The sequence below is a fragment of the Notolepis coatsorum genome, assembly GCF_963971535.1.
Source record: "Notolepis coatsorum genome assembly, chromosome: 6".
NCBI lineage: Eukaryota > Metazoa > Chordata > Actinopteri > Aulopiformes > Paralepididae > Notolepis > Notolepis coatsorum.
In genome coordinates, this window is record NC_140170.1 from 4684231 (window position 1) to 4756319 (window position 72089).

At 39.7% G+C, this 72089-nt stretch overlaps 1 protein-coding gene across 1 annotated transcript; it reads right to left on the reverse strand.

The window, feature by feature from the left end:
• Positions 1 to 11029: 11029 nt before the first annotated feature.
• LOC311230750 (uncharacterized protein) lies at positions 11030 to 50317 on the reverse strand (the record flags this gene model as incomplete). Its single annotated transcript, XM_084317108.1, has 12 exons — positions 50288 to 50317; positions 49901 to 50049; positions 44982 to 45079; positions 42326 to 42499; positions 41792 to 41965; positions 40385 to 40558; positions 39433 to 39606; positions 36229 to 36402; positions 34772 to 34945; positions 33435 to 33608; positions 32600 to 32787; positions 11030 to 11250 (listed from the first exon to the last, which is right to left on the reverse strand). Exons 3-12 carry the CDS (start codon positions 45068 to 45070, stop codon positions 11030 to 11032), a joined length of 1716 nt encoding a protein of 571 aa, XP_084173234.1. The 5' UTR covers positions 45071 to 45079; positions 49901 to 50049; positions 50288 to 50317.
• Positions 50318 to 72089: the final 21772 nt, after the last annotated feature.

A 72089-nucleotide genomic window follows, 5' to 3' on the forward strand; every position in this document is an offset into this window, starting at 1 on the left:
CTCAATGGATTTTGTCACCTGAAAGGGCTATTCACAGGCAACAAATGGGGCTTTAATTCGATCTATATATTGTATTACAAAATATGCACAGCCGAGCCACTAGGGGTCGCCAAAGTGCCGGTTGCAAAAAGTCCGAAAAACGTCCCATATGTGGGACGTTACATGCTAAGAGGTTGGGTTTATATTATATGTCTAACAGGTAATCATTCCTGAATGGTACTTGAAACAGTATTCATTACTGAGTTTGTGCACCATAGTTGAAGGTTTATAGTGATGTTAATAGCTGTGTTATAACACAATAGTTATCAATCATTTCTTTACTGACTGCATGATTTCTTTTACACTGTCAGATATCCAATACCGACTGGTCGATGGTGGGTATGACTCCTGCACGGGAAGAGTGGAAGTCTACTATGATGGAGGCTGCTAAGGTGGTGTGTAGACAGCAGGGTTGTGGTGATGCCCTGTCTGCCCCAGGCGGGGCCAGGTTTGGCCAGGGCAGTGGCCCGATCTGGATGGATGATGTTGCCTGTACAGGCGAAGAGTTGTTTTACCCTTTACTATAGTAAAGGGTTAACCTTCTGTTGTGTGGCTGTGAAATGGTTAATATCTGTGTTATAACACAATATTTATCAATAATTTCTTTACTGACTGCATTATTTCTTTTACACTGTCAGATATCCATTACCGACTGGTCGATGGTGGGTATGACTCCTGCATTGGAAGAGTGGTCTACTATATGATGGCCAGTGGGGGACAGTGTGTGATGATAACTGGGGCATGGAGGACGCTGAGGTGGTGTGTAGACAGCAGGGATGTGGTGAAGCCCTGTCTGCCCCAGTCAAGGCCCACTTTGGCGAGGGCAGTGGCCCGATCTGGATGGATGAGGTTGCCTGTACAGGCGAAGAGTTGTTTTTAAAACAGTGTGATCATCCAGGGTTTGGCACTCATCACTGTGATCATACTGAAGATGCTGGTGTAGTCTGCTCAAGTAAGAATTTGTACTTTTCTTAAAAACTTTCCTCTATACACTAGTATTTATTCATCTATCTGCATTAATTGGGTTTATATTATATGTCTAACAGGTCATATTTCCTGAATGGTACTTGAAACAGTATTCATTACTGAGTTTGTGCACCATAGTTGAAGGTTTATGAACCTGGTCCACCTGTGGAATATTTTCTGAAAATCCGCCTAAAATATATACCTAGGTAAATGGAATATTGCTCCACTTCTACAAGGTCCATTTGCATATTATTGGTATCTAGGGACATCTATGGACCCCAGGGAATGTATTCACAGTGTCAGAAATATTGTGTCTATTACTAGGCTTGCTTAAATTGTGATGAAACAAAGGAGAATATGAATTATGATTTGTCTTGGCATCTTTGACAGTGAATAACACCATGCTAATAATGACCAAACATTAAGAACTGCCACTGATCTCGTTCAGTACCTTCTTGAGATCATGTGTACAAAAACTCGAAGGAAATTAATAATGGGAAGAAGATTAAACAGAAGGTTATGTAGATACAGTACTGAATTCTCCCATCCGGACCAATGCAATTTGAAATATTATTATAGAATATAGAATAGGAGGCTTATAAATTACCGTATTATAGCCAATTCGCACATTTATATATATTTACATATATTATCTTTTAAATGCCCGAGTTCAATTTGGATTTAGTATCACCAGGCGTGCATAAGAACAGATAATGAAATCTACTGTACTTTTTTATTTTCCCCACAGTGCAACCGTTTTGAAACAAATTTCAGATCTAATTGTTCCTACATGTTAACAATAGGGAAGAGAAACTTGAAAGCCTTTCAATATTTGTCAAAAACGTTACCTTTTGTGGCTTATTATCCCGAATATTAACAGTTATTGAAATAATTCATACAGAACTCTGAACCTTGAACCCCATAAAATCTTCCATGAAGTGTAGTTTTAAAAACTTTCAACTTTCAACTTTGAACACCGAGCATGTAAGACATGCTTCTCGCCGCTCCACCGTTTTGTGACAAACTTTAATTATAAATAGTCCTTTAACAACTTTTTTTCTTTTGGGACTTTGGACACTGGACAACGTATGTTCATTTACCAGTCAGGCAGACTTTTCGACACTTTAAATCGTCCATGGGTCCTGTTAAACCCAAATTAAGGACGACGCGTGCAGGACAACAAACAATCTTTGATCAGCCACCCGGGCCACCCCCACCGCACGCGCCAGCTGCTAACATGACCAGCGGCAGCACCTTTGATCTAGGGGCCCTACAATCAATGCTGAACTCGCTGAAGGAAGATATTTGTGGCAGAATTGACTCATCGGCAACTAACCTGAGAGCTGAAATCCTTGAAGTGCGCACGGAGCTGGTGAATATTACCGAACCATTGCTGCTGAAAATAAATGAACACGGGCAAACTATCTGCGAGTTGGAACGTGTGACGAGCGACCACAGTGACCAGCTCTCCTCGCTTGACTCCACTGTTAAGGAGCTCACGTCACAGGTGAAATTACTAACAGACAAATGTGAGGACCTAGAGGGGAGATCGAGGAGGAACAACCTTCGACTCGTGGGGATACCTGAGGGCTCGGAGGGTCCGCGGCCAACGGAATTCATCGGCCGCCTACTCAAGAACCTACTGGGCCTGGAGGAGGAGCCCCTACTCGACAGAGCCCATCGCACTTTGCGGGCTAAACCCAAAGAGGGAGAGACGCCTCGTCCGCTCATCATCAGGGTCCACTTCTTTCATCTCCGAAACTAAATCCTACGTCGGGCCAGCGCGACCTCCCGTGATACCCCTCTACTCTTCAAAGGCAAAAGGCTCTCTATTTTCCCTGATTACACCGTCGCTGTTTCCAAGAAGAGGGCTGCGTTTGGAGGAGTGAAACGTGAACTCCATGCCTGTCCTGGTAAAAAGTTTGGGCTGATGTTCCCTGCGGTTCTGAAAATCACTCTGCCGAGTGGTTCAACGCACACGTTTGAAGACCCGGCTGCCGCCTCGACTTTCATAAACACTAAACTCAGAAAAGCGGTTCCCCAGACTGTAACCATCAGCTGAACGGCAAGTTCATAATTCATGTCCATATGACTGAGCATATACAGACTATTTCATTTTGGGACTACGATATTTCACAATATTAACATTTGTCACTTAACCACGGAAGGGGTGGTGTTTATCTCCCTTTCTCGTTTCTCTTAGGGGGTGTTAGTTAGTAATAGTGGGTTATGCGCGCATCCAATTTGAGGAGACGCATCAGCATGGGAGGGAGGGGGAGGGGGGAGGGAAGGGTTTGTTTACATTTACAGTTCTTTTTGTGCGATGTTTATACTGTTGTTGTTTTTTCTATGACTTGGCCACTGCACATAAAAAATACTATTAGGACATACTTTTCGATGTTACTCATTGTACACTCAACACCAGTCTATGACTCAACCTAAAACCTCACAGCAGATTGGAGGAGTGGTCAAATTTACTAGTTGGAATTGTAAGGGCTTAAATCAGCCAATCAAACGTAGTAAAGTACTGGGGCATCTTCAGAATTTGGGGGTTCATATAGCTTTCCTTCAGGAAACTCATTTCAAGCTATCTGATTATACTAGACTACGTAAACGATGGGTTGGACAAGTGTACCACTCATCATTTCAGAGCAGAGCTAGAGGTGTGGCAATTTTAATCCACAAATCAATAAATTTTATTTGCTCAGATGTTCTCTCTGACCCAAATGGTAGATTTGTGCTGGTAACTGGAAAGCTCTGTGGCACCCCAGTGATTATGCTTAATATCTACGGCCCTAACTGGGACAATAGCTAATTTTTTAGATCTGTGTTCTCTTCGATACCTGACCTCTCCACACATTATCTAATATTAGGAGGGGACTTCAATTGTTGGCTTAATCCATCATTGGATCGCTCATCTACCAGAAATGCAGTACTTTCAAGCTCTGCTAAAACCATTCAATCTTTTATGGAAGAGTTTTCACTTTCAGAATTCAGACCTTTGGCATTTTCACAACCCATCTAGCAGAGCATACTCATTCTTCTCTCATGTTCATCACACCTTCACTCGTATTGATTATTTCTTGATCGACAATCGGCTCATCTCATCAGTATTATCTTGCTCATATGATACTATTGTCATATCGGACCACTCTCCAGTTCTAATGGAACTGCAAATTAGGGGATGTGATAACACCCGACCACCCTGGCGACTGAATACTAGTTTGTTATCGAAAGAAGATTTTGTTACTTTTATTTCCAAGCAGATAGATTTTTTTTGGATATCAATAAGACGCCTGGGATCTCAGCTTCCTTACTATGGGAGACACTGAAGGCATACTTAAGGGGGGAAATTATTTCTTACTGCACTTATGAGACTAGAGCCAGAAGGAAGAAATTAGATAACTTAACCAAACAGATCACTCAGATTGACAACGTTTACTCTATCGCTCCATCACCTGATTTATATAAGGAACGCCTATTGTTACAAGCAGAATTCGATACTCTGTCTACCACCCATACCGAAAAATTACTATTCAAATCCAGATACAATTACTATGAACACGGAGATAAGGCGAATAAACTATTAGCTCATCAATTAAATACCACAAATCCAAACTCCAACAGGCAGAACTACAGATCCCAAAGAAATGAATGAACAATTTAAAAACTTCTACTCATCTCTCTATGCTGCAGAATAACCCACTGACCCGTCTGCCTTTAGCAACTTTTTTGACTCTCTTGATATTCCTAAAGTTGACTCTGACTCAGCGGTGAAACAGGAGTAGCCTATCACAATAGAGGAGATTGAAGAGGCTGCTCACAACATGCAGGCAGGTAAATGCCCAGGCCCTGATGGTTACCCAATCGAATTCTATAGGAAGTTTTTTGGCAAATTGGCACCACTTCCCATTTCTGCTTTGCACTATATAGTACTGTACATTAGTACACTGCATAGTATTGTATATTATATGGTAACTCAGTTACGTCTATTCTGCATCGAACATTGTACATATGTCTATACTGAACACTGTGACCTCATTTTCTACTTCTAAATTACATGCTATACTATGTTATTTGATACTATCTTGTCTAGCACAGTCTCTGGAGCGTAACAGTAAGAAGCATTTTGTATGAAAGTATTCTGTACTTCTGTATGACAACTATTAAAGAAACTTGAGAAACTTGAAACTTCTTATTGATATGTACAATGAATCCTTCTGCTGTTTTAAATTGCCCCATACACTTACTCAGGCCACAATTTCCTTAATCTTGGAGAAGAACAGAGACCCTCTCCTATGTGGGAGCTACCGTCCTATAAGTTTGCTATCCGTGGATTTAAAGCTTCTTTCCAAACTACTATCTATGCGTTTAGAATCGGTACTACCCTCTATTATTTCCCCAGATCAGACTGGATTCATAAAAAAACGGTACTCTTCTTTTAACACTAGACGGCTTCTTAATATCATGTATAATCCCTCTTCTTCCTCAATATCAGAAGCTGTGATCTCACTAGATGCCGAGAAGGCTTTTGACCGGGTGGAGTGGAGCTACCTATTCTACACCATGGAGAGATTTGGCTTGGGTAAAACATTTATCACCTGGGTGAAACTGCTTTATACCTCCCCTATAGCCTCAGTCAGAACCAACAACACACATTCTGAATATTTCCCTCTCTTTCGCTCTACCCGGCAAGGCTGCAATTTGAGTCCCTTATTATTTAATATCGCAATAGAACCATTGGCCATTGCTCTCAGATCAAATCCTAACATAACTGGTATTCATAGGTTTGGCATCGAACAGAAGACTTCACTTTATGCGGATGACTTGCTTTTATATGTATCGAATCTCTCTGTCTCTATTCCAGCTGCCCTTGATGTTTTCAGTTCATTCTGTGAAATATCAGGATATAAACTAAACTTAGATAAAAGTGAGCTATTCCCTCTGAATGCTGAAGGTCGAAATTACCCCTTACATACTTTGCCCTTTCAAATTTCCCCACTTGGCTTCACATATCTTGGCATTCGTTTCACAGACAAATTTAAGGATTTATTTAAATTTAACTTCTCCCCTTTGTTAAGCAAACTGCATAAAGACTTTGAACGATGGTCGCTATTACCCCTGTCCTTAACGGCACGAGTCAACTCAGTTAAAATGAACTCCCTGACAAAATTCTCATACCTTTTTCAATGTTTACCCATCTTTCTCACACAAGCATTCTTCCAGAAAATTGACAGTTTGGTGTCGCAGTTCATCTGGAATAGGAGAGTCCCTAGGCTCGGTAAAGCCCTCCTACAAAGACCAAAGCCTCTGGGAGGGATGGCTCTGCCCAATTTTAAATTCTATTATTGGGCAGCCAACTTTAGAGCACTACAACATTGGTCAAGGTTCGAAGACACACCTTCATCCCCTGTATGGTTGCTTTTGGAATCCTCTTCTTCCAGCCCTGCCTCACTGGCTGCTCTGGCTCACGCACCTCTACCTTTTCCCACCTCTCCCTACTCTAAAACTATCATTGTCAAATCAACACTCAGGATATGGAATCAGTTCAGACGACATTTTGGTTTACAATCCTTTTCTTTACTAGCTCCAATTACAGCTAACCCTGTTTTCCCCCCCTCTGTGATGGATAGAGCTTTTCTCTCCTGGTCCCCTCTTGGTATTAGAACGTTCAGTGATTTATATATAGAAAATATTTTTGCATCATTTGAACAACTGTCTGACAAGTTTTCTCTTTCGAGGTCACATTTCTTCAGATACTTGCAAGTCCGCAGTTTTGTACGTAATGTCAACCCACAGTTCCCCAAACTCCCAGAAGCCACTCCTATTGACACTTTACTAAAGCCTACACTGGTCACAAAGGGTATTATATCTGTCCTGTATGCAGGGCCGCCTCAGGGGGTGTGCGAGCAGTGCGGTCGCACAGGGCCTCGCGGGAAGGAGGGCCTCGCACAAAAAAAATAAAAAATAATTTAAAACAAATATTTTTTATTTATTATTTTTTTTATTATTTTTTTTTATTATTTTTTTATTTTTTGCGAGGTCCCCCTTCCCGCGAGGCCCTTTTTCATCACAGACCTAAAATCTAGTTTTGCTTATATGCTTATATATTTCACATTAGACACGTTTGTAGAATGTGTCTGACTTGTTCCTGGATCTGCGGCTCTGCAGCAGACATACTCACTATTGGAGCTCTGGGGCTCTGCAGCAGACATACTATTGGTTTCAACGAAGGGAGGGGTTACATCATGTGTACGCCAGCGTGCGTCAGCTGCGTTTGACTATTTTGCGCGTGCAGCTTTGGAGGTTATGCTTAGTTATGCCAGCCAAGACAAAGAGGACGGTCATTCGGCAGATGGACTGAAGATGAAAGTTGTTGCATGTTAGACAGTTCAGTCAGGCTAGCCATGTTGGCTTAGCTAAAGGCAGGGACAGCTAGTTAGCTTTAGCTACGTTATAATATCGAGTGCTAACTTGTGGTTCAGTCGGGATAGCCATGATGATGTCGGCTAGTAGCTAGCTTAGCTAAAGGCTAACTAGCGTTAGCTAACCTAGAGAGAGCGCGTGCAGCATTGTTATGCCAAGATGAAGAGGACGGTCATTCGGCAGATGAACTTCGTCAACTCCACGCGGTTGTCTCCATCCTCTTGGACGTTTGGTGAGTTTTTAATGCACTCTATTCTATTCCCGCCGTGGATATATCTCTCTCTCTCTCTCTCTCTCGGGAGCCAAATGGGCCGGCTAGCTGTTGTAGCCTAATGTTATATTGAGCCAAAGCGGGCCGGCTAGCTAACGTAGCTAACGTTATATTGAGCCAAACGGGCCGGCTAGCTGTTGTAGTAGCTAACGGTGTGTGGCCTGGTGTCAGTACCTGGCTACTCTATTTGCAGTTAGCCTATTTAGCTGATGTCGGCCATTGGCTCCTTGCTACTTTGTTTTCTCTGGTATAGACCCTCTTCTCTTTGGATTTAAGTGTTGATCTTTGTCCTTTTGGATCTATGTATATTCATGTTGCCTTTGTGAAGTTATCTTTTCCTTCTGTTTTGTTCTTCCATTAAAAGTTGAATATCCTTTAGGGGCTCATCTTTGCTTATCTCTCTCATACATGCTCTCTCTCTAACACACACACACAGACATGCTCTCTCTCTCTAACACACAAACACACATGCTCTCTCTCTCTCTTTCTAACACACACAGACATGCTCTATATCTCTCTCTAACACACAGAATGACATGCTCTCTCTCTTTATATTTCTCTCTCTTTCTAACACACATATACATGCTCTCTCTCTAACACACACACACAAACAGACATGTTCTCTCTCTATCTCTCTCTTTCTAACACACACAGACATGCTCTATCTATCTCTCTCTCTTCAATTCAAATGGGCTTTATTTCACATTCTTGTATTTCTCCCAGTAGGTATGGGAGTTTTGAGTTATTGTCGATGTTTTCAAAGTCGCTTTGGGTGTTTGCAATTTGTGGGAAGTATGTCTTGGTATAGTGGTCAGGTTGTTAAGAAGTGGAGCTCGGTTTCCACCTCATCTTGTGTGCAGTGGGTCTGTCTTCGCTTGGGAGCCAGGTCTGCCTATGGCGGCCTTTCTCGATGGCTAGGCTGTGCTCGCTGAGTCTGTATTGGGTCAGTCACAGTGCTCAGGTATTCTGCCACTGTGTACTCTCTGTTTAGGGCCAAATAGCATTTCAATTTGCTCTGGTTTTGGGTTGTTTCTTTCCAATGTGTCTCTCTCTCTCTCTCTCTCTCTCTCTGGCCTTGCTCTGGTGGAGGGTCAGGGGCATTGCCGGGTCTGTGCAGTGATAACACTGTATATTGACTGTAGAATGGGAGCTCTCTCTCGCTCTCTCTCTTGCTATATGTTGACTGTATCATGCCCAGCCTCGGGCAGCACTATTATTTAAGAATATGTTGACTGTATGGAAAAAAAAAATATATATATATATTTTTTTTTTTTTTTTTTTTTTACCTTTTAGGGGGGGGGGGGGGGGCTCGCACTTAAATCTCGCATAGGGCCTTGCATTTCTCCCAGGTGGCCCTGTCTGTATGGCTTGATTTCCTCACTGCGTCCTACCTCATTAGAAAAGATCAGGAGGAGATGGGAGGAGGACCTGGGTGAGGACATCACAGAAGACCTGTGGGAGGATATTCTACACCGGGTCCACTCCTCTTCAATTTGTGCCATGAGGCACGGACTGATCCAATGTAAAATTGTTCACCGTTCACACTTTACTAAAGTCAGGCTAGCCAAGATCTATGGCAACATTGATCCCACCTGTGACAGATGCCACCGTGCCCCTGCTACACATAGTCACATGTTTTGGTCCTGCCCTTCCCTGCATAACTTTTGGTCTGAAATATTTGAAACTATCTCAAATAGTATTGAGATCCCAATCAGCCCGACTGCCATAACTGCTTGCTTTGGTGTCTCTATCTCCCCTACTACTCTGTCTCTGCCACGATATAAAGCTGACCTGGTAGCATTTGTTACTCTCCTGGCTAGACGTCTCATTTTACTGCATTGGAAGTCACCCACTCCTCCATCTCACTCTATGTGGCTCAGGGATATTTTGCACTTCCTTAAGATGGAGAAAATAAGGTGTGTCATAAGGGGTTCTACAGCTAGATTTTATAAAACATGGGGTCGTTTCTTTACCTATGTTGGGGAACAAGGTTCAATCGACCCCCCATAAATAATGCTCACTCCTAGCCTAGCACAGTCCAGTCGATTGACCTATCTACATGTGCAAATGTAACCGATGTCTACCTTCTTATTTAAAAAAATAAAATAAAATGTGTTCCATTCCTCTATTCCTGCTGTACAGTGCTTGTCCTGAGTGTACATATCTGTTTAATTGACTGTATGTCCGAAACAACATCTATATTTATTTTGTGGTGTATTCTCTTTAGTCTATATATTCAACAGACCTATACTTTGACTACTTATACGTAGCCATGTGCAATATGTATATTATTTACATTCAACAGACCTATATTCTGTTTATTTATACATAGCTTTGTGCAATAGGTATATTGTTTATCCAACAGACCTATATTTTGACTAACTATATGTAGCTTTGTGCAATATGTATATTGTCTACATTCAACAGACCTATATTTTGACTACTTATATGTAGACATGTGCAATACGTCTGGCATATATGTGTACAATTTGACCTTGTGCTCATCTCATATTGCAACGAAAAAACTTCAATAAACAAAGTTTTGAGAAAAAAATTAAAACTTTCAACGCAGAACGATATCTGTGGAACTCTACTACAAAATGGCAGCAAAAAGGCTACAATTCCCATCGTTAAAGATTTCCAAAATGGTCGCCCTCTCGGAATAGACTTCACCAAATCGAAAAGTTAAATCTATCTAATGACACTTTTAACCTATTGCTAAACTAACGTATTGATGATAATATACATTCTACATGCGGTTGTGACATGTTAGTGATGTTAATACTTGAATACGTTTGAAATTAAAATCGCAACTTTTATACAACACTCTGAAAAATATTCGGGTGGAAAAGGTTTTAATAGCTGTGTTTAGGGATGTCCGATATTATTGGCCTACCGATATTATCAGCCGATATTGGCCTTAAAATGTGATATCGAGAATTATCGGTATCGTTTTAAAAATAAAATAATTTTTTTTTTCTTTACATTTATTTAACCTTTATTTACCCAGGCAAGCAAGTAAGAACAAATTCTGATTTTATTTATTGTAAAAAGTATGCATAATGTTGTGTTAATTCCACGACAAGAGATATGTAATGTTACCTGAAATTATTCCGTGTTTTGGGGGGGGGGGGGGGGGGGAACCCTGCATATATCGGTATCGGTTGATATCGGTTGATATCGGTATTGGAAATTAAGAGTTGGACAATATCGGTATATCGGTATCGGTAAAAAAGCCAATATCGAACATCCCTAGCTGTGTTATTTATAAGACAATAGTTATTTATCAATAATTTCTTTACTGACTGCATGATTTCTTTTACACTGTCAGATATCTATTACCGACTGGTCGATGGTGGGTATGACTCCTGCACTGGCAGAGTGGAGGTCTACCATGATGGCCAGTGGGGGACAGTGTGTGATGATAACTGGGGCATGGAGGTTGCTATGGTGGTGTGTAGAGACCTGGGATGTGGTGAAGCCCTGTCTGCCCCAGGCGGGGCCAGGTTTGGCGAGGGCAGTGGCCCGATCTGGATGGATGAGGTTGCCTGTACCGGCGAAGAGATGTCTTTAAAACAGTGTGATCATCCAGGGTTTGGCACTCAGGACTGATACCGGTTCTGCTCAGTTCATTATGCAGATCCAGAGCTTCATCAGGAGACTCAGGAAACCCCATCTGTTTCCTGGTGGGAACTTTTACAGTCTCTCTCTCTCTCTCCCTCTTTCTCTCTTTCTCTTTCTCTATACATCTCCCTCTCAAATTCAACTTCAAATTATGTTTATTGGCATGACAGATGAAAAACACATGTTGCCAAAACAGTACATAAAATGATTAACATTGACAAAGTTCGGGACAATCAAGGACAGGGATTTATGTTTATTCAAATATATTCACCTCTTGCTATGTTTATTGGACAATGTTATCTATAATGTATAGCGTATTAATTTTTTGTAGACGCTTATTGGTTGATTTTTGATGCTACGTCATGTTCCTTTCCTATAAAACGTCTGTACCACCATTGTGAGCCAATCTTTTGTTGTACATTGTGGTCTGTAACTAAGTGCTTCCCAGATCTGGTAAATAAACAGTTCTCACTTCATGACAGAATCCTGGATTAAGGTGTCTTTCCTGTCTCAAGTCACCTACACGTCTATAAGGGCAAACTACCTTACATGTTTTATGTTTTCTAATACAAGTTCAAACAAGCGCTGCATTGTCAGAATCAGATGCTAGGTAGCATGACATCAAAAGCATAAAATATCAGGAATCTTTACACAATGATGAACCACAAATAAAATGATATCTTAGTTGCAGTTTTTTCCTCTTCTTCCTCCTCCTCTTGATGAACTGATGAATTCTGAGGACATCCTGGTCACAATTTTATGTCTGCACTTTCTACATTGCTCTTGATCTGACAATTCCATGAGCCGGGGAAGTTCAACCAATATTTGTGAACATGAGCTCCTCTCCAATGTGTGACGTCACTAAGTATAACGTTTGGAGCTGCTCCATAGACAATGGATGGGAGACTGACTTTGTAGACATTAAATGGCTATTTTGAACAAATCTATAAATTGGTTTTAATGTACATATGATAACATTTCAAGAAATGTGAGAGGATGTAAATAGTGGTTAATCAGGGACATTAGATTAGATTACATTAGATTTGATTAAATTCAAATGTATTTTCATCATACAGCACAAGTAGGCTACAGTACGACGAAAAGAGGTTGGCATCTAACCTGAGTGCATGGCTATCATACAGTGTTATGTGTAGACTATAGGCAGATAGTTATGAATACAGTGTAAAGCATCTGTAGGCAGTGAAGGCAGTAAGGTATAAACTAAGTATAGGCAACAGAGTTCAGAGTTTGTACAGTAGGCTATGGGCAACAGAACCTAGAGTATAATTAATGGGGTTCAGTGTTTATATGGTATGGAGGTGGGGCTGTCACTGTGGTTCAGAGAGCTGACAGCTGAGGAGAAGAAGAAGCTATTCCTAAGCCTGCTTGACTTTGAACGGAGATTCCTACAGTATAGGAGCGGCACGGTGGTGTAGTGGTTTAACGGGCTCTGATGTACTGGCGGCAGGGGACAACAGGTGAATTGACTCCTGGGGCCCCCTCGTGGCTGAGAATGGAGGCTAATTCCCTTATTAACTCATCCTTGCCAGCTATGCTATTTGTCAAACCAGGGGTACCCTGGATCTTAAGAAGCTTGAAACTAAGTTTTGTCGTGGAAAACTCTGTCCGAATTTTAAATCAAATCAGGGGTGCTTTGAGCCTACCAGATGTTTCTATCCATGCACCAATCTGTTTTAATCACACTTTTTCGGCTCCATGGACAGACGGGGGTTACCTTGCCTGGAGTGGGAAGGGGCTAGCTTCCATTAAGGACTTATACATAGACGGTCACTTTGCATCCTTCGATCTACTAAAGAGGAAGTTTGAGTTGCCCGGCACCAACTGGCTCAGATTATGAAGTCAGAAATTATGTTAGATCCAAAGTTCAGGCTTTCGAAGGGCTCCCAATTGAACATTCTTTCTTTGATATATTGCTGAGCCCTCCCCACTCCAAGCACCTCATCTTTAGGTTTGTGTGTCTGTTTGACAACTGTAATATGGCCTCTACTGAGAAGATTGAAGAACAATGGCAGGAGGAACTCGGTATTGATCTATCTGATATTGTATGGGATATAGGAGTCTGTCTATAGTACAACTTGGCTCAGTCAATAGTAGACACCAGCTGATCCAATTTAAAGTTGTGCATCGTCTCCACTACTCCAAGCATAGATTGCACAAGATCTACCCCTCTGTTTCACCTCTGTGCGACAGGTGCCAGGTATCAGAGGGTACACTTTCTCATACCTTCTGGTTTTTCCCTTCACTAACAGGATTCTGGGCCAAAATATTTGACTGGTACTCTAAGGCCTACAAGATAACTCTACAGCCGGGGGCAGAGCTCGCCATCTTCGGCTGCTCTGAGTCCTCTCTGAGCTTTCCTACAGCTGTGCAACAATCTTTGACATTGGGGACAACAGTTGCTAAAAAACAAATACTGATGGAGTGGAAGTCCTCCTCAGCACCTTCTTTCCAACTGTGGATGGCGGACATGACCTCTGTCATACGGATGGAGAGACTAAGGTTCCTGAGAACCGATTCACTTAAAAGGTTTTCAAAAATCTGGGACCCGTTCTTAGCCTATCTCGATGAGGCTAGAGGCGGCAGCTGATTTGCCCGTCTGATCTCACAGTCCCCCTATGAGGGACCCCAAACACAATATTTCTCAGTCATGTATGGCTGGTAACCGTGTTGTAATAGCAAATGTAAAAAATTTGTTATTATTATAATTTTTTCTTTAATGCATTTTTTTTTACTTTCACTGTCTGAGTGTGTTTGTATGTAATGTTGGTATACTGTTTGTCATGTTTGTACAATGTTCTAAAAAATTTAAAATAAAATATATTAAAAAAAAAAAGTACTAAAAACCAACAGAAAATACCAAACACTAACAAACATTCAGCACAGACAATGGGGATGCTGCCATCCAAAAAAGATATTTTTTTTAAGCTCCAGGGCTAGGAGAAAAACATCCGGGGCTAAAGCCCCGGAAGCCCAGGGCTAAAGCCCCGGAAGCCCAGGGCTAACAACGCCACTGATGTATATACTTACAAACTGTTTCGCCTGTTTTATAGCAACACTACTATCACCGACATCTAAGAAGGGAGATCCCCCCTTGAACGGCCCTTCTAAGGTTTCTTTCCTCCACATTGCCTGTGGTGCTTTTTTCCTATTGCTAGGTTTTTAGTTAGTTTTTCCTTACCTTCGCGTGGGGTATGTCTTGGAGTATTGCATTTATTTATTTTACATTTTCTTTTGGATTTCATGGTGTTTTTTGTTTTGTTCTTGATTTATTGTGATATTTCTTCTTGACTTGTTTAAAGAAGACGGGTCCGGCCCATGGGGACATTAACGTGTTGTCAGGCCTTACATATACATTGTATTTTATTTGATTTATGTCTGCAAATACCTGCATATAATCCCTTTTACATTTTACGTTTATATACTATATCTGTACATATCCCTTACCTAGTCTTACTAGTTACACTGCTGGCTACTGTCCTGTTGTCTGCAGACCAAATGGTACATACATACGCTCAGGGTTCGAATTATCTCCTGAGAGCTATGGGGGCCCCCTGAATTATTTTTGGAATTTTGGCTGTTTTCGAAGTCATATTTAGAGGAATATCTCATTAGGATTAGTCAAATACTAAGTAATAATGACATCACACAACAGTCTAATCATTAGACTATTGTGTGATGTCATTATTCAGTCTCATTCTTAACCATCAATATTTGTTCATTTTCTTACTCACCTCTGATATATAATGCCATATTTACTTATTTGCATTTTGCATCTGATAAAATACAACAATTTAATTTGAAAAAATGAGACCAAATTTATGAACTTGAATTAACATTTATTTGTCTCTGCACTTATAAATCAAAAACTAACAAAATAATCTAATGGAAAATAAATAGTTGTATGGCACAACAGCAGCATTTATCAGGATACAGTAAGTAACATTATCATCTGATAATAAAATGAACATCAAATAAATACTTGTATAAATCAAAATAAATAATGTTATAAACAAATGTGCACAGGTAATCAAGAACTAAATGAAAAATAAATTAGAAGTAGCAGCATCTTCTTAGAACAACAAGAAGAAAAGTAACTACTGCAGCATGTCACCGACATGCAGACTGGAAGAGCCGGGATTTGAACCACTGACCTCTTTTATCCAAAGCTAATAGTGACAACTAGCTCTACCTCCTGAGCTACAGCCACCACATTGTTTATTGTTTATTGTTTATTAGCAAAGGATCCCCATTAGCTGACGCCGAGACGTCAACTAGTCTTCCTGGGGTCCAAGACAACATTAAAACATTACAACATATACATTGCAATTAAAACATAATACAATTAAAACATAGCAAGACATACCAAATAAGGAAACACAACATAGCAAGACGTACCAACCAAGGAACCACAAGAACATTAACACACAAACTATAACACAAATTATATCTAAATATGTACATCAACGGTAACATATTGCATATCTCAGCATTGTCAATATTGGCTACATGTAAGATTTTAATTTATTTTTGAAGCTTGCTACACCTCTTATGTCACGTATGTCACTTGGAAGATAATTCCATGCCCTAATAGCCCTATATAAAACTGTTCTTTGCATACTGTTAGTGTTTGTATGGGGTAGAATAATCTGCCCTCTACTTGCCCCTCTGGTAAAATGCATGTGCACATTTGAGGCGTAAATTATTTTATCCGTGATATATTTAGGACTGTGGGTTGTGATCACTTTATGAAAACAAATTAAAAGGTTGGCAGAAAGTCTTTTCTCAACACTCCTCCAACTAAGACGTTCATGCATTTGAACAACACTAGTCCTATATGAACAACCAAGAACGAGTCTTGCTGCCTTATTTTGTACCACTTGTAACCTATTTAGCGACTGCTTTGAAGCAGAAGCCCACACTACAGAACAGTAATCCAAGTGGCACAAAACCAAAGCACAAACAATCTGATTAAACAGTGCAAATGGAAGGAATGGTGCACATTTCCTGGCAGTAGCAATAGCTCTACCCATTTTAAAAACAGTTTTGTTTATGTGATCAGACCATGATAAAGTACTATCAAGCCAAAGGCCTAGAAGCTTAGTTTTTTCAACCTGATGTATAGGTTGACCTGCAATTTGTAGAACCAATGTAGGTTTACGTGCCAATCTTTGATTGGTCCCAAAAAGCATACAAACAGTTTTTGATATGTTAAGCACCAGCTTATTTGTTTTTATCCAGTCATATAAAATGTCCAATTCACCAGCCAAAACCTGATTGATTTGTAGCTGCAGCATAATAAAGGGTTGAATCATCAGCATATAAAGTCAGACTAGCCTGATGAATAGAAAAAGGCATATCATTAGTAAAAATAGAAAATAAGAGGGGCCCCAGGCAACTCCCCTGTGGGACACCGCATTCTAACCCTCTACTGCCTGACAAAGCACCATTAAAATAGACCCTCTGAGACCTCGAGGACAAATAACTCCTAAAAAATAAAATTGCTGAGTTATTAAAACCATAGCAAATGAGTTTTTGTATTAAAAGATTGTGATCAATCACATCAAATGCGGCACTGAAGTCTAACATAATAGCACCCACCAGCATTGAACTATCGATAGCTGAAAGCCAACTAACATCACGACTTAAAGTGTCACACAGGCAGCCAGGGGTTGATGCCTTTCTATCTCAGACCATGAGAGTAATAACAACATCTGCAATTAGAGCTCTGCATTATCAGAAGCCATTACATCAAGCTATAGATTGTGTCATCTCAAGTGGCAATTATTACTTTTTTCTAAACATTGTGGTGGTTGAGTAGCAGCGCAGTCCAGGTCTAGTGGTGGAGACTCGGGTCTGGCAGTGGCAACCGGCGCGGTAACAATAACGGGTGCACTGCGCGCAGGAGCAGCAGAGCTAACACTAGTACTAGCACTAGCAGTGTCAACTTCAGTGACAGTAGCGCTGCTAGCTGCTGCACTAACAGCGTCAGTCTTTGGCCTTTTTATAAAACCAAAGCTATCCAGCTTTGTACAGCCTTGCGACGGGTTGAGCCTTTTTTCTGGCGGCATGTGGCGTACTGTTTACTGTTTATGTTTTCAGTTGCAGAACACCGGCAGCCTTGTGTTTACAGCAGCTGCTTGCTGCTTCTTCTTCACTAGGTTGGAGTAGCGTTAAACTTATGGGCGACGCTCATGGGCGACGCATAGCGGCTTGGAGGTGAAATGCAGCCTATTCCACAACATTAATTACTCAGTTCTTTTAAAAACTGAAAAGAAAAATATGATCTATTAACAATTTATTTAGGTAACATAAATAATACTAATTTGTAAATAAAAAATTATATAGATTTTTTGAGAGACCCCCACAGGGGGTCTTGACTATGGGGGCTCAGACTCTAGGCACACCTTTACTGTATGTATCTGCAAGTATGATGGCTAACCATAATCAGAAGATTCTGACTACGGAATAAGGAGGAGCAATTACACTGATGATAATATTTAATGAAGACTCAGGAGACTTGATTGCAGAGAAAGTGTATTGTGTATTAGAAAAGAAAGAAATAAGGCAAATCAGATATCCAACATGGCCATACAAAATTACACTTATATATCAACTCTAAAACAACCTTTTTTACACAATGCCTGTGGTTCTCCTTCATTCAACATGGGACAAGACACATATATGACACTACCAACGCACAAGAGACATGACACTGCCAGAATGGGATCCCTACATTGTTGATCTGTCAAGTCGAATAAAAAAATTCGGTCAGTACAATTTTCCTTTATTTTTTTTAATCAAGGGGTCAAAAGGTGCATGACATGTTAGTAAACTGACTATTCCTTGTACTGTGGCCATTCATCAGTCGAATGGCCTCTGGAACAAACCCAAACTTCCTTCTGTTTGTTTTATAGGCAGGCTGTCTAAAGCGCTTTCTTGAGGGCAACAGGTCAACACACACATGAAGGACATGTGTGGAATCACTAATTATCTTATGTGCTTTCTTGAGCACTTGAGCTGTTAAACTGCACTAGGGATCTGTGTGTTCTGGCGATAATCTTTGAGCTAAGGTTGACAACACCTTGCAGTTTGTTCTTGTCTCTTTGACAGAGCGATGTGAACCAGCATACAAATTAAAAGGTTAGAATACTTTCAATAAAGGACGAATAAAACGTTGCCAGAATTCTGTGTTCGACTCCAAAGGAGTTTAGTTTACTGTAAGGGACGCGTCTATGCCAAATACAACGCAGTTCGGTTTCCGGGTTCCTCTGATTGGCCACTAAGCCCACGTGACCGCGGCTAGCACGCCCCCCTTATCGCCCGCTGCCGCGCTGTGAAGCGGAAGAGCCAGCGAGGCGACGCGAGGCGGTGGTTTCAGCAGCAGCGGCCGTCTTCTTCCGAGGCGGCTCGTTCTTATTAATCCCTAATGTCATGTATGTTGTGTATGTCATAAATGTTGATATGAATTGAAAATGGGGGACCCTGATGTAAACAAGACGAAAGTCTTTCTCTGGTCTGCATCCCCTTAACAATTTTCATTCATTCATTTCTCCCCCACTACTCCCAAAAGTAACACTAAATAGATAAAGTACAACGCCAGACTCAAGAAACTGTGTTCCCTTTGGCGCAATACACACAATTTTTAAGGGGATGCAGTCGCGTCGCCTCGCTGGCTCTTCCGCTTCACAGCGCGGCAGCGGGCGATAAGGGGGGCGTGCTAGCCGCGGTCACGTGGGCTTAGTGGCCAATCAGAGGAACCCGGAAACCGAACTGCGTTGTATTTGGCATAGACGTGTAAGGGACCAAGCAGCCAGACGAGGAGGACACAGTGGTGTAGGCCAAAAATAAGGATTTTATTTACCCATGAAAATACAGCCAAAACAATAAGGGTCTTATTTACCCATACAAAATACATAATTTACAAACATAACATAAGTGGTCCAAATAATAAAAGGCAGGTGTAAAAACAGACCTGAACGGAACAGAAGACCCCACACAAAAGAGAACTCAAACTATATATAGGTCCTATATATAGGCAGGCTAATTGATTAATTCATATTTTACCCTACTATCTTAAAAATGCACATTAATCAAATAAACAATAAACATACAACATATAACATATCTACCGAACTAAACAACCAATAATCTTAAGTAATAAGGAAAATACATATAATAAACTAAATCACAATACAAGGAACCCCCCCTGACATCTCCCACAACTTGGTTCGGTCCACCACCCCCATCCGGCCCTTTAGGACCGAGCTCTGTTGGCCCAGAGTGAGGACGGCTGGCTGCAGAGCTGCAGAAACAAACTAATGAATGAGATGCATGCACTCAAACCTGTAAAACCATGTAAGTCAGATAATAAAGAATGTATATGATATCAGTACGCAAGTCTATGTGTCGTGTGTAATTATGTGAAATAGAAATTGTGTATGTGCATCATGAATGTAAACGTGTACAAACAATAACTAAACAAACAAACAATAAGGGTGAGGGAACAAGTTAATATGTGCGGGTGCGGCGCACAGACACATCCGTCACGTTTACGAAGACAGTACAGACGCTGATGAGCCTTTTTTATTATAACATCTGCATTGTCGCTAAATTTGAGTTTGTCATCGCTCGTTGAAAGGCATAGTAAAAGTATAAGAAAAGAGAGGTATAATATGTTACCTTTAAAGATCAAATGATCTATTTAACATGTAAGAGGATGTTATTACATACATGTACATGTGTGGGTGTGTATATGTTTGTGTGTGTGTGTGTGTGTGTGTGTGTGTGTGTGTGTGTGTGTTAGACATCAAATAGGTCAGTGAAATCATTCTGACACAGAGACAATGAGGAGCCAGATGACCAGACACTAAACCAGGATAGAGTTGTTCAGAGAAGCTGCAGTAGAAGCTGTGGAGGTGTGTCCGTCTGTCAGAGGAGACTCTAGAAGGTGTGGATGTGTGTCCGTCTGTCAGAGGAGACTCTAGAAGGTGTGGAGGTGTGTCCGTCTGTCAGAGGAGACTCTAGAAGGTGTGGAGGTGTGTCCGTCTGTCAGAGGAGACACAAATCTGGTGGAGACACACACACCTCATTACTAGTTATCACCATACAAACACTCACATACACGCACACCTAAACACACACACACCTAAACACACACACACACACCTAAACACACACACACACCTAAACACACACACACACCTAAAGACACACACACACCTAAACACACACACACACACACCTAAACACACACACCTACACACACACACACACACGCACACACGCACGCAAGCACGCACGAACACACACACACACACACACAAACACTCACGTTTCCTCGGTCCAGATTTAATCTTCATCAGAGTCCAGAGGGTCCAGACTGTAGAAACAAGAACAGATAGTAGCTAAGTTTCCATCCACTTGTCAGTTGAATTTAAAGCCAATTATTTGAAGTTTGCAAAAACATTAATGTGAATTATGCGGTGAAAGTGTGTTTCCATCCAACAAATTTGATGTGAATATAAACCTGTGTGTAATGATGTCACATGCTGTAAAAACACACTTTTGCTAAAATATTGTTACATTAAATATATTTCCTACATTTTAAGCGTTTAATTTTTACACAAAATTAGCAAATAAACCACACAGTGCACACAAATGTTTGTCCAGTTAGCCAAATCACATATGAAAAGGAATCAAGTTTATCAAGAACTGGGCGGCTAGGTGGCGCAGTGGGCAAGGCGCTCGCCACCAACGCAGGAGATGCTGGGTTCGAGCCCAGCTCTCTGCGTTGCTACCAGCTTGGCTGGTCGTTCATACTAATACAATTGGCAGTATTAGGGGGTGGGAAGCTGGTGGGTGGGGATCGGACGTTGTGGACAGCGACTCCTACAGGTCGGTTGGTGCGCCTGTGCAGTAGAATCAGGAAGCGACGAGGGCGGCGTGTCCGTCCCACGCAGACCCTCGCCGCTGAGAGATTGCGCTGTGCAGGTGAAAATATGCGACGGCTGCCTCCGCGAGTACCGGAGGGGACACGTGATGCAAGGCTTCGTCCACATTGCAGCCGACCAGTGGGAGGCATGGTATAACAACATTCGAGACAGGGGAGGGTAGAATTGGACAATACGAAATTGGGGACGGGAGAAAAATAGAAAAGTGGGGAGAAAAGGTAGATAATATTTTTTTTTAAAGTTTATCAAGAACTAATTAATATGGATTAATACAGAAGATGCATAACATGAGATGTATAATGGGAGATGTATAACGGAGATGTATAACGTGACATATATAACATGATATCTATAACAGGAGATGTATAACGGAGATAGCACCTAGAGGTAGCACCTAGAGGTAGAAACCATGTACTGAGAAAGCACCGCAAGACTAAACTATGTGGTACCCTAAACCAGGCCAGAACTGTATGGGACCCCCTATGCAAACCAAAGGGTTTCTTTTGTGGTCACCTCAACATTCGTAGTGTTGGTAATAAACGCGAACAACTAGAGCACCTCCTACTTGATTTTAACTTACATTGCTTAGGTCTGAGTGAGACATGGCTAAAGAAGTCGTCCCCTGAAGCCCTAGTATCCATGCCAGGCTACAATGTATTTAGGAATGACAGGAATACTGGGAAAGGAGGTGGGGGAGTCCTACTGTACATCAGAGACACAATTGCCTGTAAAAAACTGGAATGGTCCACTGACTTTGAATGTGTTGGTGTAGAATATGTTGGTGTGGAAATCACTCTCGCTGAACAAATGTAATTTACCCTGATATGTCTCTACAGAAAACCAGATGCAAAAGTTGAGTTATACGACCAGTTAAAACATGTCCTAATCATAGGTGACTTCAATGTCAATTGGGACAGTAAACAGGCTAGAAAGAACTTAAAACAATCCATGGATGCCCACAGCTTTGAACAAATAATCAAACAGCCAACTAGGATTACCAAAACCTCCCAGACCAAAATAGACCTAGTTTTCACCAACCAACCGGATAGAATCACTAAGACCAACAACATGTTGACCGGTATATCTGACCACAATTTCATCTGTTTCACCAGGAAACTCAACAAAACTCGCTTTCTAAAAACATCCAAAAAATCTGCCACCTCATCAAACTACATCCCAAAAAACCTGCAACAGAGCTTTGAGGATGCAGTGAAAAAGCTTGACTAGCAAGAGATACTATCCTCCAATACCACAGAGAAAAACTGCACCCTCTTCACAGCAAAAATCAAGGAGACGATGGCCTCCTTCTCTAGGAAGGGGAGCCAAAAAGTCAAAAAACAAACCCACCTCCCATGGCTAGATCACAGCTGCAGACAGCAATTGAAAGACAGGGACTCACTCCTCAAACAGAGCTTAAAGTCTGGACTGTCTATCGACAGACAGAGATTCACGCATGCTAGGAACAAGGTCACACAGACCCTCAGAAAGGCCAAAGCAAACTTCTTTATTAGTATAATTGAAGCAGGAAAAGGGAACAGCAAAAAAATCTGGCAAACCTTGAATAAACTCCTAGGCAAACACCACAATCGGGAAAAAGACCCCCTAGAACTGAATGTGAATGACATACTAGTTAAAGACCCCACAGTACTGGCCTGCACCCTCAACGAACACTTCTTAAATAGTGTTCTAGACAGCACCAAACACTTTGCCCCCTCCAGTATCCTACCAAACCCAGTAACCAACACCCAGCCCCTCTTTGAACTGGAGGAAATAACAGAGCCTGAAGTGAAAAAGATCATTCTGGCTCTGAAAGGCTCCAAAGCCAAGGACGCCTACGGGCTCGACACTGATTTCCTCAAAACATACTCTGATGCACTCATTAAACCCATCACTCTACTAGTGAATCAATCAATTACCTCCAGGGAAGTTCCATCATCCTGGAAGATGGCCACGGTGACCTCTATCTTTAAATCTGGCAACAAGGCACTGGTGACCAATTATAGGCCCATCAGTATACTTCCTGTCATATCCAAAGTTGCAGAGAAGTGGGTGTCGAATCTCATGACTAAACATCTTGACTTGGGCCCCACCCCACTTAACCCAATGCAGTTTGGATTCCGTGCCCTTCACTCAACAGAGTCAGCCAACTGTCTGTTTGTTGAAAAGGTCAAGAGTGCACTAGATAGCAACAAGTATGTTGGTGCTGTCTTCTTAGACCTTAGCAAGGCTTTCGACTGTGTCAACCATAATATCCTCCTAACCAAACTAACTCACTTCAATTTCTCAGCTGCTACAATAGAATGGTTTAGATCCTACTTATCAAACCGAAAACAATGTGTCACGGTCAATGGCGCCAAGTCCCCATATCTAGACAACCCTGTAGGTGTTCCTCAGGGATCAATCCTTGGGCCCCTGCTATTCTCCCTGTATATCAATGACCTGCCAAATGTGTGTCCCGAACTCAATGTACAGATGTATGCCGATGACGCAGTCATCTACACACAGGGCAAGGACATAGAGTTGATTACATCTAGGCTCACATGTGCACTAGACAAGGTACAATGCTGGCTAAACAGCACCTGTCTCCTACTTAATGCGAAAAAGACTGTGTGCATGGTCTTTAGCAAGCGTCCAGAAACCATCAAGCGGTCCAATGTGTTCCTGAGGAAGGAGGGAAAAAAGGAAGAACTATAACTTGTTTCCCACTTCAAATTCCTTGGGGTCATCTTGGACTCAAACCTGACCTTTAAGAAACACATAAAGAAAGTGAGGAACACCATCAACTTCAACATTTCCAACTTCAAACAAATACGGCCCTCCCTAACACTTGAAGCCGCAAAGACATACCTACACTGTATGGTCTTCTCCCACATTGAATATTGCCTTCTAAACTGGTCATTTACTGGGGCCACAGCCATGAAACCCATAGAACAACTTTACAACAGAGTATTGAAGGTATATGACAGGAAACAGTACTCGTACCACCACTGTAAAATCCTGGATAAGCATCAAATTTTTTATTTTGAAAACCTCAGACGTTATAAAAGTTCCTGCTTTGTATATAAATGCCTGCACAGATTAGCCCCTCCCCCTCTCAAGGAGTTTATCCACGAGAAAAGGAACATTGGATTAGCCACTAGGTCAAACACCAGACGGGATTGTGAGGTCCATTTTAGAAAGACCGCCTTCAGCAAAAATGTTCTATCGATAAAGGGAAGTCGAACATGGAACAGCCTTCCGGTCCCCTTAAGGGAATGTACCACCCTGTCCACCTTTAGGGGCCAACTCAGGAAATGGCTGTTAGACAGCCAAATATGCACTCATTAGGGATGTTAGTGATGTTGTACTGACTGAATGTCATGTTAGTGTAGTCATGTCAGTGATCTCAGTTTTTATGAATGAACGTTGTATGGTCCGTTTTGTGTTTGTTTTATGTTAGGACTACGGGTGGAAATTAGCCCTGTGCTATTCCCGGCATATTTACGTCCTTATCATGCTGTGATGTTATGCATACACATGTAAATGATGTTCATTCATTTGCATTGTCCTTAATAAACAAATCTTAATCTTAGATGCATAATGGAGATGTATAACGAGAGATATATAACGTGAGATATATAATGTGATATCTATAACAGGAGATATATAACAGAGATGCATAATGGAGATGTATAACGGGAGATATATAATGGAGATGTATAACGTGAGATATATAACATGATATGTATAACAGAGATGTATAACAGGAGATATATAACGGAGATGCATAATGGAGATGTATAACGGGAGATGTATAACGGTAGATTTTGTATAATAGCCTTTGTTCGCCATCTCCTTCTCTAGTTGTTGGTTCTAATTCTAATATTTAAAGCAGAAACACATGGTGGATAACCTTTTTACTGATAAAGAGAAAATCCGGTAAGGTTGAGTGCAAAAACCTTTTGCCGATATTCATGAAATTGTATGGAGATTTACTGTTTCCATCATACGTTTTTCATTCGAAAACATGTAGATGAAACTTAGTTAGTGATTGATCTATTATGTTATTGATCTGTTATTCTATTGATATATAATTTTATTGATGTTATTTTAATGATATATTAGTTTCATGTTATATCAATACTATATACAGTAATATACACTATATAAATATTATTTAAAGGGATATTTCAGTTTCGTAGAATTTGTCTGTCTATAATTGAGTAAATGTTCTTAGTTACTTTTCACCCTTGATAGGTAAGAACTATTACTCAAGTACTGTACTTAACCGCTTCCGCTTAACACATTGGTGGCCAGACTCCAGATTTCTCTGGTTAACTCACCAGCGGTTGAGTGCCAGACCCGAGATTTCTCGGGTTTTCATAGTCTTTTCTTTTATTCGATTTTCTTATTCATTACAGGTTCACGGACCTCTGTGTTACCATAGGAAATCATTCTGAGATCCCCAAAGTGCAATACCGGCCACATCCTGCCAGAGGTGTGGACTCGAGTCACATGACTTGGACTCGAGTCAGACTCGAGTCACGAATTTGATGACTTTGGACTTGACTTGACCAAATCAAAAAATACTTTGACTTCGACTTTGACTTTAATACCAATGACTTGTGACTTCACTTGGACTTGAGCCCTTTGACTTGAGAAGACTTGATACCTTGGCTTCCCCCATGCCCAAAGATAAGTTATATTAAATACTGAATGGTTCGTTAGTTACTGCGTTATTTTTATGTAGATTGGTAGCGAGCTGCAGCGCAGTTCTCCTCTCCGGTCTGAGACCAATAGGGTCCAGCTGCAGTGCCGGAGAATCCTCTCACTGGGCAATCCTGTGGCAGCCACGAACCTTCTTTCTATAGAAGCAGCTTGGATGTTCAATCAATCAATCAATCCAATAACACACGCTCGTCGCTCACTTAAAACAGCGCACCTCCCAGCTGCTATATAGAAAGTAGTAGGTTTGTGGCTGCCACAGGATTGCCCCTTGAGAGAATTCTCCGGCGCTGCAGCTGGACCCTACTCGCGGAGACACGCTGTGCTGTGGGGTGTTTACTATTTAACCGTCATGGCAGCCCCCACTAGTCGCGTTTTTACAGATGGATATTGTCACAAGTCAATTTCTCTTTTGTCGAGCCAAAGAAAGGATCGTTTTAGTTAAATGTAATTTGTGTCTTGGCTCAAAGATCATATCTGCTGCCCACTTTGTTTGAAACAATCCGACAGCATCCAATAAATTTGCGCCAGAGAAGAAGTAAGTTACGATGAATTGAAAATGGGGGACCCTGATGTAAACAAGACGAAAGTTTTTCTCTGGTCTGCATCCCCTTAACAATTGTATGTATTGAGCTGTACTGTACTGTACCCATTCTGCAATCTGTTAATAAAGTTTTCATTCATTCATTCATTCAACGTTAAGAACAACGTATCTAGTGGGAAATTATACCAAATATTGCTTCGTTTTCTTATGTGGTGGTCAACAAAAAACGAATTGCAGAAAATCACAGATGGAGACGCAACAACTTCCAACTACATTTGAAGCTGCATAAATAACGGTATGTAACGTGGTTTATAAACAGTCAGCAATGTCTCGCTTGATGAAAGCCTAACATTAATGCTGCTCCTTAAAAAAATGTATTGATTAAAAATTGTAAGATTGCAGAATGGGTACAATACAGTACAGCTCAATACACACAATTGTTAAGGGGATGCAGGCCAGAGAAAGACTTTCATCTTGTTTACATCAGGGTCCCCCATTTTCAATTCATCTTGACACTTATGACATACAGCTATACAGTACTGTTTTATCAAGACATTTATGACATACAAGTATACAGTACTGTATAAGAGACATAGATCATAAGAAACAGAAATATATACTACATTCGAAGGGGAAGAAACTACATTGGAGGGGGTTGGGTGGGGGGGGGGGGTTGGACATTTACAGGGTCCAGTTTTTTATTGGAGCCACCCGTAGGTGCTATTTGAGAGCGGTTTTGAAGGAGGGTAGGGATTTACATTATTTTACAGCTGTGGGCGTTCCACATTGTTGTGGCATAATTGCTAAACGTGTTTAGTCCCTTGTTTGAGATGAATCTGGGTTGAACATGATTTGTGGAACTCCCTCTGGTGTTGTGGTCCTGGAATTCACTGACCTTTGGGAAGTATTTCGACATGTACTTAAGCATTACATCACGCGCAGGAGTGGTTTGTGACCAATAAACCATGCCTAGGGGTGGTCGTTAGGCCCGAGGCGCAGCCGAGGGTCGTTAGACCCCCCTAGGCATGGTTTATTGGTCACAAATCACGACTACAAGTGGTGTAAAGCTTTTATACAACTGCCAGATTCATCCAACCTTATTTCTATACAATAAACACACATTAATCGAAGATTTATTGAAAAAACCATCCGCCAGAAAAAGTAGTTCCCACAACTACAAAAAAGACAAGTTGCCTCCATGTGGAAGCAGCTTGAAGTGCATCCAACCAAACTAACACATCCAACTGTGTATTATTGGAATGATTGAGAGAAGTTGCCTCATGTGGAAGCAGCTTGAAGTGCATCCAACCAACTAACACATCCAACTGTGTATTATTGGAATGATTGATTGAAAATGTTATTACCAGATGCAGAATGGGTACAATACAGTACGGCTCAATACACACAATTGTTAAGGGAATGCAGACCTACTTTCCATAGAACTTCATTCTTAGATGCTTCTATATAAAGTAGGTAAAACAAATTAAAACGTTTTCTTTGCCCTATAGGAAAAAAACGTTTTCTTCGCCCTATTTTTTTATTTATTTCTTTTAGCCTAAACTTAACCAGTTGGAAACCAGGGGTACAGTAATAAAATTAGCAATCAACCAATCAATCAATTCAATAGACCATGCTCACTTAAAACAGCGCTGCTTCTCTCTCAGTCTGACTCCCCCGCTGTTGCAGACAGGAGTGTGTGTGTGTGTGTGTGTGTGTGTGTGCGTGTGTGTGTGTGTGTGTGTGTGTGTCACAGTGTGTGTGTGTGTGTGTGTGTGTGTGTGTGTGTGTGTATGTGTGTGTGTGTGTGTGTGTGTGTGTGTGTGTGTGTATGTGTGTGTGTGTGTTTGTGGGTACGCCAGCGTCGGACAGTGTGAGAGTGAACGCTGCAGTCAGTGGGAAGGAAGTAGAAATTTAAATCAATCAATTAATCAATCAATCAATCCGCGATTTTTCTTTTGTTCTAGATTGACTCAAGACCCATCAATTACATCATCCAACATTGTTTAAAGGACTAACACATTCCCCTTGACAGAATCGCTTCATATTTAGTCGTTATGGTGCTATCAACATATCCATTTGTTGTCCGCGATCTTGTTTTCTCCCGGAGTGAGCCGGGGAGTGATATGTGATTCGGTTGTGGGCGGGTCCTGAGCCCAGGACCGTGGATTGTTGCCAATAAAGACGTGTAAATGGCCAATCAGAATCGAGAAATTTGCATGCCGTTGTATAAATGGTGGTAGTGTATCTTGTAGACCAGGCCCATTGCAAGTTGATGTACTCTGTACTCTAAGCCATCCTAGGTTGTCAAAATGGGCAGGGGTAAGGTCAAGCAGTAGTCTGACCAGTTTGTTTTGTGATGTTTGTAATCTTGTTTTTAGTGCCTTTGAGGTGCTTTGGTACCATGAGGTACAAGCATAGTCGTAGTACCCTTGAATGAGTGCTCCTGCTAGTCTTCAAGGTATTCTTGTTTACCAGTGAGGAGATCCGGTATAAGAATCGAGTTCGTTGGTTGACTTATTGGTTGCCATTTTGTCACAGGATGGAACCCAGGTAGGTAATTTCATCTTTCCTTGTGACAATATTGTCACCCACTGTAACAGAGAAGCCGTTGGCCTTGCTGAGTTTGTTATTTTACTCGCACACGAATTAGGCCCTACCTAATTCTAATACCTAATAAACTACCTAATATATGAAATGCAGAGATGCCTTGTCATTTCAGTACAGATTTGTTATACCCCAAAATTGATAAAGGGTTAAGGTAGACTATAGTTAGTTGAACCAAGGTCTGCTATTATGGATCATGTGCCATAGACTCATTAGACTGTATATACAAGGCAGGCAGACGTTAAATAAATGATTGGTCCAAGTGGGAAGACAATATGTTGGTTATTGTTATCCTACCTTTAAAATGGATATGGTGATCCTTATTCTTTTTTTTCTCAATATACTCCTGAACTGGTTTTCAAGCAGCTCTTGCCCAATTGTATCTAGCTGTAAGACTGATTCTGAATATTATTACATTTATAGAAATTGTATTATGTTTTGCCAACAAGTTGATAATGAAACTTTTTGGTGAAACGCGTATTATGACTTGTTTAGGACTCGAAACTTAAAGGTTAGGACTTGGGACTCGACTTGGGACTTGTCAGTCTTGACTTGGGACTCGACTTGGGACTTGCCTGTCTTGACTTGGGACTTGACTCGGGACTTGAGTACCCAGACTTGCGACTGACTTGAGACTTGCAAAACAATGACTTGGTCCCACCTCTGCATCCTGCTAGGTAGCAGTATCGCCCACCCTTTGAAACCTTATTTCACACTGTGTGTTACATTGTATATAGTCCGGGCGGAGAATGTAGACCAAGCCAAGTGAATCGCTTCATCCGACCACTTCGAAACGCATCTAGCACATTCTATCCATAAGTTGTGCCAAATTATGTCCGGGACCAGATGGACATCAATACTGGAAATCGCAATCAGACAATTGGAATATTATTTTTAATCAGCGTGTGTGGTGTTCAAAACGAATGCCGTTACTGGCGATCAAAGCATCAAAAAACGACCCCCCCCCCCCCCTTCATGAATTCATGATGAGACATAATACCTATTATATACCTTTGATTTGGAAATAGTAGCGTGTACAGGCGAGCAACGTGAACGTTTTTAGCATAATTCACATATCGCTCCATAACGCAATTACCAGAAATTAGCCAGGATCACTCTGAAACTATACAATATTCACCACGGTATAACACGCGAACGTATACATGAAAAACGTATTATTTTTCACATGTTGAACGAGTGATAGTTACTGTCAAATAAGCCATAGTATTGTCTCCATAGCTATAATATAGAATATTGATATAGCCCTGCAAACACTGCGACGCACAGTGAAAATCCCTATCCTTTACAGCGGTGCATGGCACACTGAGTACAAGGATGGCTAAAATGGCTGGCATCCAAAGTGTTAAGCCAGAGTGTTCCGGTACCGGTACAAAATTAATATCACTCATAAATAGATCAATACAGTCCGTATTAATTAATGTTGCGTTTCTTTTTCAATTGTAGCCTAGAGTAAAGACCCTAACTCTATCAAAACAGCAGTCAAAGTGTATATTTTCAGCACTACGTTTGTTTACCAATGATTTGAAGTGTTATTAGTAGGGCTGGGATTTTATCGCATTAATTGTGATTAATTAACTACAGTAAGAATTTAAAGTAAAAAAAATTTATGCATTTAATCGCATCATGATTTTTCTTTATTGTGTAAGAATGTTACCTTTCAAAGGAGACCAGACTCATGCATGTGCTATACGTATAAAGTAGAATAAATTGCAAATACTTTTTTTCTTAGTCTGGTTTGTTCATACAGAATACTGAAAAAATAAGAGAGATTGAGATGAATCAATAAAAAAACGTTACTTACAGTAGATTTCATTCACGGTCTTTGGTACTAAATCCAGATTGAACTCTGCCATTGGAAAGTGGAGATTTGGCCCGATCCATAGATGGATGACTTGGCCATAATAAGGTCAATTATAGGCCTGATATTCTATATTCAAATTGCATGTGTCTGGATGGCAAAATGCTGTACTGTATCTACAAAACCCCTTGTAAATCATCTGCACTTTATTAATTTGCTTAGATCTTTTGTACACGTGATCTCAAGAAGGTGCTGAATGAGCTCAGTGGATTTGTCACGTCTGGTCAATGTTAGCATGGTGTTATTCACTGTCAAAGATCTTTTTTAAATTATTTAAAAAAATTATATTCTCCTTTGGTTCATTACAATTTACTCAAGCATAGTAAGGGACACACTATTTACCTGGTAATATGGGGCGTAACAGGTTAAGTAACAAATACCAAGTACTTTTATAAAAAAAAATTGCTTTGCTACATTTTAAATATAAATGATATATTTTACTTCACAACATTTTAAAGTATATATGTTACTCTTACTTAACTACATTGATGTAAAAATGGTAACAGACATTTTGCCATTTATAAAAACTAAACTTCCCAGTCTATGAGCAGGCTATTCTCAAACATCAGCCGATGAGTAATGAATTACAGTAGGCTATTCTCAAACATCAGCCGATGAGTAATGAATTACAGTAGGCTGTTTTCAATCCTCAGTCTATGAGTAATGCATTACAGTATGCTGTTTTCAAACCTCAGTCTATGAGTAATGCATTACAGCAGGCTATTCTCAAACCTCAGTCTATTACTCTGTCATCCCACGCACCGTCTGAGAACCCTCACGCTTGTCTAACTACTCTCCCTTTTTGATATTAAACACCCTTGAAACCTGTCCAGTTGTGCTTTCTCTCTGCGCTAAAGTCTCACAGTCAAACCATAACAAAAGTATTAAGAGCAAAGTACTGCTGTGGGCTTTCTTATTATTCACTGTGCCTAAAACGAATAAAACTTTAAGTAGACGTACTTATTGCTGTTGTTCTGTAAAGTAATTCACAACTGTTCTGTAAAATAATTAAAAACTGTAATTGTTCTATAATGTATCTTAGAACGGGGGAAAGGTGGAGTAGACTATATGAGAAAGACCTATGGCTCTGATAGCTCTAAATGTCTATATGTGTATCAGTGATAATCAAACATTACCTAACCCGAGGCTTAACTTAAACCCTAACCTTAACCTAACCATTTCCCCCCATGTACATCTATATTCATGTAACATAATAACAGTCTTACCTTCTTCTTTTATTGAATAATTGGTGTAGGTGTAGTGTTTGTAGTTTTGTTGGGTTCTGTTAATTGAGAATTGAGGTACTCCTACATGCCACAAAAGCGAACCCTAACTTATTCATTTACGAAAACCGTTCCAACTGTAGTTTGTTAGCTGGCCTGCTGACATGACTCAATAAAAGGTTAGATTCAGAATAAACTATTTATTATGACAACGTTGTTTTGCACTTGATTTGACCAGAACAGTCTCCGCTCTGTGGAAATTACTTTTTATTCACGCTCCACTGATGGTTTTAAAGTTAGAAACCACACTGTTCAATGTTTTGGTCCAGAACTCCAGTACAACAGTACCTAGGTCAGACAAGAGATAACAACAGTTTACATACATGAGTTTGTCCAGTCCAACAGAGAGCAGCTTCACTCTTGAATCTCCTGGGTTATTGAAGCGCAGGTCCAGCTCTCTCAGGTGGGAGGGGTTGGAACCGAGAGCTGGGGGTAGAGCAGCACAGCCTTCCCTAGTAACACCACATCGGTACAGCCTGCAGAGAGTTCAGCATTATTAATACTATACATATAATAAATATATTACAATTGAGCCATTTTGTTACTTTTTTATTTAGTAAAATGTGGCATGAATATTAAGTACATGAATATTAAGAAGGATTTATTAACAACCATAGAACAAGAAGAGGTTGTGTGAATTATGAATTAATTACACCAGTGCAGACAGTGAGAGGAAGCATTGTTTTCACTCCTGTCTGTGGTTCTGTCTGTGTGTCTGTCTGTACCAGCCATAGCTCCTACAGTTCTGATCCAGTTTGGATAAAATGTCGCACATATCCTGTAGGCCAGCAATTCTCAAATATATTTAAAATCAGTCAACGACAAGTATTTTAATTTAATTAATTTCCACCATTGTCAATTGAAATCAAAATTAAGGGTAAACATAAACGCACAAGGGTGATGCTACACAAAGCCTCAGCTCTGGTAATCAGCTCTCTGGCAACAGTTTACAATATGGAAATGACAGAGTGACCTTGTAATGTAGTTGATACACCTATAAGCTTTGGGTTTTAAAATCACTTCATTTCATATATATAAATAGACATTTATTTTCTTTTTCTTTTTACAATTCTACATTTTGTTACATTTCTTTGAGTAAAATGTGTCTCAATATAATACTGACCCGAGAGTCTCCAGTGTACAGTGTGGACTCTTCAGTCCAGCAGAGAGCAGCTTCACTCCTGAATCCTGCAGCTTGTTGTCACTCAGGTGCAGCTCTCTCAGACTGGAGGAGGTAGATCTGAGAACTGAGGCCAGAGCTTTACAGGATCTCTCTGAGAGTTTACAGGTGTTCAGCCTGAATGAAGATGGATGGGAAGGAAACCAGAATGAACCCAGCATGCAGGAAACATTTATTTATTTATACAGGTAAAAAGTAGTCAGTAGTCATTAAACTAACCCTAACACTGAGTAGTACAACTGATGTACAGAGTTTCCTGTCCGGCAGCACAAAGAAAATATATAGAATGTAATTAGAAAATAGAACGAAGATGAAAAGAAAATTAAAATAAAAAACAATTCTTGGAAAAGAAAGGTGCTAAAGCAATGTCCAAACATGAGACAATTCAAACTGATGTATAAGGAAATGATGTTCACGAGGTACAGGGATGAGGAAGGGACTTGATATTCACGGGTGTTTAAATTTGTTTTTTTTCTTTCATGTTTTACATATATAGTTTTTATTTTAATTTTTTTTGCATATATATATATATATAGTTTTTTTTTATGTTTTAAATTAGTACACTCATTTGAGTAGTGGAAAAGGGGTAGGATTAAATAAGTGTATACTTCTTCCTACTCCTTTTCGAACATGTAAATTGAGTTATGTTTTGCTTTTGTTTAGTTATTATTTTGTTTGTATTCATTTACATGTTCGAAATAAAGATTTCAAATAAAAAAAATCAAATCAAAAGGATGAGAAAGTACATGAATATTAAGAAGGATTTATTAACAACCATAGAACAAGATGAGGTTGTGTGAATTATGAATGAATTACACCAGTGCACACAGTGAGAGGAAGCATTGTTTTCACTCCTGTCTGTGGTTCTGTCTGTGTGTCTGTCTGTACCAGCCATAGCTCCTACAGTTCTGATCCAGTTTGGATGAAATGTCGCACATATCCTGTGGGCCAACAATTCTCAAATATGTTTAAAATCAGTCAATGACAAGTATTTTAATTTAATTAATTTCCACCACTGTCCATTGAAATCAATATTAAGGGTAAACATAAACGCACAAGGGTGATGCTACACAAAGCCTCAGCTCTGGTAATCAGCTCTCTGGCAACAGTTTACAATATGGAAATGACAGAGTGACCTTGTAATGTAGTTGATACACCTATAAGCTTTGGGTTTTAAAATCACTTCATTTCATACATAAAAATATACATTTATTTTCTTTTTACAATTCTACATTTTGTTACATTTCTTTGGGTAAAATGTGTCTCAATATAATACTGACCAGAGTTTCCCCAGTTTACAGTGTGGACTCTTCAGTCCAACAGAGAGCAGCTTCACTCCTGAATCCTGCAGGATGTTCTTACTCAGGTTCAGCTCTCTCAGACTGGAGGAGGTAGAGCTGAGAACTGAGGCCAGAGCTTCACAGGATCTCTCTGAGAGGTAACAGTGCCACAGCCTGAATGAAGATGGATGGGAAGGAAACCAGAATGAACCCAGCATGCAGGAAATATTTATTTATTTATACAGGTAAAAAGTAGTCAGTAGTCATTAAACTAACCCTAACACTGAGTAGTACAACTGATGTACAGAGTTTCCTGTCCTGCAGCACAAAGAAAATATATAGAATGTAAATAGAAAATAGAATGAAGATGAAAAAAGAAAAAAAAATTAAAAACAATTCTTGGAAAAGAAAGGTGCTAAAGCAATGTCCAAACATGAGACAATTCAAACTGATGTATAAGGAAATGATGGTCACGAGGTACAGGGATGAGGAAGGGACTTGATATTCATGGGTGTTTACATTTTTATTTTATTTATTTCATGTTTTACATATATATATTTTTTTCTTTTTTTTGCATATACTGTATATATATATATATATATATATATATATATATATATATATATATATATATATATATATATATATATATATATACATATATATTTTTTTAATGTTTTAAATTAGTACACTCATTTGAGTAGTGGAAAAGGCCGGGGTAGGATTAAATAAGTGTATACTTCTTCCTACTCCTTTTCGAACATGTAAATTGAGTTATGTTTTGCTTTTGTTTAGTTATTATTTTGTTTGAGTTATGTTTTGATTTTGTTTAGTTATTTATTGTGTTTGTATTCATTTACATGTTCGAAATAAAGATTGCAAATTAAAAAAAATCAAATCAAAGGATGAGAAAGTACATGAATATTAAGAAGGATTTATCAACAACCATAGAACAAGATGAGGTTGTGTGAATTATGAATTAATTACACCAGTGCACACAGTGAGAGGAAGCATTGTTTTCACTCCTGTCTGTGGTTCTGTCTGTGTGTCTGTCTGTACCAGCCATAGCTCCTACAGTTCTGATCCAGTTTGGATGAAATGTTGCACATATCCTGTAGGCCAGCAATTCTCAAATATATTTAAAATCAGTCAACGACAAGTATTTTAATTTAATTAATTTCCACCATTGTCAATTGAAATCAAAATTAAGGGTAAACATAAACGCACAAGGGTGATGCTACACAAAGCCTCAGCTCTGGTAATCAGCTCTCTGGCAACAGTTTACAATATGGAAATGACAGAGTGACCTTGTAATGTAGTTGATACACCTATAAGCTTTGGGTTTTAAAATCACTTCATTTCATATATATAAATAGACATTTATTTTCTTTTTCTTTTTACAATTCTACATTTTGTTACATTTCTTTGAGTAAAATGTGTCTCAATATAATACTGACCTGAGAGTCTCCAGTGTACAGTGTGGACTCTTCAGTCCAGCAGAGAGCAGCTTCACTCCTGAATCCTGCAGCTTGTTGTCACTCAGGTGCAGCTCTCTCAGACTGGAGGAGGTAGATCTGAGAACTGAGGCCAGAGCTTTACAGGATCTCTCTGAGAGGTCACAGCCCTCCAGCCTGAATGAAGATGGATGGGAAGGAAACCAGAATGAACCAAGCATGCAGGAAATATTTCATTATTTATACAGGTAAAAAGTAGTCAGTAGTCATTAAACTAACCCTAACACTCAGTAGAGCAACTGATTTACAGAGTTTCATGTCCTGCAGCAGAAAGAAAATGTATAGAATGAAAATAGAACGAAGATGATTTTTTTTTTATATATTGTCTTGGAAAAGAAAGGATGAGAAAGTACATGAATATTAAGAAGGATTTATTAACAACCATAGAACAAGATGAGGTTGTGTGAATTATGAATTAATTACAGCAGTGCACACAGTGAGAGGAAGCATTGTTTTCACTCCTGTCTGTGGTTCTGTCTGTGTATCTGTCTGTACCAGCCATAGCTCCTACAGTTCTGATCCAGTTTGGATGAAATGTCGCACATATCCTGTAGGCCAACAATTCTCAAATATATTTAAAATCAGTCAACGACAAGTACTTTAATTAAATTAATTTCCACCATTGTCCATTGAAATCAATATTAAGGGTAAACATAAACGCACAAGGGTGATGCTACACAAAGCCTCAGCTCTGTTTTTTTTTTTTTTTATTTGATATTTTTTATTTTCGTGTCTTACATACAGATGTATGCCCAGCCCATATGGGCTTACAAGACACATAACAATAAGTATATAATAATATACTTTACCAATTACTTAACAAATGACATAGACCAAGATGGCCATAAAAAAAAATACAAGAAAATACAATAAAACGTAATATAACACAAGCTGTACTCAATGTAAATAAACAGAAAAACAAGGTGAATTCAAATACAATTATAGGATACAGTGTGTTTTGTCTCAGGTGCCATGCCTTCTCCAAAAATCCTGCAAAACCGAAGATGTCCTCCACAAAAAAAAAACTCAACATACAGCTCTCAGACTGCCAAAACAAATCTGGGTTTCCAATTTGAATTTTTTCAAATAAAGCCCTCCTCAAAGTGGTGTACAAAGGGCAATAAAAAACAAAATGATATTCATCCTCCACCACTCCCAGATCACACAGAACACACAACCGCTCCTCCTCAGGTTTACCCTGGAATCTACCCACTTCCACAGCCAATGGCAGGGTGCCAGACCTCAACTGGGCACACAGAGACCTCCGTCTTCTCTTTAAGTTTAACATTACATAAGGTTCAGTAAAATACTCATTTTTAATTGCAATATATTTTCTAAGTTTAGGTTTTTTCAAAATCTCCACCTTCCACTTATCCTGATGGATTGTTGATAATTTTGTTTTAATTATGTGAACCTTACACTGCAAATTGTTCATAAAAATCATACTCAAGTCAGTAGAAGAAAAAATCATAGACATCTCTCTTGACCAGGGATGACCGTGTGCTCTGTCCCAATTAAAAATCTTTTTAGTCACCCTGCCATTTGGCAGCTGGACCAGGCGGTTCCATAACCTCACCATTTCACCTTTTTGCTTGACCAAGCAAGAATCCCACCCCATGTCCCCTTCTATAGCCCCTTTTGGTGTGTATTTATGGACTCCTAAAAAGTATCTTATGGCCCGGTTCTGGATCGCATTACATTCAGGTGCATCATCAAAACCCCATACTCCAGCAGCATAAAACAAAACAGAACCCACCATTGAATCAAATAATTGTGTAAATGTTGAAAACCCAAGGTCAGTGCACACTTTCATTTTACTCAACACGCCCCCTAGCGCCCTTCCTGCTGACTCAGACATTATTTTCCTTCCTTCTATGAAGCACATGTACTCATTAAAGGTGAAACCAAGATATTTATAAGAATGTGTGTAAATCAGGGGCGTTGGTCCAAATTGAAACTTATGACTACTCTGCTGTTCGTGTTTTTTCCTAAAGTGCATAATCTGTGTTTTTTCACTGTTAATCGCAAGTCTCCATTTCATGCACCAAGAACTCATAATATTCAACATGTTTTGTAAATTTGCTTCATTTTCTGCAAACAAAACAATATCATCAGCGTACAATAAAATACTTAGGATTATATTATCTATTGGAATACCAAGATTGGCTTGCTTGATTTCTTGCGCCAGGTCGTTAACATAAAGGGCGAATAAAGTAGGAGAAAGCACATCTCCCTGTTTTACACCGAATGGGGTGGGGAACCAGCCGGTCCTAACATCATTCAGCTGCAGACAGGCAGATGGGGCCTTATACAGGCTTTTGATAGCCTTATAAAATAGTCCATCAATACCAGAACAGATTAATTTATAGTCCAAAAGCTCTCTATTAATCCAGTCAAAGGCTTTTTTAAAGTCAACAAAACAAACAAATGTATTCTTGCCCTCGTCCAATCTGGCTCTCACCACCGATGATAAAACAAAAACTTGATCAATACAAGCTCTCTTAGCCCTAAACCCATTCTGCTCATCCACCAACATTTCATTATATTCTAAGTATTTATTTAATCTATTATTAAGAACACTTGAGTATAATTTATAAACTGTGCTGATCAAACTAATACCTCTGTAATTTAGTGGGACTCTAGGGTCAGCTTTTGCAGATTTGGGGATGGGCTTAATAATGGACTTGTTCCATATCGAGGGGATGGTGCCTGTGTTAAAACAAGTTTGATATAAACAGTGTAATACATTCAGCAGATAGGGAGTTTTAAGGACCTCGTTCGACAACTCCTCAATACCCATAGCTTTCTTCAGTTTCGCTCTGTCCACTACACTCTGTACCTCGTCTAACGTAATGTCACTATTTAATAATTCACAACCTGTAGGGCTATTGCCCATCCCAAGTTCGGCCTCACATTTTAACTTACATATTTCTGTTAGGTACTGTAATCAGCTCTCTGGAAACAGTTTACAATATGGAAATGACAGAGTGACCTTGTAATGTAGTTGATACACCTACAGTATAAGCTTTGGGTTTTAAAATCACTTCATTTCATATATATAAATATACATTTATTTTCTTTTTCTTTTTACAATTCTACATTTTGTTACATTTCTTTGAGTAAAATGTGTCTCAATATAATACTGACCAGAGAGTCTCCAGTGTACAGTGTGGACTCTTCAGTCCAACAGAGAGCAGCTCCACTCCTGAATCCTGCAGGTCGTTGTGACTCAGGTCCAGCTCTCTCAGACTGGAGGAGGTAGATCTGAGAACTGAGGCCAGAGCTTTACAGGATCTCCTTGAGAGTTTACAGTCCTCCAGCCTGAATGAAGATGGATGGGAATGAAACCAGAATGAACCCAGCATGCAGGAAGTATTTATTTATTTATACAGGTAAAAAGTAGTCAGTAGTCATTAAACTAACCCTAACACTAAGTAGAGCAACTGATTTACAGAGTTTCCTGTCCTGCAGCAGAAAGAAAATATATAGAATGAAAATAGAACGAAGATGATTTTTTTTTTAATATTGTCTTGGAAAAGAAAAGGATGAGAAAGTAGATGAATATTAAGAAGGATTTATTAACAACCATAGAACAAGATGAGGTTGTGTGAATTATGAATTCATTACACCAGTGCACACAGTGAGAGGAAGCATTGTTTTCACTCCTGTCTGTGGTTCTGTCTGTGTGTCTGTGTGTCTGTCTGTACCAGCCATAGCTCCTACAGTTCTGATCCAGTTTAGATGAAATGTTGCACATATCCTGTGGGCCAACAATTCTCAAATATGTTTAAAATCAGTCAATGACAAGTATTTTAATTTAATTCATTTCCACCACTGTCCATTGAAATCAATATTAAGGGTAAACATAAACGCACAAGGGTGATGCTACACAAAGCCTCAGCTCTGGTAATCAGCTCTCTGACAACAGTTTACAATATGGAAATGACAGAGTGACCTTGTAATGTAGTTGATACACCTATAAGCTTTGGGTTTTAAAATCACTTCATTTCATACATAAAAATATAAATTTATTTTCTTTTTACAATTCTACATTTTGTTACATTTCTTTGAGTAAAATGTGTCTCAATATAATACTGACCAGAGTTTCTCCAGTTTACAGTGTGGACTCTTCAGTCCAGCAGAGAGCAGCTCCACTCCTGAATCCTGCAGGATGTTCTTACTCAGGTTCAGCTCTCTCAGACTGGAGGAGGTAGAGCTGAGAACTGAGGCCAGAGCTTCACAGGATCTCTCTGAGAGATTACAGCGCCACAGCCTGAATGAAGATGGATGGGAAGGAAACCAGAATGAACCCAGCATGCAGGAAATATTTATTTATTTATACAGGTAAAAAGTAGTCAGTAGTCATTAAACTAACCCTAACACTGAGTAGTACAACTGATGTACAGAGTTTCCTGTCCTGCAGCACAAAGAAAATATATAGAATGTAAATAGAAAATAGAAGGAAGATGAAAAAAGAAAAAAAATTAAAAACAATTCTTGGAAAAGAAAGGTGCTAAAGCAATGTCCAAACATGAGACAATTCAAACTGATGTATAAGGAAATGATGTTCACAAGGTACAGGGATGAGGAAGGGACTTGATATTCATGGGTGTTTACATTTTTCTTTTATTTCTTTCATGTTTTACATATATATATATATTTTTTGCATATACTGTATATATATATATATATATATATATATTTTTTTTTAATGTTTTAAATTATTACACTCATTTGAGTAGTGGAAAAGGCCGGGGTAGGATTAAATAAGTGTATACTTCTTCCTACTCCTTTTTGAACATGTAAATTGAGTTATGTTTTGCTTTTGTTTAGTTATTATTTTGTTTGAGTTTTGTTTTGATTTTGATTTTGTTTAGTTATTTATTGTGTTTGTATTCATTTACATGTTCGAAATAAAGATTTCAAATAAAAAATAATCAAATCAAAGGATGAGAAAGTACATGAATATTAAGAAGGATTTATCAACAACCATAGAACAAGATGAGGTTGTGTGAATTATGAATTAATTACACCAGTGCACACAGTGAGAGGAAGCATTGTTTTCACTCCTGTCTGTGATTCTGTCTGTGTGTCTGTCTGTACCAGCCATAGCTCCTACAGTTCTGATCCAGTTTGGATGAAATGTTGCACATATCCTGTGGGCCAACAATTCTCAAATATGTTTAAAATCAGTCAATGACTAGTATTTTAATTTAATTCATTTCCACCACTGTCCATTGAAATCAATATTAAGGGTAAACATAAACACACAAGGGTGATGCTACACAAAGCCTCAGCTCTGGTAATCAGCTCTCTGGCAACAGTTTACAATATGGAAATGACAGAGTGACCTTGTAATGTAGTTGATACACCTACAGTATAAGCTTTGGTTTTTAAAATCACTTCATTTCATATATATAAATAGACATTTATTTTCTTTTTCTTTTTACAATTCTACATTTTGTTACATTTCTTTGAGTAAAATGTGTTTCAATATAATACTGACCCGAGAGTCTCCAGTGTACAGTGTGGACTCTTCAGTCCAACAGAGAGCAGCTTCACTCCTGAATCCTGCAGCTTGTTGCCACTCAGGTGCAGCTCTCTCAGACTGGAGGAGGTAGAGCTGAGAACTGAGGCCAGAGCTTCACAGGATCTCTCTGAGAGGTAACAGGTGTTCAGCCTGAATGAAGATGGATGGGAAGGAAACCAGAATGAACCCAGCATGCAGGAAATATTTCATTATTTATACAGGTAAAAAGTAGTCAGTAGTCATTAAACTAACCCTAACACTAAGTAGAGCAACTGATTTACAGAGTTTCATGTCCTGCAGCAGAAAGAAAATATATAGAATGTAAATAGAACGAAGATGAAAAAATGGAAATGACAGAGTGACCTTGTAATGTAGTTGATACACCTATAAGCTTTGGGTTTACAAATCACTTAATTTCATATACAAATATACATTTATTTTCTTTTTCTTTTTACAATTCTACATTTTGTTAAATTTCTTTGAGTAAAATGTGTCTCAATAAATACTGACCAGAGTTTCTCCAGTTTACAGTGTGGACTCTTCAGTCCAGCAGAGAGCAGCTCCACTCCTGAATCCTGCAGCTTGTTGTCACTCAGGTCCAGCTCTCTCAGACTGGAGGAGGTAGAGCTGAGAACTGAGGCCAGAGCTTCACAGGATCTCTCTGAGAGTTCACAGCCCTCCAGCCTGAATGAAGATGGATGGGAAGGAAACCAGAATGAACCCAGCATGCAGGAAATATTTATTTATTTATTCATTTATACAGGTAAAAAGTAGTCAGTAGTCATTAAACTAACCCTAACACTCAGTAGAGCAACTGATTTACAGAGTTTCCTGTCCTGCAGCAGAAATAAAATATATAGAATGAAAATATAAAATAGAACGAAGATGAAAAAAAAAAATTAAAATAAAAAAATGATTCTTGGAAAAGAAAGGATGAGAAAGTACATGAATATTAAGAAGGAGTTATCAACAACCATAGAACAAGATGGGGTTGTGTGAATTATGAATTAATTACACCAGTGCACACAGTGATAGGAAGCATTGTTTTCACTCCTGTCTGTGATTCTGTCTGTGTGTCTGTCTGTACCAGCCATAGCTCCTACAGTTCTGATCCAGTTTGGATGAAATGTTGCACATATCCTGTAGGCCAACAATTCTCAAATATGTTTCAAATCAGTCAACGACAAGTATTTTAATTTAATTAATTTCCACCATTGTCCATTGAAATCAATATTAAGGGTAAACATAAACGCACAAGGGTGATGCTACACAAAGCTGTCTGTACCTGCCATAGCTTCTACAGTTCTGATCCAGTTTGGATGAAACTTAAGAAACGCACAATTCTCTAATATCTTTCAAATCCGTCAACGACAAGTATTTTATTTGAATACATATCCACCCCTGTCCATTCATACCTCTGGGCACCAGATGCCCTGCCATAAACACGTACAGCAAGCAAATGCAACAGGACATTCCCAGACTCAAATGCAACATTCCCTTTTTTAAACAAAACATCATGCACACAAAGAGCTATAGGACAACTCCATTCTCATCCGACCAGCTGATAAAGGTGGAGCTGTAGTTGTCCTTCACACTACACTGACTACCAAGCAGAAGCCATGTGACAGATGATACTGTACCAGTACATGGCATGTATAGGTCGGTAGTACTGGGAAATTGAGCAACAGACCCAGTACATCCACTCGCAATATCATCAAACCGGTTATTGATGATGCTCTCAAATAAGACAAGAAAAACCTGTATTAGCCCCTGTAGGGAAATGGAGGTGTCAAAGCAGTAACAGCAATGAGAATAAGACAAAGGAGAGGTACAGGTGGGAATAAGAAACTAAATACAGATACAATATATAGTAATAAGATCAAGTAAACACAGGGCTGCTTCCTCTTAAAATATCTTGAGTGAGTGACTAGGTGAAGCATATGAATACTCAATAATAATCAATGAATAATGAATAATATAAATGTGTGTACAGCCCACCTTGGTATAAATATACAGACCTAACACTATCCTAAGTCTACCCTGGTACAAATATGCATAACTCCATACTATCCCAGGTCTACAAATCTCTATCCTATGTCTGCTTTGGTATAAATATACAGAACATAACTCTATTCTAAGTCTGCCTCAGTTCAAATGTGTATACCTCTAACCTAAGCCTGGTACAAATATAACTAACTATCCTTGGTCTATTACTGGCACAATATTATATTACTAACCTAAGTCTATCCTGTGCAAATATACAGTACTCCATACTAAGTCAACCCCAATTTAGTATTTACTCCCACAAATCCACAGGAACAAAACCCAGCCTAATTCACTAACATTCTCGTAAGTTTCCTCATAAGAAGTTTGAATTTGCATACAGAAATGCCCAGCCAGCTACTTATGAGGGCATGAAGGACCATGTGCAAACATATTCAATGGCTCCTTATATCGGAAAGGAGAGATTTGCGAATTAATTAATAGTATTTATTATTATTATTATTATTATTATTATTATTATTATTATAATTATTTAAATCCAATACATCTCCCTGCTACACCTCTTAACCTTGTTCTACCTGTATATATACCTGCTACACCTCTTAACCTTGTTCTACCTGTATATATACCTGCTACACCTCTTAACCTTGTTCTACCTGTATATATACCTGCTAAACCTTGTTCTACCTATATCGATGGAGTTGAGTGGGGATAGGGGGAGCGGTTGATATTACTGGTCACACCTCAGGTCTTGAGAAATTCACTGTATAATAAGTTACTAAACTCCAACCCACACATTAGACCAAAACAAAAAATGTAAACAAAGTACAATACCAAACAGGGCTTTTTTCCTAGAGGTCGCTATTTAACATTACATTACAGAGCATCTTCAGAGCATTTTCTTCAGAAATTTCTTTCAGAATTTAATCATGGTAATATTACCTAGACATTATCTACACAGCACACCTAATTATCTAGAATAGTATCTAGACAGAACACTTTATTTTCTACATATTATCTAGATAGAACACTAAATTATCTAGATATTACAGAACACTTACCGAGCTGTTAATTATCTACATATTATCTAGACAGAACAATTCATTATCTAAATATGACAGAACACTTACAGAGCTGTTAATTATCTAGACAGAATACTTACAGAGCTGTACTGCAGGCTTTGACCATTGGCAGCCGTTCCAGAAGACCCTCCTCTGATGCAGAATATTTCTTTAGGTCAAACTTATCCATCCTGGCGGTCTGAGAGCAGGGGACACAAACAGGCTGGATAAGCTGGTCAAGAAGGCCAGTAGCGTGGTTGGGGTGGAGCTGGACTCCCTAGCGAGGGTGGCGGAGAGGAGGAGCCTTGCTAAGCTCCAGGCCATCAGGGAAAACCCCTCCCACCCACTATACACAGACTTGGCTGACAGGAGGAGCAGGTTCAGTGCTAGGCTCACACTACCCAAATGCAGCACTGAACGGCACAGGAAGTCCTTCATTCCAACAGCCATCAGACTATACAATGCATGCCTCACTGCATCACTGAGCACAGAGTGGCAGTTACCATCTTCCTGGACTTAGTTTGAAACAGCACTGTGCAATATTACACCTACTGTAGACCTCAGTATATTTGACCTCTATTATAAATTTTATGACCTCTGTGGTCATGAAATGTTTCGAGAGGCTGGTCAAGGACCACATTTGTGCCTCTCTCCCCAGTGATATGGACCCTATGCAATTTGCATACAGGACAAACAGGTCCACTGACGACGCGGTCTCCCAGGTACTGCACAGCACTCTCTCCCACCTTGACCGTCAGAAGGGGGGCTATGTGAGACTGTTGTTCATTGACTACAGCTCAGCGTTCAACACCATAGTCCCCACCAGACTGGTGGACAAGCTGATCGAGCTAGGTCTGAGCTCCGCCCTGAGCGCCTGGGTACTGGACTTTCTGAGTGAAGGACCCCAGGCGGTCAGGGTGGGGGGTCAGACCTCCAACACCATCACCCTGAGCATCGGGTCCCCCCAGGGCTGTGTTCTAAGCCCCCTGCTGTACTCACTCTACACACACGATTGTGTGGCCAAGTTCAGCTCCAACTCCATAGTGAAGTTCGCCGACGACACGGTGGTGGTGGGGCTGATCTCGGACAACGACGAGAAGGCCTACCGAGAGGAGGTTGAGGTACTGGAACGTTGGTGCCAGGACAACAGCCTGCTCCTGAACATTGGTAAAACCAAGGAGCTGATCGTGGATTATAGGAGAGGACAGCAGGAGACACACACACCACTGATGATTAACGGGGCTACCGTGGACAGGGTGAGCAGCTTCAAGTACCTGGGGGTCCACATCTCAGAGGATCTGACATGGTCAACACACATAGACACAGTAGTAAAGAAAGCGAAGCAGCACCTCTACCACCTGAGACAGTTAAGGAAGTTCAGAGTATCGGGGAAGATACTCCAGTCCTTCTACTCAGGAGCTGTAGAGAGCATCTTGCCCGGAAACATCACTGCCTGGTATGGGAACAGCACGGCACAGGACAAGAAGGCCCTACAGAGAGTGGTGCGCTCAGCCGAGCGTACCACGGGTATTGCGCTACCTCCCCTGCAGGCTCTATACAACAAGAGGTGCAAATCCAGAGCCTGCAGGATAATGAAAGACCCCCACCACCCCAATAACAGCCTGTTCCAGCTGCTGAGGTCAGGCAGACGCCTGCGAACCCCAGCTACTAGGACGGAGAGGCTTAGGCTAAGCTTCTTCCCCCAGGCCATCAGAGCCTTGAACAATGAACATTGAGAGACACAGAAACTGAACTATCCACACACAAGCACACACAAGCACATACACGACACGCACGCTGAGCACGCTCACACACTAGCAGCCACTTTAACACTCATGCCGCACATACGCACACTTATGGCCAGAGGAAAGGCCACTTTAAATTAGTATAACATCAGGAACAGTGTATTGCACTACTAAAGCTACCTAGCATGTCCTATATGCTCTGTAAATACTATGTACAGATACCGAGATGGCACACCATGTACCTGTTTATTGCACTGTTGTTTTTTACTGGATTCTATTAATATGTTGTACCACTGTATTTTTATTGGATGCTATTATATGTTGTACCACTGTATTGCACATCGTCGCGGGCAAGACCAGCCGCATTTCATTGTATACCTGTATGCCGTGACAATTAAAACTCTTGACTTGACTTGACTCTTGATTTTTACTGTATTTATTTACTGTATATTTTATTCCATTTTTATTCTATTTTACTCTACTCTTATCCTAGGCAACTTGATTTGATTCGTTTTACTATTCTAATTTGTGACCTGTTCTGTCTAAATGTTTAAATGTTGAGTGATTTGCAGTGTCAAATTTTCCACAGGATAATAAAAGTATTTCTATTCTATTCTATTCTGGCATAATATACGTCATACATCATGATATACGTTGTTATACATTGTAGTCTGTGGTGGTAAGAGTCAGACACACTTAGTAGGGTCTATACATTATATAGTTAAGGTCTGGCTTATATGTTATGAGTCTATAGATAAAGACATTATATAGTTAATACCTGGTGTAGTGTATTTTTGGTTATTAAACAGTAAACAGCACAAATTGTTATTAAGAAACAATATGGACAGAATGCCAAACAAAGATGTCGATTAAAGGAGCTCTGAGAAGCGTTCACCCCAATCAATACTGACTGAGCAAGAAGGAACCTGATGTCATCAGGCAGATCACAAACCAGTTATAATGTAATTAACAATTGAGTGAGGAACACACACACACACACACACTACCTGGTACTGGAGTCGACTGGTCCACATAGCATAATGACAATACATTTTCTTTTATTTTTTTTATCTACTTTTTCTCCTATTTTCTATTTTTCTCCCATCCCAATTTCGTGTCGTCCAATTCTACCCTCCCCTGTCTCGAACGCTGTTAGACCATGCCTCCCACAAGCCGGCTGCAATGTGGATGAAGCCTTACATCACGTGTCCCCTCCGGTACTCGAGGAAGCAGCCGTCGCATCTTTTCACCTGCACAGCGCAATCTCTCAGCGTCGGGGGTCTGCGTGGGAGGGACACGCCGCCCCCGTCGCTTCCTGATTCTGCTGCGCAAGCGCACCAACCGACCTGTAGGAGTCGCTGTCCACAACGTCCGATCCCCACCCATCAGCTTCCCACCCCCTAATACTGCCAATTGTATTAGTATGAACGACCAGCCAAGCTGATAGCAATGCGGAGAGCTGGGCTCGAACCCAGCGTCTCCTGCATTGGTGGTGAGCGCCTTGCCCACTGCACCACCTAGCCGCCCAACAATACATTTATTTGATCACAAAGGCTGACTTTCGTTCTAGACATTAACATGGTAATTCACTCATTCTGGCTCCTGTGTGGAGGGTAATATGACGGAGTCATACTTAATGCAGACCATCTTGCATCACTTGGGATTATCATTGAATGTGACCGAGGGAACTGAGCTAATGAGCCTATATATTTTGATACTCCTTCTTCATCTACTTCCGCTGTGATATTCAAAATGAATGTTGAATGGGATGTATAGCCAACATACTGAGTCACACAAGTTATTTCCTATAAAAACACTAATACCTTTGACACCTTTCCCTGTCGTGCAAAGTGTGAACCAACCGTGTCATCAGCTGTGTCATTTACACAAGTACTAACTGGCTTTGTCCAGTATGCATACCAACCGGCCATCGTCCACTGTTTGGGAATGAAGGCCTGTCGCCAATATAACTGCCCCTAATGTAATTGACAGCACAGTGAGGTCAATCAGAATGAGATAACATTTTTTAACCTGTCTGTTCCTGTCTGCAATCTGCCTCTCCTGCAGTACCCCAACTGCCGACATCTTTATCTGTAAGGACAAAGCAATGTCCTTTATCTAATAACTAATTATACTCCTGAATTATACTCCAGAAATAGCAGTGTCCTCTTTATCCTCTATCTGTGTGTATTTAACAGCAAGGCAATTTCTTTATAAGCAACCCTCTACATAGTTCTAAGGAGCTAATGCCTCTTTTGATACAGTAAAAATATCAATCAAAAACAATAAAATATACATTCAACACTTGTACCATACATATTCACACAAATATTCACCATTCAATCACTACTAAGTGTTAAATTTTTCATACACTCCACACTCCAGTCATAGTCCTCTAATTTAAATGTATTTAACTGGTCAGACATACTGCATATAGCCTCACTCCCTCCCCCATTTTAACACTATAATCTCTCCCAAGATCAAGTGTCTTCTATGTGTTAACTGTGTGAGTTTTAACCTGATACTCTGTGTATGTATATATCTGATATTTGTGTACTAAATTTGCAATGTGATCAATCAGGATGCAATATTTCTACTGAAATGCAGTGTAGCTGTGGCCATTATATGGTTTCATCATTTATATGTTATTTCAGTTTGTAAGTGTAATATTTGAGAATGTATTTGTTTCATTTCTTATTTTCTTTATTATTTAATTTGCTACAATTTATAATATATTCATTTTTAGACGTCTGGTTATATATGGTGTCCCGTTAGGCTGCTGTCGCGTTTTACCTTTGGGACTGATTAAGACACCTGCGAGCAAGCGACAGGGATGGTCGGAGACGAGTTGTACAGACTCTCCTAATTCTAAAAGTGTACCACTATGTGTACCACTATCAAGACTGTTACCAAGAACAGAAGAATAAGACCCCTTTTTATGTAGCATGCAGCCAACGAGGTATTTAAATGTTTGTTTGTATTTTGCTTTGCTGACGTGTTGTTTTCATACCGTGTATATTATTGTTTGTGTTGACCTGACGCAACTTATGTTTCTGTTTAAGTTTTCACGGTGGATTGGAGGTGGATTGGAGGACCAAGCCTTTAATAAACCCGTCGAAAGGAAACCACTTGTGTCTGCTGTGCTTGAGAGGAGTTACATGCAGCGTATATCAATGTCTGCCAACATGTTACTTTCCTCCCCAAATCAGTCATTCTCTCCTTCTGGCAGTGGTACACAATTTCACATTTTGTTAACATGTTGCAGTTCTACTCACCTTCAGCTTTTGAAGAAAGGAAACTCAGTGTTTGAAGAATATAGCGATGTCCCCCTTAGTTGTTTGAAGAGTTCTGCTGGCGAGGTCCAAAAGTTGTTTGTTTCTTTTTGTCGGTTCGGTCTTAATTCTGGTTTATCGTCCCTGGGTTTCTGGCACAATTAATGAAGTTACAAATCAGCTGTGACTTTGTAAACAACGATGGCAACTGATCAATGCACGGCAAGAAAGTAGACGCTTGGATACAGGTTTGAAAGTCAATGGCTTCAGGTTCTCAGTCGATTTATTCAGCAGGGCATCAGCGGTAGATTACAGCAAATTCACAGGATACAAAATAATCTCTCAGTGACACGGACAGTTTGGGTCTGTAGTAGGGATATCCGATATTACCTTACCTGGTACTGGAGTCGACTGGTCCACATAGCATAATGACAATACATTTATTTGATCACAAAGGCTGACTTTCGTTCTAGCCATTAACATGGTAATTCACTCATTCTGGCTCCTGTCTGGAGGGTAATCTTGTTCCACCGGTATGTGGGTCCTCAATGTTTTAGTTTCATGTGTGTGTGTGTGTGTGTGTGTGTCACATGCATCTAGTGTGTCTCTTTCTCGTTCATCAGGTTTACAACAAAACTGGTTCCTGGGTGGGGGTGAGATAGTGTGTGTGTGTGTGTGTGTGTGTGTGTGTGTGTGTGTGTGTGTGTGTGTGTGTGTGTGTGTGTGTGTGTGTGTGTGTGTGTGTGTGTGTGTGTGTGTGTGTGTGTGTGTGTGTGTGTGTGTGTGTGTGTGTGTGTGTGTGTGTGTGTGTGTGTGTGTGTGTGTGTGTGTGCCAACTTAATCAGATTTGCAAAGGTCAAGCCAAATTGTGGTTTGATTGATTGATTGATTGATTGATTGATTGATTGAAAAGTTTATTAACAGATTGCAGAATGGGTACAGTACAGTACAGCTCAATACATACAATTGTACAACTGTACACTGTACATTGGAATACTGACATACATTTGACATAGAAACTGTACATTGGAGGAGGTTGGGTAGGTGGGGTGGGGTTGGGTGGGGCTGTACATTGGAGGTGGGGGGGGGGGGGGGGTTGGGTAGACGGGGGGACACTGTACATTGGAATACTGACAAAGCCATACTTGGTCTTTACTGTACAACTGGGTTAGGACATTTGTAGAGGCCAGTTTCGAATTGTAGTCTCCCGTAGGTGTTCTTTGAGAGTGTTTTTGAAAGTGGGTAGTGATTCACATTCCTTTACAGCTTTGGGTAGGGCGTTCCACAATGATGTGGCATAATTGCGAAACGTGTTTAGTCCCTTGTTTGAGCCGAATCTGGGTTTCACATGATTTGTGGAGCTCCCTCTGGTGTTGTGATCATGGTATTCACTGACCTTTGGGAAGTATTTTCACATGTACATGGGTACCTTGGTCGTGTAGTGTATCTTGTAGACCAGGCCCATTGCAAGTTGCTGTACTCTGTCTAAGCCATCCTAGGTTGGCAAAGTGGGCAGGGGTGAGGTGGGTTCTAGGAGTCAGGTCAAGCAGTAGTCTGACTAGTTTGTTTTGAGATGTTTGTAATTTGGTTTTTAGTGCCTTTGAGGTGCTTTGGTACCATGAGGTGCAAGCATAGTCGTAGTACCCTTGAATGAGTGCTCCTGCCAGAGTCTTCAGGGTATTCTTGTTTACCAGAGAGGAGATCCGGTACAAGAATCGAGTTTGTTGGTTGACTTTTTTTTATTACATTGGATGCCATTTTGTCACAGGAAAGATTAGCCTCTAGGATGGAACCCAGGTAGGTAATTTCATCTTTCCTTGTGACAATATTGTCACCCACTGTAACTGAGAAGCCGTCGGTCTTGCTGAGTTTGTTATTTGAACCGAAGAGAATGGACTCTGTTTTGCCCATGTGTAATGATAGTTTGTTGTCGGCGAGCCATATGCAGATTTTGCCTAGTTCCGAGCTGAGGGTTTTTTCAACCTGTAACTTGTTCTTGTCAGAAACCAGCAGGGCTGAGTCGTCCGCAAACAGGAACAAGTTGCAGTCACAAGCTGATGATCAACTAGCCATTCTGAATAATGCTATAATACTGTTGAAATAACTATTACTAATCAATCAAGAATACACTATAATATATAACTCCAGCCACCCGAAAAAACTGCCTCTTTGAACTGCTGCGGTCAGGCAAGCGATACCGGAGTCTGAAGGCGAGCACAGAAAGACTCAGAAGAAGCTTCTATCCCCAGGCCATCAGGCTGCTCAATGAACAATAAACACTATGCAACAACTATCAAATGCACAGAGCACACACATCCACACGCACACACTCACTTTAAACAAACAACACACTGCAGCACCCACTCTCCACACTTTAGATCACTTAAACACACTTTATATTTATTGGTAAAGGATTTGCACTACAACTCGTACACCTTACTGTAAATTGTACCTAAACTGTACCTCATCCCATTTCTGCTTTGCACTATATAGTAATATACAATACTATATAGTGCAAAGCAGAAATGGGATGAGGTACAGTTTAGGTACAATTTACAGTAAGGTGTACGAGTTGTAGTGCAAATCCTTTACCAATAAATATAAAGTGTGTTTAAGTGATCTAAAGTGTGGAGAGTGGGTGCTGCAGTGTGTTGTTTGTTTAAAGTGAGTGTGTGCGTGTGGATGTGTGTGCTCTGTGCATTTGATAGTTGTTGCATAGTGTTTATTGTTCATTGAGCAGCCTGATGGCCTGGGGATAGAAGCTTCTTCTGAGTCTTTCTGTGCTCGCCTTCAGACTCCGGTATCGCTTGCCTGACCGCAGCAGTTCAAAGAGGCAGTTTTTTCGGGTGGCTGGAGTTATATATTATAGTGTATTCTTGATTGATTAGTAATAGTTATTTCAACAGTATTATAGCATTATTCAGAATGGCTAGTTGATCATCAGCTTGTGACTGCAACTTGTTCCTGTTTGCGGACGACTCAGCCCTGCTGGTTTCTGACAAGAACAAGTTACAGGTTGAAAAAACCCTCAGCTCGGAACTAGGCAAAATCTGCATATGGCTCGCCGACAACAAACTATCATTACACATGGGCAAAACAGAGTCCATTCTCTTCGGTTCAAATAACAAACTCAGCAAGACCGACGGCTTCTCAGTTACAGTGGGTGACAATATTGTCACAAGGAAAGATGAAATTACCTACCTGGGTTCCATCCTAGAGGCTAATCTTTCCTGTGACAAAATGGCATCCAATGTAATAAAAAAAAGTCAACCAACAAACTCGATTCTTGTACCGGATCTCCTCTCTGGTAAACAAGAATACCCTGAAGACTCTGGCAGGAGCACTCATTCAAGGGTACTACGACTATGCTTGCACCTCATGGTACCAAAGCACCTCAAAGGCACTAAAAACCAAATTACAAACATCTCAAAACAAACTAGTCAGACTACTGCTTGACCTGACTCCTAGAACCCACCTCACCCCTGCCCACTTTGCCAACCTAGGATGGCTTAGACAGAGTACAGCAACTTGCAATGGGCCTGGTCTACAAGATACACTACACGACCAAGGTACCCATGTACATGTCAAAATACTTCCCAAAGGTCAGTGAATACCATGATCACAACACCAGAGGGAGCTCCACAAATCATGTGAAACCCAGATTCGGCTCAAACAAGGGACTAAACACGTTTCGCAATTATGCCACATCATTGTGGAACGCCCTACCCAAAGCTGTAAAGGAATGTGAATCACTACCCACTTTCAAAAACACTCTCAAAGAACACCTACGGGAGACTACAATTCGAAACTGGCCTCTACAAATGTCCTAACCCAGTTGTACAGTAAAGACCAAGTATGGCTTTGTCAGTATTCCAATGTACAGTGTCCCCCCGTCTACCCAACCCCCCCCCCCCCCCCCCCCCCACCTCCAATGTACAGCCCCACCCAACCCCACCCCACCTACCCAACCTCCTCCAATGTACAGTTTCTATGTCAAATGTATGTCAGTATTCCAATGTACAGTGTACAGTTGTACAATTGTATGTATTGAGCTGTACTGTACTGTACCCATTCTGCAATCTGTTAATAAACTTTTCAATCAATCAATCAATCAATCAATCAATCAATCAAACCACAATTTGGCTTGACCTTTGCAAATCTGATTAAGTTGGCACACACACACACACACACACACACACACACACACACACACACACACACACACACACACACACACACACACACACACACACACACACACACACACACACACACACACACACACACACACACACACACACACACACACACACACACACACACACTATCTCACCCCCACCCAGGAACCAGTTTTGTTGTAAACCTGATGAACGAGAAAGAGACACACTAGATGCATGTGACACACACACACACACACACACATGAAACTAAAACATTGAGGACCCACATACCGGTGGAACAAGATTACCCTCCAGACAGGAGCCAGAATGAGTGAATTACCATGTTAATGGCTAGAACGAAAGTCAGCCTTTGTGATCAAATAAATGTATTGTCATTATGCTATGTGGACCAGTCGACTCCAGTACCAGGTAAGGTAATATCGGATATCCCTACTACAGACCCAAACTGTCCGTGTCACTGAGAGATTATTTTGTATCCTGTGAATTTGCTGTAATCTACCGCTGATGCCCTGCTGAATAAATCGACTGAGAACCTGAAGCCATTGACTTTCAAACCTGTATCCAAGCGTCTACTTTCTTGCCGTGCATTGATCAGTTGCCATCGTTGTTTACAAAGTCACAGCTGATTTGTAACTTCATTAATTGTGCCAGAAACCCAGGGACGATAAACCAGAATTAAGACCGAACCGACAAAAAGAAACAAACAACTTTTGGACCTCGCCAGCAGAACTCTTCAAACAACTAAGGGGGACATCGCTATATTCTTCAAACACTGAGTTTCCTTTCTTCAAAAGCTGAAGGTGAGTAGAACTGCAACATGTTAACAAAATGTGAAATTGTGTACCACTGCCAGAAGGAGAGAATGACTGATTTGGGGAGGAAAGTAACATGTTGGCAGACATTGATATACGCTGCATGTAACTCCTCTCAAGCACAGCAGACACAAGTGGTTTCCTTTCGACGGGTTTATTAAAGGCTTGGTCCTCCAATCCACCTCCAATCCACCGTGAAAACTTAAACAGAAACATAAGTTGCGTCAGGTCAACACAAACAATAATATACACGGTATGAAAACAACACGTCAGCAAAGCAAAATACAAACAAACATTTAAATACCTCGTTGGCTGCATGCTACATAAAAAGGGGTCTTATTCTTCTGTTCTTGGTAACAGTCTTGATAGTGGTACACATAGTGGTACACTTTTAGAATTAGGAGAGTCTGTACAACTCGTCTCCGACCATCCCTGTCGCTTGCTCGCAGGTGTCTTAATCAGTCCCAAAGGTAAAACGCGACAGCAGCCTAACGGGACACCATATATAACCAGACGTCTAAAAATGAATATATTATAAATTGTAGCAAATTAAATAATAAAGAAAATAAGAAATGAAACAAATACATTCTCAAATATTACACTTACAAACTGAAATAACATATAAATGATGAAACCATATAATGGCCACAGCTACACTGCATTTCAGTAGAAATATTGCATCCTGATTGATCACATTGCAAATTTAGTACACAAATATCAGATATATACATACACAGAGTATCAGGTTAAAACTCACACAGTTAACACATAGAAGACACTTGATCTTGGGAGAGATTATAGTGTTTAAATGGGGGAGGGAGTGAGGCTATATGCAGTATGTCTGACCAGTTAAATACATTTAAATTAGAGGACTATGACTGGAGTGTGGAGTGTATGAAAAATTGAACACTTAGTAGTGATTGAATGGTGAATATTTGTGTGAATATGTATGGTACAAGTGTTGAATGTATATTTTATTGTTTTTGATTGATATTTTTACTGTATCAAAAGAGGCATTAGCTCCTTAGAACTATGTAGAGGGTTGCTTATAAAGAAATTGCCTTGCTGTTAAATACACACAGATAGAGGATAAAGAGGACACTGCTATTTCTGGAGTATAATTCAGGAGTATAATTAGTTATTAGATAAAGGACATTGCTTTGTCCTTACAGATAAAGATGTCGGCAGTTGGGGTACTGCAGGAGAGGCAGATTGCAGACAGGAACAGACAGGTTAAAAAATGTTATCTCATTCTGATTGACCTCACTGTGCTGTCAATTACATTAGGGGCAGTTATATTGGCGACAGGCCTTCATTCCCAAACAGTGGACGATGGCCGGTTGGTATGCATACTGGACAAAGCCAGTTAGTACTTGTGTAAATGACACAGCTGATGACACGGTTGGTTCACACTTTGCACGACAGGGAAAGGTGTCAAAGGTATTAGTGTTTTTATAGGAAATAACTTGTGTGACTCAGTATGTTGGCTATACATCCCATTCAACATTCATTTTGAATATCACAGCGGAAGTAGATGAAGAAGGAGTATCAAAATATATAGGCTCATTAGCTCAGTTCCCTCGGTCACATTCAATGATAATCCCAAGTGATGCAAGATGGTCTGCATTAAGTATGACTCCGTCATATTACCCTCCACACAGGAGCCAGAATGAGTGAATTACCATGTTAATGTCTAGAACGAAAGTCAGCCTTTGTGATCAAATAAATGTATTGTTGGGCGGCTAGGTGGTGCAGTGGGCAAGGCGCTCACCACCAATGCAGGAGACGCTGGGTTCGAGCCCAGCTCTCCGCATTGCTATCAGCTTGGCTGGTCGTTCATACTAATACAATTGGCAGTATTAGGGGGTGGGAAGCTGATGGGTGGGGATCGGACGTTGTGGACAGCGACTCCTACAGGTCGGTTGGTGCGCCTGCGCAGCAGAATCAGGAAGCGACGGGGGCGGCGTGTCCCTCCCACGCAGACCCCCGACGCTGAGAGATTGCGCTGTGCAGGTGAAAAGATGCGACGGCTGCTTCCTCGAGTACCGGAGGGGACACGTGATGTAAGGCTTCATCCACATTGCAGCCGGCTTGTGGGAGGCATGGTCTAACAGCGTTCGAGACAGGGGAGGGTAGAATTGGACGACACGAAATTGGGATGGGAGAAAAATAGAAAATGGGAGAAAAAGTAGATAAAAAAAAATAAAAGAAAATGTATTGTCATTATGCTATGTGGACCAGTCGACTCCAGTACCAGGTAGTGTGTGTGTGTGTGTGTGTTCCTCACTCAATTGTTAATTACATTATAACTGGTTTGTGATCTGCCTGATGACATCAGGTTCCTTCTTGCTCAGTCAGTATTGATTGGGGTGAACGCTTCTCAGAGCTCCTTTAATCGACATCTTTGTTTGGCATTCTGTCCATATTGTTTCTTAATAACAATTTGTGCTGTTTACTGTTTAATAACCAAAAATACACTACACCAGGTATTAACTATATAATGTCTTTATCTATAGACTCATAACATATAAGCCAGACCTTAACTATATAATGTATTTATCTATAGACCCTACTAAGTGTGTCTGACTCTTACCACCACAGACTACAATGTATAACAACGTATATCATGATGTATGACGTATATTATGCCAGAATAGAATAGAATAGAAATACTTTTATTATCCTGTGGAAAATTTGACACTGCAAATCACTCAACATTTAAACATTTAGACAGAACAGGTCACAAATTAGAATAGTAAAACGAATCAAATCAAGTTGCCTAGGATAAGAGTAGAGTAAAATAGAATAAAAATGGAATAAAATATACAGTAAATAAATACAGTAAAAATCAAGAGTCAAGTCAAGTTAAGAGTTTTAATTGTCACGGCATACAGGTATACAATGAAATGCGGCTGGTCTTGCCCGCGACGATGTGCAATACAGTGGTACAACATATAATAGCATCCAATAAAAATACAGTGGTACAACATATTAATAGAATCCAGTCAAAAACAACAGTGCAATAAACAGGTACATGGTGTGCCATCTCGGTATCTGTACATAGTATTTACAGAGCATATAGGACATGCTAGGTAGCTTTAGTAGTGCAATACACTGTTCCTGATGTTATGCTAATTTAAAGTGGCCTTTCCTCTGGCCATAAGTGTGCGTATGTGCGGCATGAGTGTTAAAGTGGCTGCTAGTGTGTGAGCGTGCTCAGCGTGCGTGTCGTGTATGTGCTTGTGTGTGCTTGTGTGTGGATAGTTCAGTTTCTGTGTCTCTCAATGTTCATTGTTCAAGGCTCTGATGGCCTGGGGGAAGAAGCTTAGCCTAAGCCTCTCCGTCCTAGTAGCTGGGGTTCGCAGGCGTCTGCCTGACCTCAGCAGCTGGAACAGGCTGTTATTGGGGTGGTGGGGGTCTTTCATTATCCTGCAGGCTCTGGATTTGCACCTCTTGTTGTATAGAGCCTGCAGGGGAGGTAGCGCAATACCCGTGGTACGCTCGGCTGAGCGCACCACTCTCTGTAGGGCCTTCTTGTCCTGTGCCGTGCTGTTCCCATACCAGGCAGTGATGTTTCCGGTCAAGATGCTCTCTACAGCTCCTGAGTAGAAGGACTGGAGTATCTTCCCCGATACTCTGAACTTCCTTAACTGTCTCAGGTGGTAGAGGCGCTGCTTCGCTTTCTTTACTACTGTGTCTATGTGTGTTGACCATGTCAGATCCTCTGAGATGTGGACCCCCAGGTACTTGAAGCTGCTCACCCTGTCCACGGTAGCCCCGTTAATCATCAGTGGTGTGTGTGTCTCCTGCTGTCCTCTCCTATAATCCACGATCAGCTCCTTGGTTTTACCAATGTTCAGGAGCAGGCTGTTGTCCTGGCACCAACGTTCCAGTACCTCAACCTCCTCTCGGTAGGCCTTCTCGTCGTTGTCCGAGATCAGCCCCACCACCACCGTGTCGTCGGCGAACTTCACTATGGAGTTGGAGCTGAACTTGGCCACACAATCGTGTGTGTAGAGTGAGTACAGCAGGGGGCTTAGAACACAGCCCTGGGGGGACCCGATGCTCAGGGTGATGGTGTTGGAGGTCTGACCCCCCACCCTGACCGCCTGGGGTCCTTCACTCAGAAAGTCCAGTACCCAGGCGCTCAGGGCGGAGCTCAGACCTAGCTCGATCAGCTTGTCCACCAGTCTGGTGGGGACTATGGTGTTGAACGCTGAGCTGTAGTCAATGAACAACAGTCTCACATAGCCCCCCTTCTGCCGGTCAAGGTGGGAGAGAGTGCTGTGCAGTACCTGGGAGACCGCGTCGTCAGTGGACCTGTTTGTCCTGTATGCAAATTGCATAGGGTCCATATCACTGGGGAGAGAGGCACAAATGTGGTCCTTGACCAGCCTCTCGAAACATTTCATGACCACAGAGGTCATAAAATTTATAATAGAGGTCAAATATACTGAGGTCTACAGTAGGTGTAATATTGCACAGTGCTGTTTCAAACTAAGTCCAGGAAGATGGTAACTGCCACTCTGTGCTCAGTGATGCAGTGAGGCATGCATTGTATAGTCTGATGGCTGTTGGAATGAAGGACTTCCTGTGCCGTTCAGTGCTGCATTTGGGTAGTGTGAGCCTAGCACTGAACCTGCTCCTCCTGTCAGCCAAGTCTGTGTATAGTGGGTGGGAGGGGTTTTCCCTGATGGCCTGGAGCTTAGCAAGGCTCCTCCTCTCCGCCACCCTCGCTAGGGAGTCCAGCTCCACCCCAACCACGCTACTGGCCTTCTTGACCAGCTTATCCAGCCTGTTTGTGTCCCCTGCTCTCAGACCGCCAGGATGGATAAGTTTGACCTAAAGAAATATTCTGCATCAGAGGAGGGTCTTCTGGAACGGCTGCCAATGGTCAAAGCCTGCAGTACAGCTCTGTAAGTATTCTGTCTAGATAATTAACAGCTCTGTAAGTGTTCTGTCATATTTAGATAATGAATTGTTCTGTCTAGATAATATGTAGATAATTAACAGCTCGGTAAGTGTTCTGTAATATCTAGATAATTTAGTGTTCTATCTAGATAATATGTAGAAAATAAAGTGTTCTGTCTAGATACTATTCTAGATAATTAGGTGTGCTGTGTAGATAATGTCTAGGTAATATTACCATGATTAAATTCTGAAAGAAATGTCTGAAAAAAATGCTCTGAAGATGCTCTGTAATGTAATGTTAAATAGCGACCTCTAGGAAAAAAGCCCTGTTTGGTATTGTACTTTGTTTACATTTTTTGTTTTGGTCTAATGTGTGGGTTGGAGTTTAGTAACTTATTATACAGTGAATTTCTCAAGACCTGAGGTGTGACCAGTAATATCAACCGCTCCCCCTATCCCCACTCAACTCCATCGATATAGGTAGAACAAGGTTTAGCAGGTATATATACAGGTAGAACAAGGTTAAGAGGTGTAGCAGGTATATATACAGGTAGAACAAGGTTAAGAGGTGTAGCAGGTATATATACAGGTAGAACAAGGTTAAGAGGTGTAGCAGGGAGATGTATTGGATTTAAATAATTATAATAATAATAATAATAATAATAATAATAATAATAATAATAATAATAAATACTATTAATTAATTCGCAAATCTCTCCTTTCCGATATAAGGAGCCATTGAATATGTTTGCACATGGTCCTTCATGCCCTCATAAGTAGCTGGCTGGGCATTTCTGTATGCAAATTCAAACTTCTTATGAGGAAACTTACGAGAATGTTAGTGAATTAGGCTGGGTTTTGTTCCTGTGGATTTGTGGGAGTAAATACTAAATTGGGGTTGACTTAGTATGGAGTACTGTATATTTGCACAGGATAGACTTAGGTTAGTAATATAATATTGTGCCAGTAATAGACCAAGGATAGTTAGTTATATTTGTACCAGGCTTAGGTTAGAGGTATACACATTTGAACTGAGGCAGACTTAGAATAGAGTTATGTTCTGTATATTTATACCAAAGCAGACATAGGATAGAGATTTGTAGACCTGGGATAGTATGGAGTTATGCATATTTGTACCAGGGTAGACTTAGGATAGTGTTAGGTCTGTATATTTATACCAAGGTGGGCTGTACACACATTTATATTATTCATTATTCATTGATTATTATTGAGTATTCATATGCTTCACCTAGTCACTCACTCAAGATATTTTAAGAGGAAGCAGCCCTGTGTTTACTTGATCTTATTACTATATATTGTATCTGTATTTAGTTTCTTATTCCCACCTGTACCTCTCCTTTGTCTTATTCTCATTGCTGTTACTGCTTTGACACCTGCATTTCCCTACAGGGGCTAATACAGGTTTTTCTTGTCTTATTTGAGAGCATCATCAATAACCGGTTTGATGATATTGCGAGTGGATGTACTGGGTCTGTTGCTCAATTTCCCAGTACTACCGACCTATACATGCCATGTACTGGTATCATCTGTCACATGGCTTCTGCTTGGTAGTCAGTGTAGTGTGAAGGACAACTACAGCTCCACCTTTATCAGCTGGTCGGATGAGAATGGAGTTGTCCTATAGCTCTTTGTGTGCATGATGTTTTGTTTAAAAAAGGGAATGTTGCATTTGAGTCTGGGAATGTCCTGTTGCATTTGCTTGCTGTACGTGTTTATGGCAGGGCATCTGGTGCCCAGAGGTATGAATGGACAGGGGTGGATATGTATTCAAATAAAATACTTGTCGTTGACGGATTTGAAAGATATTAGAGAATTGTGCGTTTCTTAAGTTTCATCCAAACTGGATCAGAACTGTAGAAGCTATGGCAGGTACAGACAGCTTTGTGTAGCATCACCCTTGTGCGTTTATGTTTACCCTTAATATTGATTTCAATGGACAATGGTGGAAATTAATTAAATTAAAATACTTGTCGTTGACTGATTTGAAACATATTTGAGAATTGTTGGCCTACAGGATATGTGCAACATTTCATCCAAACTGGATCAGAACTGTAGGAGCTATGGCTGGTACAGACAGACACACAGACAGAATCACAGACAGGAGTGAAAACAATGCTTCCTATCACTGTGTGCACTGGTGTAATTAATTCATAATTCACACAACCCCATCTTGTTCTATGGTTGTTGATAACTCCTTCTTAATATTCATGTACTTTCTCATCCTTTCTTTTCCAAGAATCATTTTTTTATTTTAAATTTTTTTTTTCATCTTCGTTCTATTTTATATTTTCATTCTATATATTTTATTTCTGCTGCAGGACAGGAAACTCTGTAAATCAGTTGCTCTACTGAGTGTTAGGGTTAGTTTAATGACTACTGACTACTTTTTACCTGTATAAATGAATAAATAAATAAATATTTCCTGCATGCTGGGTTCATTCTGGTTTCCTTCCCATCCATCTTCATTCAGGCTGGAGGGCTGTGAACTCTCAGATAGATCCTGTGAAGCTCTGGCCTCAGTTCTCAGCTCTACCTCCTCCAGTCTGAGAGAGCTGGACCTGAGTGACAACAAGCTGCAGGATTCAGGAGTGGAGCTGCTCTCTGCTGGACTGAAGAGTCCACACTGTAAACTGGAGAAACTCTGGTCAGTATTTATTGAGACACATTTTACTCAAAGAAATTTAACAAAATGTAGAATTGTAAAAAGAAAAAGAAAATAAATGTATATTTGTATATGAAATTAAGTGATTTGTAAACCCAAAGCTTATAGGTGTATCAACTACATTACAAGGTCACTCTGTCATTTCCATTTTTTCATCTTCGTTCTATTTACATTCTATATATTTTCTTTCTGCTGCAGGACATGAAACTCTGTAAATCAGTTGCTCTACTTAGTGTTAGGGTTAGTTTAATGACTACTGACTACTTTTTACCTGTATAAATAATGAAATATTTCCTGCATGCTGGGTTCATTCTGGTTTCCTTCCCATCCATCTTCATTCAGGCTGAACTTCTGTTACCTCTCAGAGAGATCCTGTGAAGCTCTGGCCTCAGTTCTCAGCTCTACCTCCTCCAGTCTGAGAGAGCTGCACCTGAGTGGCAACAAGCTGCAGGATTCAGGAGTGAAGCTGCTCTCTGTTGGACTGAAGAGTCCACACTGTACACTGGAGACTCTCGGGTCAGTATTATATTGAAACACATTTTACTCAAAGAAATGTAACAAAATGTAGAATTGTAAAAAGAAAAAGAAAATAAATGTCTATTTATATATATGAAATGAAGTGATTTTAAAAACCAAAGCTTATACTGTAGGTGTATCAACTACATTACAAGGTCACTCTGTCATTTCCATATTGTAAACTGTTGCCAGAGAGCTGATTACCAGAGCTGAGGCTTTGTGTAGCATCACCCTTGTGTGTTTATGTTTACCCTTAATATTGATTTCAATGGACAGTGGTGGAAATGAATTAAATTAAAATACTAGTCATTGACTGATTTTAAACATATTTGAGAATTGTTGGCCCACAGGATATGTGCAACATTTCATCCAAACTGGATCAGAACTGTAGGAGCTATGGCTGGTACAGACAGACACACAGACAGAATCACAGACAGGAGTGAAAACAATGCTTCCTCTCACTGTGTGCACTGGTGTAATTAATTCATAATTCACACAACCTCATCTTGTTCTATGGTTGTTGATAAATCCTTCTTAATATTCATGTACTTTCTCATCCTTTGATTTGATTATTTTTTATTTGAAATCTTTATTTCGAACATGTAAATGAATACAAACACAATAAATAACTAAACAAAATCAAAATCAAAACAAAACTCAAACAAAATAATAACTAAACAAAAGCAAAACATAACTCAATTTACATGTTCAAAAAGGAGTAGGAAGAAGTATACACTTATTTAATCCTACCCCGGCCTTTTCCACTACTCAAATGAGTGTACTAATTTAAAACATAAAAAAAAAGTATATATATATATATACAGTATATGCAAAAAAATATATATATATGTAAAACATGAAAGAAATAAAATAAAAATGTAAACACCCATGAATATCAAGTCCCTTCCTCATCCCTGTACCTTGTGAACATCATTTCCTTATACATCAGTTTGAATTGTCTCATGTTTGGACATTGCTTTAGCACCTTTCTTTTCCAAGAATTGTTTTTAATTTTTTTTCTTTTTTCATCTTCGTTCTATTTTCTATTTACATTCTATATATTTTCTATATATTTTCTTTGTGCTGCAGGACAGGAAACTCTGTACATCAGTTGTACTACTCAGTGTTAGGGTTAGTTTAATGACTACTGACTACTTTTTACCTGTATAAATAAATAAATATTTCCTGCATGCTGGGTTCATTCTGGTTTCCTTCCCATCCATCTTCATTCAGGCTGTGGCGCTGTAATCTCTCAGAGAGATCCTGTGAAGCTCTGGCCTCAGTTCTCAGCTCTACCTCCTCCAGTCTGAGAGAGCTGAACCTGAGTAAGAACATCCTGCAGGATTCAGGAGTGGAGTGGAGTGGACTCTCTGCTGGACTAAAGAGTCCACACTGTAAACTGGAGAAACTCTGGTCAGTATTATATTGAGACACATTTTACTCAAAGAAATGTAACAAAATGTAGAATTGTAAAAAGAAAATAAATGTATATTTTTATGTATGAAATGAAGTGATTTTAAAACCCAAAGCTTATAGGTGTATCAACTACATTACAAGGTCACTCTGTCATTTCCATATTGTAAACTGTTGTCAGAGAGCTGATTACCAGAGCTGAGGCTTTGTGTAGCATCACCCTTGTGCGTTTATGTTTACCCTTAATATTGATTTCAATGGACAGTGGTGGAAATGAATTAAATTAAAATACTTGTCATTGACTGATTTTAAACATATTTGAGAATTGTTGGCCCACAGGATATGTGCAACATTTCATCTAAACTGGATCAGAACTGTAGGAGCTATGGCTGGTACAGACAGACACACAGACACACAGACAGAACCACAGACAGGAGTGAAAACAATGCTTCCTCTCACTGTGTGCACTGGTGTAATGAATTCATAATTCACACAACCTCATCTTGTTCTATGGTTGTTAATAAATCCTTCTTAATGTTCATCTACTTTCTCATCCTTTTCTTTTCCAAGACAATATTAAAAAAAAAATCATCTTCGTTCTATTTTCATTCTATATATTTTCTTTCTGCTGCAGGACAGGAAACTCTGTAAATCAGTTGCTCTACTTAGTGTTAGGGTTAGTTTAATGACTACTGACTACTTTTTACCTGTATAAATAAATAAATACTTCCTGCATGCTGGGTTCATTCTGGTTTCATTCCCATCCATCTTCATTCAGGCTGGAGGACTGTAAACTCTCAAGGAGATCCTGTAAAGCTCTGGCCTCAGTTCTCAGCTCTACCTCCTCCAGTCTGAGAGAGCTGGACCTGAGTCACAACGACCTGCATGATTCAGGAGTGGAGCTGCTCTCTGTTGGACTGAAGAGTCCACACTGTACACTGGAGACTCTCTGGTCAGTATTATATTGAGACACATTTTACTCAAAGAAATGTAACAAAATGTAGAATTGTAAAAAGAAAAAGAAAATAAATTTATATTTATATATATGAAATGAAGTGATTTTAAAACCCAAAGCTTATACTGTAGGTGTATCAACTACATTACAAGGTCACTCTGTCATTTCCATATTGTAAACTGTTTCCAGAGAGCTGATTACAGTACCTAACAGAAATATGTAAGTTAAAATGTGAGGCCGAACTTGGGATGGGCAATAGCCCTACAGGTTGTGAATTATTAAATAGTGACATTACGTTAGACGAGGTACAGAGTGTAGTGGACAGAGCGAAACTGAAGAAAGCTATGGGTATTGAGGAGTTGTCGAACGAGGTCCTTAAAACTCCCTATCTGCTGAATGTATTACACTGTTTATATCAAACTTGTTTTAACACAGGCACCATCCCCTCGATATGGAACAAGTCCATTATTAAGCCCATCCCCAAATCTGCAAAAGCTGACCCTAGAGTCCCACTAAATTACAGAGGTATTAGTTTGATCAGTACAGTTTATAAATTATACTCAAGTGTTCTTAATAATAGATTAAATAAATACTTAGAATATAATGAAATGTTGGTGGATGAGCAGAATGGGTTTAGGGCTAAGAGAGCTTGTATTGATCAAGTTTTTGTTTTATCATCGGTGGTGAGAGCCAGATTGGACGAGGGCAAGAATACATTTGTTTGTTTTGTTGACTTTAAAAAAGCCTTTGACTGGATTAATAGAGAGCTTTTGGACTATAAATTAATCTGTTCTGGTATTGATGGACTATTTTATAAGGCTATCAAAAGCCTGTATAAGGCCCCATCTGCCTGTCTGCAGCTGAATGATGTTAGGACCGGCTGGTTCCCCACCCCATTCGGTGTAAAACAGGGAGATGTGCTTTCTCCTACTTTATTCGCCCTTTATGTTAACGACCTGGCGCAAGAAATCAAGCAAGCCAATCTTGGTATTCCAATAGATAATATAATCCTAAGTATTTTATTGTACGCTGATGATATTGTTTTGTTTGCAGAAAATGAAGCAAATTTACAAAACATGTTGAATATTATGAGTTCTTGGTGCATGAAATGGAGACTTGCGATTAACAGTGAAAAAACACAGATTATGCACTTTAGGAAAAAACACGAACAGCAGAGTAGTCATAAGTTTCAATTTGGACCAACGCCCCTGATTTACACACATTCTTATAAATATCTTGGTTTCACCTTTAATGAGTACATGTGCTTCATAGAAGGAAGGAAAATAATGTCTGAGTCAGCAGGAAGGGCGCTAGGGGGCGTGTTGAGTAAAATGAAAGTGTGCACTGACCTTGGGTTTTCAACATTTACACAATTATTTGATTCAATGGTGGGTTCTGTTTTGTTTTATGCTGCTGGAGTATGTGGTTTTGATGATGCACCTGAATGTAATGCGATCCAGAACCGGGCCATAAGATACTTTTTAGGAGTCCATAAATACACACCAAAAGGGGCTATAGAAGGGGACATGGGGTGGGATTCTTGCTTGGTCAAGCAAAAAGGTGAAATGGTGAGGTTATGGAACCGCCTGGTCCAGCTGCCAAATGGCAGGGTGACTAAAAAGATTTTTAATTGGGACAGAGCACACGGTCATCCCTGGTCAAGAGAGATGTCTATGATTTTTTCTTCTACTGACTTGAGTATGATTTCTATGAACAATTTGCAGTGTAAGGTTCACATAATTAAAACAAAATTATCAACAATCCATCAGGATAAGTGGAAGGTGGAGATTTTGAAAAAACCTAAACTTAGAAAATATATTGCAATTAAAAATGAGTATTTTACTGAACCTTATGTAATGTTAAACTTAAAGAGAAGACGGAGGTCTCTGTGTGCCCAGTTGAGGTCTGGCACCCTGCCATTGGCTGTGGAAGTGGGTAGATTCCAGGGTAAACCTGAGGAGGAGCGGTTGTGTGTTCTGTGTGATCTGGGAGTGGTGGAGGATGAATATCATTTTGTTTTTTATTGCCCTTTGTACACCACTTTGAGGAGGGCTTTATTTGAAAAAATTCAAATTGGAAACCCAGATTTGTTTTGGCAGTCTGAGAGCTGTATGTTGAGTTTTTTTTTTGTGGAGGACATCTTCGGTTTTGCAGGATTTTTGGAGAAGGCATGGCACCTGAGACAAAACACACTGTATCCTATATAATTGTATTTGAATTCACCTTGTTTTTCTGTTTATTTACATTGAGTACAGCTTGTGTTATATTACGTTTTATTGTATTTTCTTGTATTTTTTTTATGGCCATCTTGGTCTATGTCATTTGTTAAGTAATTGGTAAAGTATATTATTATATACTTATTGTTATGTGTCTTGTAAGCCCATATGGGCTGGGCATACATCTGTATGTAAGACACGAAAATAAAAAATATCAAATAAAAAAAAAAAAAAACAGAGCTGAGGCTTTGTGTAGCATCACCCTTGTGCGTTTATGTTTACCCTTAATATTGATTTCAATGGACAATGGTGGAAATTAATTTAATTAAAATACTTGTCGTTGACTGATTTTAAATATATTTGAGAATTGTTGGCCTACAGGATATGTGCGACATTTCATCCAAACTGGATCAGAACTGTAGGAGCTATGGCTGGTACAGACAGATACACAGACAGAACCACAGACAGGAGTGAAAACAATGCTTCCTCTCACTGTGTGCACTGCTGTAATTAATTCATAATTCACACAACCTCATCTTGTTCTATGGTTGTTAATAAATCCTTCTTAATATTCATGTACTTTCTCATCCTTTCTTTTCCAAGACAATATATAAAAAAAAAATCATCTTCGTTCTATTTTCATTCTATATATTTTCTTTCTGCTGCAGGACATGAAACTCTGTAAATCAGTTGCTCTACTGAGTGTTAGGGTTAGTTTAATGACTACTGACTACTTTTTACCTGTATAAATAATGAAATATTTCCTGCATGCTTGGTTCATTCTGGTTTCCTTCCCATCCATCTTCATTCAGGCTGGAGGGCTGTGACCTCTCAGAGAGATCCTGTAAAGCTCTGGCCTCAGTTCTCAGATCTACCTCCTCCAGTCTGAGAGAGCTGCACCTGAGTGACAACAAGCTGCAGGATTCAGGAGTGAAGCTGCTCTCTGCTGGACTGAAGAGTCCACACTGTACACTGGAGACTCTCGGGTCAGTATTATATTGAGACACATTTTACTCAAAGAAATGTAACAAAATGTAGAATTGTAAAAAGAAAAAGAAAATAAATGTCTATTTATATATATGAAATGAAGTGATTTTAAAACCCAAAGCTTATAGGTGTATCAACTACATTACAAGGTCACTCTGTCATTTCCATATTGTAAACTGTTGCCAGAGAGCTGATTACCAGAGCTGAGGCTTTGTGTAGCATCACCCTTGTGCGTTTATGTTTACCCTTAATTTTGATTTCAATTGACAATGGTGGAAATTAATTAAATTAAAATACTTGTCGTTGACTGATTTTAAATATATTTGAGAATTGTTGGCCTACAGGATATGTGCAACATTTCATCCAAACTGGATCAGAACTGTAGGAGCTATGGCTGGTACAGACAGACACACAGACAGAACCACAGACAGGAGTGAAAACAATGCTTCCTCTCACTGTGTGCACTGGTGTAATTAATTCATAATTCACACAACCTCATCTTGTTCTATGGTTGTTGATAAATCCTTCTTAATATTCATGTACTTTCTCATCCTTTGATTTGATTTTTTTTAATTTGCAATCTTTATTTCGAACATGTAAATGAATACAAACACAATAAATAACTAAACAAAATCAAAACATAACTCAAACAAAATAATAACTAAACAAAAGCAAAACATAACTCAATTTACATGTTCGAAAAGGAGTAGGAAGAAGTATACACTTATTTAATCCTACCCCGGCCTTTTCCACTACTCAAATGAGTGTACTAATTTAAAACATTAAAAAAATATATATGTATATATATATATATATATATATATATATATATATATATATATATATATATATATATATATATATATATATATATATATATATATATATATATATATACAGTATATGCAAAAAAAAGAAAAATATATATATATGTAAAACATGAAATAAATAAAATAAAAATGTAAACACCCATGAATATCAAGTCCCTTCCTCATCCCTGTACCTCGTGACCATCATTTCCTTATACATCAGTTTGAATTGTCTCATGTTTGGACATTGCTTTAGCACCTTTCTTTTCCAAGAATTGTTTTTAATTTTTTTTTCTTTTTTCATCTTCATTCTATTTTCTATTTACATTCTATATATTTTCTTTGTGCTGCAGGACAGGAAACTCTGTACATCAGTTGTACTACTCAGTGTTAGGGTTAGTTTAATGACTACTGACTACTTTTTACCTGTATAAATAAATAAATATTTCCTGCATGCTGGGTTCATTCTGGTTTCCTTCCCATCCATCTTCATTCAGGCTGTGGCACTGTTACCTCTCAGAGAGATCCGGTGAAGCTCTGGCCTCAGTTCTCAGCTCTACCTCCTCCAGTCTGAGAGAGCTGAACCTGAGTAAGAACATCCTGCAGGATTCAGGAGTGAAGCTGCTCTCTGTTGGACTGAAGAGTCCACACTGTAAACTGGGGAAACTCTGGTCAGTATTATATTGAGACACATTTTACCCAAAGAAATGTAACAAAATGTAGAATTGTAAAAAGAAAATAAATGTATATTTTTATGTATGAAATGAAGTGATTTTAAAACCCAAAGCTTATAGGTGTATCAACTACATTACAAGGTCACTCTGTCATTTCCATATTGTAAACTGTTGCCAGAGAGCTGATTACCAGAGCTGAGGCTTTGTGTAGCATCACCCTTGTGCGTTTATGTTTACCCTTAATATTGATTTCAATGGACAGTGGTGGAAATTAATTAAATTAAAATACTTGTCATTGACTGATTTTAAACATATTTGAGAATTGTTGGCCCACAGGATATGTGCGACATTTCATCCAAACTGGATCAGAACTGTAGGAGCTATGGCTGGTACAGACAGACACACAGACAGAACCACAGACAGGAGTGAAAACAATGCTTCCTCTCACTGTGTGCACTGGTGTAATTAATTCATAATTCACACAACCTCATCTTGTTCTATGGTTGTTAATAAATCCTTCTTAATATTCATGTACTTTCTCATCCTTTTGATTTGATTTTTTTTATTTGAAATCTTTATTTCGAACATGTAAATGAATACAAACAAAATAATAACTAAACAAAAGCAAAACATAACTCAATTTACATGTTCGAAAAGGAGTAGGAAGAAGTATACACTTATTTAATCCTACCCCTTTTCCACTACTCAAATGAGTGTACTAATTTAAAACATAAAAAAAAACTATATATATATATATATGCAAAAAAAATAAAAATAAAAACTATATATGTAAAACATGAAAGAAAAAAAACAAATTTAAACACCCGTGAATATCAAGTCCCTTCCTCATCCCTGTACCTCGTGAACATCATTTCCTTATACATCAGTTTGAATTGTCTCATGTTTGGACATTGCTTTAGCACCTTTCTTTTCCAAGAATTGTTTTTTATTTTAAATTTTTTTTCATCTTCGTTCTATTTTCTAATTACATTCTATATATTTTCTTTGTGCTGCCGGACAGGAAACTCTGTACATCAGTTGTACTACTCAGTGTTAGGGTTAGTTTAATGACTACTGACTACTTTTTACCTGTATAAATAAATAAATGTTTCCTGCATGCTGGGTTCATTCTGGTTTCCTTCCCATCCATCTTCATTCAGGCTGAACACCTGTAAACTCTCAGAGAGATCCTGTAAAGCTCTGGCCTCAGTTCTCAGATCTACCTCCTCCAGTCTGAGAGAGCTGCACCTGAGTGACAACAAGCTGCAGGATTCAGGAGTGAAGCTGCTCTCTGCTGGACTGAAGAGTCCACACTGTACACTGGAGACTCTCGGGTCAGTATTATATTGAGACACATTTTACTCAAAGAAATGTAACAAAATGTAGAATTGTAAAAAGAAAAAGAAAATAAATGTCTATTTATATATATGAAATGAAGTGATTTTAAAACCCAAAGCTTATAGGTGTATCAACTACATTACAAGGTCACTCTGTCATTTCCATATTGTAAACTGTTGCCAGAGAGCTGATTACCAGAGCTGAGGCTTTGTGTAGCATCACCCTTGTGCGTTTATGTTTACCCTTAATTTTGATTTCAATTGACAATGGTGGAAATTAATTAAATTAAAATACTTGTCGTTGACTGATTTTAAATATATTTGAGAATTGCTGGCCTACAGGATATGTGCGACATTTTATCCAAACTGGATCAGAACTGTAGGAGCTATGGCTGGTACAGACAGACACACAGACAGAACCACAGACAGGAGTGAAAACAATGCTTCCTCTCACTGTCTGCACTGGTGTAATTAATTCATAATTCACACAACCTCTTCTTGTTCTATGGTTGTTAATAAATCCTTCTTAATATTCATGTACTTAATATTCATGCCACATTTTACTAAATAAAAAAGTAACAAAATGGCTCAATTGTAATATATTTATTATATGTATAGTATTAATAATGCTGAACTCTCTGCAGGCTGTACCGATGTGGTGTTACTAGCGAAGGCTGTGCTGCTCTACCCCCAGCTCT